Source organism: Amblyomma mixtum, chromosome 3 (assembly GCF_055824585.1).
Source record: "Amblyomma mixtum isolate Tamu chromosome 3, ASM5582458v1, whole genome shotgun sequence".
NCBI lineage: Eukaryota > Metazoa > Arthropoda > Arachnida > Ixodida > Ixodidae > Amblyomma > Amblyomma mixtum.
The window spans coordinates 217,800,332-217,872,420 of NC_143014.1; the positions used below are offsets into that span (position 1 = coordinate 217,800,332).

The window sequence follows — 72,089 nt, forward strand, 5'->3', positions numbered from 1 at the left end:
TCGTCCTGTGTATATCGGGAGCTGTGCAGCTGTTGCTATGCTACCTGCGCTCGTTACTGCATCTGGGATTTCATCACTAAAGACATTTCCAACAAATACAATGCACCCTGTCATCGAGCTCTCCTCACACCTGAGTTCATTGCCCGGAGCATGATCTCACTTCCCCAGCTGTCCTGCTTCCAGATTTAGCTCCTGCGGCTTTCACCGTGTTCCCAAAGATAATAAACTTGCTCACAGGTCGTCGTTTTCACACCACTGTGAAGATTCAGCGCGAATCGCAGAAGATGCATCACACACTTGGAAAAGAAGACTTCGAGGGTACATTCTAGCAGTTACAGGAACGCTGAGACTGGGAGCGCTGTATTGCTCTGCAAGAGAACTATTATTGTGATAGCGATAGTGGGTGAATCTAAATAAATGAAGCACTTCTTTGTAAACTGAGCTAGTCTACAAACTTTTCGATATCACTTCAATATATTGTTATCAGCGGGGAGAGTTTAAGGGCAGTAAAAATTTATTCCTAATGTATTTTGTGGAGCGATACTCATGACTGGATGGCACCAGTTGATTGTTTTTGGAATTGATGAAGATTTATTTTCTCAGAAGTGCCGTCGCATGCCATTGCCTACTTGCTGTACAGGGGGGTGGGAACTTTGTCAAGCGATAACCGCTTTTATTCCCATCCCCTCCAACACTGTATGGTGATGGAAATAAATCATTATTATTATTATTATTGTTCTTGAAACGTAAATCGAGCACAGCGGATAATTTGAAACAAGCACGTAGCGCGGCATGAAAGTAGCTTTGCGATGAAATGGCGGAACGACTAATGTCAGCTAAAAGATAAATGGAGTCCTTGTAATTCTCAAAAGAAGTTACTGAATATGTCAGTCCACTCATTAGAGAATTAGGGCTGTGAAGGTGGTCTTAGACAACCCACAGTGTAAGATCCTTGCTCAAACAAACAAGTGCATGGAAGGCCGTGTGGAAAGTTCTGAAGAACGTCATTGGGAGCGACATCATCTGATTCAGTAATCAAACCTCGCTACTTGTGCACCCAATTGATCATGAATGGAAAGTGTTGTTTTTTTGCGCAAACGAACAGTTTCTGGGAAACAATTTATTATACAAAGTTGTTTGAGATATAGGATGATTACATCGGCCAGTCATGTGCCGGCTAAAGGTGACAGCCAGTTTCACTGGTATAAAATGTTTCATATATTGGTGAAAAACAAGGAGTAATCGCGATTAGGTTATGTCTGAGCGGCCATGTATAGTTTTGCAAGAGCAAAAATGCAAGCAGGATAACGGGCACACACATTTGGCATTTCTACTTCGCAGACCCTAACAGTTTCTGCATAACGTAGCATATTTCGTTTACATGGAGGCTTTTGTAGCGCTTTTTTTTCGTAATTCAAGGTTCCTTCCTCGGGAGTCTTGTGCCTCTGCAAGAGTCGTCTTGTAAAGATGTGCCGGTGCATTTCAGCTTTCATTTTTGGGCCAGAATACGCGCTTCAATTATGAACAACTTGAATTTTATAACAAGATGTCGGCCCACTTTCATAACAAAAGCTCGAAGGCGATATACTCTTTCAACACCCTTAAGTTTAGCAGTATTTTCCGCCCTCGGAGAGAGTCCACGCCTGAACAGCAGCATCAATGACACCGTAAAGCGTAGTGACTCTTCCTAACTGGTCTTCAGATTTATCAAGGCGGGATGCAAGAAGCGCATTTTCGTTACGAACATAATCCGATGAAAACCGCTGCCCAACTGTATGCCGCTTTGAAAAGCCACAGAACCATTGGCATTTGTTTAGAGGGCTGCTATTTGTAATACAAATAATGGTGATGGATTCGCAGAACAAGCACAATCCAAAGGTGCGCGCAGTTTTAGTGTTTATAGTGCAGTAACCGAATATAAAGACGAAACAAAAACAGAAAGAACATATTTCGCGTACTACTGGCCAAATTATAACGGCATTTAATAGAAAACACGCTAATTAAGTGCCGCATTGCTAGAGGCAGAGTTGTTTACATTACTAAAACACATTATTCCGGCGCCCTTTGACCAATCAGGTGCAATGTGGTCGGTTGTGCGTAGTAAAGCAGCACGTACAGTGTTTTTACTATTGCTTCTCCAAACAAGGTTTGAAAGCCTCTTGGAGGGCTTAACCTAAGCGCGATACGCGCAATTGGAAAAAGTGAGCAGGAGCCGATCTCTCAACTACTGCCGCTCTGTCAGATCCCACCACTTTCTCTGGCTACTCGTTGGCCATATCTGGGGATGAAAAGAGCTTCTAGAGCATCTCGTATTTCGTAGCTTTCACCCTTGAATCTGCCTGATAGGAACCATAAAATTCGGCTGTTTAAGGGGCAGAAACTTCCGATTTCACCCCAGCGCTGCATGCTGCAAATTTTTTACAAAATCTTTTGCCTTTCACGCATCTGCAAGGCTCGAGGCAGTAGTGCTTTAGCTTCGAGAGATGGAAGATGTTTTCATTTTGAAGAATCCTACCTATGTCTACACCTGAAGAGATATTTTTTTCGTTCCTTGTTTAAATATTTTTCAAGGCGATGGTTGGTTGTTATTTTTGTTCTATATTTTCTGAAGTGTTAGCACGAGCCCAATAAACTGCACTTGTGCAACGAAGGTAGCCTAGCAGGGAGGCAAACTAAAATTGAGATACTTGTTACTTTTTCTGTATATCAACTACAAATGGTATTTCAGGAATGTTCGGTTATTCTATACTCTGTATGATTCGTTGACATTGAATGTTCCACTTGTTGACAGCTTAATCCGTATAGTTTTCCTGCAGACAACAAAACCTAAATATATGGGTGTCTGATGTGTTGTAACTTACGGGCAAAGTTCCCTTCCCTTTCTCGGTCTTATTGGCAGCAACACCACTCCACAGTTTGGCCCCATGAGTCTTTAACTAGGTGCACAAGTCAGGCTTCACGAAAAACTACTCGGACGAAGAAAGAAGGCCATTGGACGCAGACAGGCGCAGGCTTCCAGCTTTAACTGGGAAGAGTAAGTTAGGGAACAAACTTAGCCCAGTCGAAGGGGCAGACCTGCTATAAATTAGGCCTTGCTTGGCCGTCCGAGATAAAGTTCGGCAATGCGAAGAACAAAGAGAGAAGAGTGAAATAAAACTGTCCCTTTGTCGTCGCCCATTTCTCCTCATATATCTGCAATGAAACTGGTTCACCCACAAACTCAGTCACGCAGCGTTCTTGTTTCTTCACCTGCGTTCTTTTTCGCACAGTTTACACATAGTCCAGGAAAGAATCAAGTAATCCGGAAAGCTGTGTTGACTCCAACTGCCCGCAAAAGCTTGTTGATGCAGACGTGGCTCATAAAAATTCCAGTCTCCCTCCTTCGACTACAGAAAAAGAAAGTGGATGACATACATCAACGTGTTTAGAGTTTTTCTACGGGGTCCAGCAAGAATGCCGAGAGGCACTAACTTTCGGGACATTAGGACATTTATAGGAAGTTTCTTTGACATGCAGCTGTGGCTCAGAAGCAGTGGCAGTATGCGCCTGAGAACAACGTCGTGGGTTCAAAACCAGATCACGACGGCGTGCGAAAGCGCTTGGGTATCGAGACTTCGACGCACAATAAAGGATATGAGGGGATCACAACTGATCGGGAGCCCGCAGCTGTACGCCGGGCCTCACAGCCCGCAAAGTTGGTTTGGCTCCTAGATCTTTATTAACTAATCAAATCATTGGTGTAAGCAAGAGGCAGAAAATAGGCGGTCCTGTCCGGCTTTTCCGGATGAACTTACGCAACAGAAAGTGCAGCGACACGCTTTGACCCATTTTGTCAGGAAAAAGAATGGTTACTCTTTGCAAATACGCAACGAAAGGCATATTTTGACACCATAACTGTTAAGGCACAGTATGTGTACGTTTGAACTGGTTGAAATCTAGGGAGCTCATACGCAGAAATTCTGAAGAAGCGCATTTTTTAAAGGGAAATTGTTTATGAACACAATTTTTTCACGTGTCGTTAGATTCCGCTACAACAATCAACATAACCGCAGATCTCTCCTCAAGAGGCTTGTAGTTGTTTGCTGCTGACGTTTTTGCGATCGTCAAAAATGCTTCCAAATGATTTTCTTTGGCAACTTTAACTACAGGACGCGAGCGAAGGACAAACTTTAAAATTACTATTCTGCTACGCATCGGAAGATTGAAAAACTACCTTCAGTATTTTCATAACAGTACACTGTAAACAAAAATATACCCAAAAGGGAGTAAAAATGATGGCGGCCACCCTTTTTACTCCATTTGTGAAAACATTTACTCCATGAGTGGGGAGTAAAAAGGTGGGCTGTCCTCCATTTTACTCCCATGAGGGAATAATGGAGTAAAAATGGGGATTTACCAGCATTTACTCCAGTCTAGAAAGGGAGTTAATTGCGCGAAATACTCCACCATTGCCGAATTGGAGTAAAAAAACACCATTTTGTGCAATCCGCCCCGCCACCTAGCGTCTCGTCTGCTTCTGGTCAGTTGTGGGATAATGGCGGTGAGTGACGACCGCTTGGTTACCATCCTCGCGGGATCTCTGCTGACTTCTGCTCCTTCACGGGCGCCTGCCGCGGTACAAGATATCGACTTGTCGGCGTTTTCCGCTACAGTACGTTGCATAATTGAATAGCTCCTGTGAAGCCTCCAGTGCTCTAACGATACCTGACTTCCCTTTGTTTGTGTCGCCACCCCGTTACAGCCCCCGCTTAGGCCTAATTCTCATAGGCTTTTGTCAGTGTGGTTCTCGCAATGTGTTGCAGCGGATTATGTGTTGCATGAACATGGAACTGTGATAGAACATAGTTTCAACGCTGAGCTCTTGATTGAGCTCATGAGGCCACATTTTTCCTCAGCCATGTTTAAAATTCAAGTCTTAATGAAGTGAATATGAAAGCAAACACTGCCATTCCAAACTACCATCAGGTGTATTTTCATTTCTTCTGCTCTGGTTTCGAGTCAAGTATAGCGTGGTGCGTGACCGTGAAAACTACCCAGCGTCTCCTTTTCAGTTTTGAACTACTGATTATAATGTTACATCCCTTTATCTATGAACATGGCCAACGAAACGAGCTCGTACAGCAAAAGGAGACGACAAGCAGACGACTCCTGCCGCGTACGCCGCCGCTGGGCTAGCAGACGGCGGAAAGAATGCGTGACGCGGGGTCACATTAGGGCAGCGCAGTTTCCCAAGTTGGGTTGCCGGCGGCCCGCAGAGCTACTGCCCGTTTCCGCCGCTGTCACTGCTGTAAGAATGAGCCTGAATGAGGATAAATAAACATGACGCCATTTTTGGGCTCCATCTCTGTGAGTAGTAAAAAAATTACTCCCTTTTCACTCCAAAATAACTCCCTTTATACACCAAAATAACTCCCTTTTATAAGGGAGCAAATAAAAAACACCATACATATGGAGTAAAAAAAAACATCCTTTTGTGTGCGCGTTAGAGGACAAGCCATTTACTCCCTTTTGGGTGTTTTTTTTGCTAACAGTGTAGGATATCTAGTTAAATAGTGTCTTGAATTAGTCTGCGTGTGTGTGGTTGAAGATGCAGTCAAAATAAGTACGGAAGTGATCACTTTAAGGCGAATTTCTTGGACAAAGTGCTCTAACACAGTTTATATTTGCAGAAAGACGAAAAAAATGCATGACTTTAGTTGGAACTTCTATCCATGTATTCTTCAGTACCACTTATTTGGCATAATGAGGAATCGTAGTATCAGAAAAAAATTATTCGTTTTCTACTGCCGACAGGAAAGCGACCACCTTCAAATTAAACTTACAGATGGATGCAGACATGCACGCTTATCATCGGTCATTGCTTCCTGGCGGAAGCCGCACCGCTGCAGGAGCGGCGTTTCATTCAAGTATGACTGAAACCAAACTGTACGCGATTTGCAAGCCACGTTTTTGCCTCAGATCAGCGCAGCGAAGAGCTACAGCGAGTTATAGCGGTTGTGAGAAAAGTAATCTGAGGGGTGGTCAGGACTTTTGACTTTTTTCCTGGTTAATGACTCAACCATAGCTTCGCAAACGCAGTATGGGAGTACTATCCATAAGGCGACTGCTTTACAAGACACAGTGGGCTCATTGGGAAATTTATATTCCTTGTACACATGAGATCAAGTTACCTCTACACCTATTATCACCCAGCGTGATACATGGCTGGCACCCAGCACTAAAATTTGCTGCTAGGGTTTGTTTTGTCATCGCTTGAAAAACATTTTGGGGATAAGACAGAAGCCAACAGCCACAGAAACCAAGGGGCACAGGGGATTTTTTTTTAATTAATTTATTTATTTTGTGGTGTTGATCAAATTTAGAATATTACTGAATATGTCATCGCTTAAAGCTAATTGATTAGAAAAGCAGAAGAAAAGACAACCACATGCCGCCGGTGGGATCCGAACCCACGACCTCCGAATTACGCGTCCGGTGCTCTACCTCTGAGCTACGGCGACAGCTGTCAAACCTTCTGCTTTCGGAGGTATTTATGTTTTACATGTAACCTAACCTTGAGAGTGTTCATCAGCGCCACCCACGTTCATAAGCGGCGGACGTAGAACGTCCTGATTTACCGCAAGTGTGACGTAGAACGTCATCGAACGGAGAGGGTGGAAGCTGTGTGAGAACCCTCTTATGCTTCCTATGGCATCAAGGCTGCCAGAATCGAGGCCCTCGCTAAGCAATTAAGCAAACAAGGAAGGGGAATGAGGGGCTCGTTGTAAATATGACAGAAGCCAACAGCCACAGAAACCAAGGGGCACAGGGGATTTTTTTTAAATTTATTTATTTTGTGGTGTTGATAAAATTTAGAATATTACTGAATATGTCATCGCTTAAAGCTAATTGATTAGAAAAGCAGAAGAAAAAACAACCACATGCCGCCGGTGGGATCCGAACCCACGACCTCCGAATTACGCGTCCGGTGCTCTACCTCTGAGCTACGGCGACAGCTGTCAAACCTTCTGCTTTCGGAGGTATTTATGTTTTACATGTAACCTAACCTTGAGAGTGTTCATCAGCGCCACCCACGTTCATAAGCGGCGGACGTAGAACGTCCTGATTTACCGCAAGTGTGACGTAGAACGTCATCGAACGGAGAGGGTGGAAGCTGTGTGAGAACCCTCTTATGCTTCCTATGGCATCAAGGCTGCCAGAATCGAGGCCCTCGCTAAGCAATTAAGCAAACAAGGAAGGGGAATGAGGGGCTCGTTGTAAATATGACAGAAGCCAACAGCCACAGAAACCAAGGGGCACAGGGGATTTTTTTTAAATTTATTTATTTTGTGGTGTTGATAAAATTTAGAATATTACTGAATATGTCATCGCTTAAAGCTAATTGATTAGAAAAGCAGAAGAAAAAACAACCACATGCCGCCGGTGGGATCCGAACCCACGACCTCCGAATTACGCGTCCGGTGCTCTACCTCTGAGCTACGGCGACGGCTGTCAAATCTTCTGCTTTCGGGGGTATTTATGTTTACAAGTAAACTAACCTTGAGAGTGTTCATCAGCGCCACCCACGTTCATAAGCGGCGGACGTAGAACGTCCTGAGTAACCGCAGGTAGTGACGTAGAACGTCATCGAACGGAGAGGATGGAAGCTGCGTGAGAACCCTCTTATGCTTCCTATGGCATCAACGCTGCCAGAATCGAGGCCCTCGCTAAGCAATTAAGCAAACAAGGAAGGGGAATGAGGGGCTCGTTGTAAATATGACAGAAGCCAACAGCCACAGAAACCAAGGGGCACAGGGGATTTTTTTTATTAATTTATTTATTTTGTGGTGTTGATCAAGTTAGAATATTACTTAATATGTTATCGCTTAAAGCTAATTGATTAGAAAAGCAGAAGAAAAAACAACCACTGCCGCCGGTGGGATCCGAACCCACGACCTCCGAATTACGCGTCCGGTGCTCTACCTCTGAGCTACGGCGACGTCTGTCAAACCTTCTGCTTTCGGGGGTATTTATGTTTTACATGTAACCTAACCTTGAGAGTGTTCATCAGCGCCACCCACGTTCATAAGCGGCGGACGTAGAACGTCCTGATTTACCGAGAAGAGCAGATGGAATACGTCCAAAGGTATTCGAACAGCAGGCTCAGCATCGGTTATCTTGAAGAAAAGTTACGAAAGCACGTCTTCAAAGAAAGCGACTTCTGGGGGGTTATTCATGACTGGTAGTGTTTTGTTCAAAACCGTTCGAATGATATCTGAAAACAAGGTGCTATAAATAAGAACCGAAATACATGTTTTCCGGGTCCAACAAATTGGTAAGCAACAACTTCGGGTTCCTTTTGTGCAAGGTGCGCCACCTGTTTGGTTCCTGTAGGGTTCAGCTTTTCTCGCGTGTTCTTGTTTTCCTGGCCAGCACGACAGGGCTGTCCCTCAAGGTTGCAGCTGCGCTGCTGTATAGAGTCGGAAGGCTCCATGGATATTTGACAGCCCGATAAGTTGTTTCTTCAGCTGTTGCTATCGCGAACAGTAAATATCTCAGACTTCGAGGTCTCTGAGTTGCTTTGAGAATAAGGTGTCGGGGAGAAAATTTACGTCATTTAAGTTCTTTAATAAAAACAAAAACTGAGTATGTGTGTGAGGAGGATGCTGGCATGGCAGCAAAGAAAGCCCTGGATGGCGCCCAACCTTTAGTCTTTTGTCAACTATTTAAGCGGCGCCTCGGTACTGCATTTTCTTTTTTCCGAACACGCAGCATACAAAAGAAAAAAAAAACACAAGTAAGTTATTACATTCATGCGCAGGGAGCCAAAGGACAAAGGGGTAATTCTGCGCTTGCGTGTTCGTGGTGCGGGACGTGCGAACAAAAGGTGTGCTCAAAGTAGAGGCCTTTATTAAGTTTAAAGGTCGTTTCTTTCGAGTCCGGTTTGCTTGTCCACGTTGGAAAATTAAGGACTTGGTGTTTATTTAGAGACGAGCATAATAAGGGTGCCTTCTGTCTTCTCCGTTATTATCTTGGGATCTGGCTTGAGCGTTACAGAGAAGTTTACAAAAAAACTTGGCTCAAAGAGAGAAACTCCAACATGAGGGCAACAGAAGCAAAGTATCAACACAATTTCGCAAGTGTGTGGCTACAGCTCCTTTACCAGATCAAGGCATTATTACACTCATGACGGAATACAGAAGCGATTAAAACAGCAATACTAGAGTCAAGCATACTTTTTCACGAAACCACGCTTGCATGAGTGGTATAGACTGCAGAATAATTAAACGAGGGTGCTTACTAAGCGAACAAAAACAAGCACACGCACTTGCCAAAATTTAAACACCCTGACAACGAAAATGCGAAAATTTGAATGCAGTGTATATTACTTGCTATGTAAACGCTAACATGCATTGGGTATTTTGGCTCAAATAGCGCGTCTAGATTGCCATCGCCACTGAAACGTGCAAAATGTATGGTACAATTAAAAGCGCACCTACCAGATGAGCGATTGCCGCGTAACATGTGGTTGATTTGGTAATTACTGGCGGATGTCTGCTTGCGCTGTTTTTGCTGAAATTCCACTAGAAAAATACAATTCAGGGGCATGACTCAGTGACAAGTGGAAGCAGAGAGCGCCACCAAAGCCAATAGACGTAGTTACGCCACTGTTGGTAGTTACGCCACGTAGTTACGCCACTGAATAATGTTGCCGTCTATTAAAGATGGAAAGAAAAACGGAAATGAAAGAAATAAGAATATTTCAAAAGAATGAATGTTCTAATTAAACGCCAGCCGCAATTTGCAGTTTCGGAGCATGCACTCCTATGCATTGAGATACCGGTCGATGCGGCGAGGCCATCCGCCAGCCCTGAGGTTACTGGTGACTGACAGAAAGCGTAACTCCGTTAGCACGCGCTGCGAGCGTGTTGTGCTCACGCTAGTGGGCCGTATGGCTTCTGTCGCCGTCACATTGACCGTGTTTATTACGACAGTGCTCGAAAGCGAAGGGACGCAAGCCCGAGGCAAGCCGTGTTGACAGACTCGAAGGCATCGCTGGCGCGCGCACATTCAAGGCGACTATGTCAGGGGTTGCCTAAAGGCATTTTCTCCCGGAATTGCAAATGGATTATTGCGAGAGTGGGTGTCACTGCAAATGTCACCTTAAGTCGTCTAGCATAGGAGATCTTGTTTTGGCAAGCCGCATAGAAACTTTCCCGAATACAGTGCGTGTCCGTAATTCTTGCTTGACGGCAACTTTTCGCCATGCAGAGACTGTGGACTTCGACCTTAAATTGTCGCAGGTCTATTCATACAGCTCAAGAGTGTTAACTCTCACGTTAGTTGGCCTCGTGCTCTGAATAATAGCTACAGCGCAAGGAACAAGTAGACAATGACAAAAAGGGCTATAACTAATGACCTTATAATTAAGTGCACAACAGCAAATAATGTTTCCGTTCTTCTTATTTCTGTATAATCTTAAGCCGCTACGCGGAGAGACAGCTGTACTGCTCTGGTATATGCATACCTCTTCCTGCTGCTTGGCAGCCTGTTCCGCAAGGCCTACAGAAGCTCCGCGATGCCGTGAAGAATGTCACCCACTATCTTCAACACTGACCGCTTAATACGAATGAAACGGTTAGGTTTTAAGAGAGCTTTAAAATTTTATGCTACAGCTTGGGTTCTGAGGGTCAAAATACCATTACGTTAGGCGTCGACAAAAACAAAATTTTTGCGAGTTTGATTCTTTATAAGTTATCAACATTTGGGGCTGGACCCATTGCTGCTGATCGCATGAATTGTACCACGCCCCCAACGTACAGCAGGTATAGATTGTATGCAATGTTCAAATGCACTCTAGCGGAAGCAGCTAAACTGAGCATGTTGCCGTTTTGAGGTCCACTAACGAGCTCCCTATTCGCGTAGAGATAACTGAATGGCCTCTTTAAAAAATTGGCAGTCGTTTAGCTCTGGTTAAACCGGGTAAATTGCGTTAACAATGGTGCGCGCGTTCTTCTGGCGATTCTTCGGCGCGTTTCCTTCGCCTGGTAGCATTGCGGCGTTCCTGAGCAGTCAGGTGCTGAGATTCATGATTCATCGGTGACCGATGACCGATGACGTGGAACGACTCTGCGAGGTAGAACGTTGTCGCCGAGCTGCATCCTTAGCACGACGCTTCGCAAGACGTTCTTCACGCTGTTCTGGCGTCTCTCGTGCACGTTGTCGCTTTCTCGCTTCTTCCGGTCTCGCATATCTCGCATATATCGGTGGACACCTGAACCTCGCCGTAACGAGAAGGGAGGAAGATGGGAGTGAACGAAGACACCGTATTCACTAGACGCGCCTTTGTTCATTCCAAACCATCGAGCTGGCATGGCGGAGTGGTTAGCGTGCTCGTCTCGCACTCTGGAGACCCTGGTTCGATTCCCCAACTCGACCAATTTTCTACTCGGAGTTATTTATTTATGTCGTCTGACTAGAAATTAGGCTAATTGCTTAACCGATATCATTCGAATGCCATCGATTCACTGCGCGCCAATGCTGCTAACGCCGGCTTCGAAGGCCAGAAGTGGCAGACCTCCTAGTGACGCCATCTGTCGTAGACAGAGCAAACTGCTCGGCGCCGCTGCCGCGCGGCGCGCCGACGGCGCTGCCATCTGGCGGGGCGCTGACTGTTCAAGGTCAACCGTCCCTACCGACCCGGGCTACGCGACGAGGCGAAACCTACAGTACCATTGCTAACGCAACAAAATGTGCGATGTGCACCGGTGCACACTCCCAGTCATTTAGAATAGGAATGAGTGGAGTTCGATTAGCCGCTGGGCAGTTGCATATTCGCTCCGCTTAAAAGTCAGCAAAACTCGATGCAAACTAAGGCGGGCAGTTCGGAAGTTGGTGGGGATTCTTGACGGAATAAACGGAGCAATACAGAGCAGCCCATTAGGATACAGCGGTCTGGTGAAGCGTTAACTCGAGACTTTTATTCGGAAGCAGAAGGCTTGCATCTGCACGGATGTAGGCAGAGGTGCAGACAGCAGTAGGCACGATCTGGAGATGACACCCGAGCTGTAGAGAAAAGGTTGGTGCCCTGTACGGCAGTGTTAAAGCTTCCCGTCCCCGACGCTACTTGAAAGCGCGTCAAATAACCATGGCTTTTTGTTCTTTCGCAGGCTGTTTTTATACACCGAACTCCGTTACCGATGATTTATTATCTTCTTGTTTCTCAATAAAGACTTAGCCAATGTTCATCCACTCCGCGGCATTGCTACGTTCCGCTCACCTTTGAGTTGCCCTAATTCTACTTCTTTGGCATTAGTGCGTCGCGACTCGCTAAATGCTAATTTAGGTAACACTTCATTTGCGGTGTTTCTACATACTCGAAAAAAGAACCAGTAATTGTAGCTTTAGAAATCACTGTTAACTCAAACAATGCTTTAATGACATAGCGGCAGAAAGCATGAGTTACTTATTATTATCGTGCCTGAATGCTAGCTGGCTTAACGCGTCCTTTACCGTTAACTCTTTTATTTTGAAAGCTGGAAAACGAACAATTCACGCAGCTTGGGTCGCCTTAGAGTCCTTAAAAGACAGTGAGGAGAGCACTATTCATATTTTTTTTTTATTGCAAAATCCGATAGTTCGGCATTTCATGGCTTTGCTGCCACTTGGCCGGCAGCGAAAGATGCATTCATTTCTAAGAAATTTGGATTCGAAGTTGAAAAAGTTTTTCCCGCCGCTCTGATTCAAACTTGGGATTCTCTTATGACGACACAGGAGTAAGTGACGTGAAACATGATGTGCACATGACGTAACGCAGACTCCGTGATATCTGGCCGCCAGCAGAGCGGCCTAGCAGCAGCCGAAAAGAAAGCTACCGCTGGCCGCACGTTGAAGGCATCTATCGGCTATTGCGGCCGTCGCTACAGTCGCTTCGCTTACGTTTGCACCGGCGTTTTGCCAGCGTTACGATGGATCCCGTTCTCGAAGTCGTCAACGAAGTTCTCGCAAATAGACACGTTTAGCATACCGTGTACCTTGTTACCGTTAGCGGAATACCGGGAGCCCGCCTACCGCCGACGAGCAGGCGCTGATTGGTCCCGATGCAGCGCGTAGCTGTTGGGCACGTGGCGCCATCTGGCGACGTCAAGGAGATTTGCGCATGCATTGGCTGCGCCTCAGTGATTTATGGCTTCTCGTATCCTAGAGTTGGCAGAACCATTGGTTCTAGCAACACTGTTTTGTCCTATGACGTCATCACGCTTGTACTTGCGAGTTTGGCCTGTGGCGGCGATACCTGTATTTTGGTTCTTGCTCTTTTCTACGTTACAAGAGCTTTGTTGTCAGTATGAGTGGCGTTTTTGTAATCAGGAGCTGGTATTCTGTCGATACAAGCCAACTTCAATTTCTCCTCAGTGTCCCTTTAATTCAAAATAAATGTGGAGGCACTGCAAATTTAAACATAACCAAATTAAGGTATAAAATTTCCCAATTTTCGGACTGTTGCCTTGTTCGACGAGGATGAAAGTTTAGGAAGCTTGAAGGCGAGCCTTCACATCAAAGTCTTTTTAATAATATAAAGTCAATAATAACAATGATAACTTCTTTATTTCCATCAGTGATGGAGGAAAGTGCGAATAAAAGTCGCTTTCGAGGAAATCGACTTGACTACTTGACTAGATCCCGCAGCCTCCTTTACAAGGCAAGCAACGATTGAGCTGGAAATGCACACACATAGTAATTGACTTCACATGAAGCAAGGACAAAAACAAAGAGAAAAAACACAAATTACACGGAAAATGCTGTTCAATTATTTAAGAAAGAATGAGTGACAAAACGTTCACACAATGCTCGTACATGATATGTATAAAAATCAACACCTGATTTTTGAAAAGTATTTAAAAGTTCTGGCAATGTGTATGTTATTTTTTGTGTAGGATAATTGGTTCTCCCATTGAACACCTTCCACTGGTCCGTGCATCTTGTGACGTAAGAATGTGTGTTCGTGGTAAGATAAGCTAATTAATGAAGAAACTTTAAATTTCATTTTACTTCCCGCTTGAAAGCTTCAGTTAACTTGTAGTTATAAATGTTAAACACGGATATTATATTTATTTTCGGAAATAAGACATGCGTGGGCATTGTAAGATAAGTTACATATGCTCGAACAAATTTTTTTTATGCAGTGTATTTATCTTCTCAAGATTCATACGTGATGTGGTACCCCAAACGAGCAGACAATAATATAGCATAGAAAAAAAGCGGGTGTTATAAACAAGAACCATTATTCTTTAAAGTGAAAGAGCTCTCAGCCGTATCGCCATACCAACTACACAAAATAATTTGCCCAATAGTGATTCTATGTGTTGTTCCAAAACATATTTTGTGTGAAAGTAACTCCAAGTATTTTAAAAAAATCTACAATTTCTATACTTTGATTGTAATAAACGTTATTGATAGAATTAGTTATTTGCTTAGAATTGGGCCTAACGAGTACACCTTTTATTTTATTTATATTGATTTCTAGTGAATTTTGTTTTGACCATGCATGAAGAATTTTCAGGGAAATTTTTGGTTTATTCTGAAGGCTATTTGAGTCAGGTGATGAAAAAATACACTTGCGTTGTTTGCATACATTACGTATTTCGCATCTTTATAGACATTTACTAGGTCATTTATGTGCGCAATAAACAGGAACGGGCCAAGAATACTGCCTTGAAGAACGCCTCTGGAGATATCTTTTAAGTCTGGGTGACTATTGCATATTTTCACATATTGATAGCGATTATCAAGGCAACATTTTATAAGGTTCAAACAGTGTGCTCGAATTCGGTACGTTTCAAGCTTATTAAGTAGCACAGAATGAATGATGGAATCAAATGCTTTAGTAAAATCGATATAGATACCAAGTTAAATGTACGTAGAATTCTCAAAGTGTTAGCTGTATGGACGTACTCCCGTGTTTTGCTGATTCTTTTTTAAGAAACCGACTGCAGTTTCCAAATTACAGCGCCATGTCGCCGCGGTGGCTCAGTAATTAGGCGCTCGGCTACTGGCCCGAAAGGCGCGAGTTCGACCCCGGCCGCGGCGGTCGAATTTCGATGGAGGCGAAATTCTAGAGCACCGTGTACTATGCGATGTCAGTGCACGTTAAAGAACCCCAAGTGGTCGAAAATTTGGGCGCCCCTCACTACGGCGTCCCTCACAGCCTGAGTTGCTTTGGGACGTTAACTCCCAGTAAACCAAACCTGCGCCCATTGGTTAGACCGACCAGCTTGTAATGCATGAGGCAAAACGTGACTTCGAAGTTCTTGTGCTGCAAACTCGAAATGCTTGCAGGAGGCACCAAGCGAGATGCGTACAAGCATTTCCACCACTCGTGCCCAAGCTTACCCTTAATGCGGCCAGTCTCAGAACGTATAGAGCTGTGAGTGAAATAACCTCGTACCCATAAGCCACGTTCAGACTCAATCCTAATACTCTGACCACCTCTTCGACGACTTACTCGAAAGTGCTCGGGGGCAGGAGCGAGGTAGGCGAACTCCGGCACGGCGTATTTTGAATAGACATTCCGATTGTTTGCAAACAAGTTGACACTGCAGTCGCAACCGGACTCGTAGTAGGCAAGAAGGACATTTTAATGACAATAGGAGAGGTGCGCCTCGTAGCGAATGCCACATGCTTTACTGTGCCCGTGAGCGAGGAATTTTGGTATTTACAGGTGCTGCTTTACTTACTTGGTATTTCGCGAGTGGTTGGTGCTTTGAGCCCAGTAATTTCTGCTCGAAATGAACAAGCGCGCATAGTGCCTGCACGAAGAATTCCGTGAAATGTTTTGTTACTGGGTGTATCGTTTACGTGCTTGGAGGTAAGCAGAAGTTATTAACCGCAATTGCTGCCTTTCATTTCGACACTAGAAATTGATTAAAATCAGCACTGTGTGGTGATCGGTAGCATATGTTATCCTAGTGTGTGGCTTTGAGTTGAGCAGCCACCTTTCAGGTAGCTAAACGTAGGAAAGCCATGCATTCAGATTCTGTACATTCAGAATAGCGCTCATGCTGAACCACGGAAAGCTAGTATTATTATGCAGACTTGCAGCATAGTGTTCCGCTCAATGGGCTCTGTTATTTTACCTTTCAACTTCAAGAATCGGCCGACAAGCAAAGCGGCTATTTAAACTAGACGTAAAGGCTCAGGTCAGAAAACACCCCTCACGCAAAAACTGCGCATTCTGGACGCAGCTTGACATGCTCGCACTTGTTTCGAGGTGTTTTACAATATCGCTTGCTTGCCTCTCTTATGCAATAACAGAAAAATAGAATTAAAAGAAAGTAAAGCTCTTGCATCCTAGCTCGAAATTGTTCATCGCTTCATGAAACAACGCCAGACTACAAAACTTGCAGTGAGAAGAGTCCAACGCATCTGTGCTGATTTTCGTACGTGAAAGTATGCTGTGGCCCTAACAACGTTAATGTGTAAGAATCAATTTAGCGGACACGGGTCCACTGGCGCCTTTTGCACAAAACTGTTCGTGTAACCTCGACGCACGTTAAAAGACGCCATGCTGGCTATAAAATAACGTACCATTTGTCCACAGGTGGGCCGGCTAGCTCAGCGTGCACACTAGGAATTAATGGCGCCGAGCGGTAATTACCTGCTACAGAAGCAGCTAAACGTCCGCGTGCTTCCACAATTCTATTGCTGATGTGCCCGCGAAGGAGCATCACAGCTTCCCGTTGTGAAAGGATGTCCACATGGCCGAAGACACTGAGTGTCGAGACTCAGACCTTGCGGCTTGCTACCGCGCACCATCGGCAACCGCAGTCTTTAATAACGAGGTACCAGCACGGGCTCACTAAACTGTTCCTTTTGTGCTTCTCGGCGCATTCAATAAGCTATGCTGCTCGTCTATATACTGTCTTTACTGAGCGTGAGTAGAATACCCTATGAAAACAGCCTTGAAGATCGGCGATAACTGCGGTAGGCACGGAGGCAGGACCTGTTTCACCTACCTCACGTAAGGAAGTCGCCCTTCCCTTACATACGCACCCGAGTCTCCGTGACGTTGAGGCGTGAAGGTCTGTGGAATGAAAAGACGCTACGCGATAGGTGGCGTGACGATGACCCTATGTATTCTGTGTGTCTTTCAATAAAGAATTCAGTTGTCAGTAGTGCGTTGTCCGGTCTTTCCTTCTCGTGATTGTCTTTGTGTTGCGTTAACTTTTTCAGAAACTATGCACCTACTCGCCCTGCAACAAGTTTTACTTGAGTACCTTTAGCATACTGTGAGCACTTTTCCACGTGTTTCATCGCCTTCTTCTCAAACGGCCGTCATTGACACCCACATTTCTTGGACATCCTGCCGTGCCAGACACATCACGTACTGCATCAGGAAAGGGCTGGTACCCGGTGAGATCGTCGCTCTTCTTGAAGCAGTCCGTCCTTCCTATGGCCATGTGCAGCATCTGTGGAGAGCTGTGAAGACAAGTGTTGCTCTTATATGACTGGCTTCGCGTTGTGTACTACAGGTAAGATAACTAAGTGGTTAGCTGAAAGGAATTTTCAGGCGCAAAACAAGCTCGTGGCGCATACTACAGAGTTGTGGTGGTGTCACTTTTTGAGCTTTTTGCCGAGAAATTCAGGAAGACAGAAGGCGAACAGCGGAGCTCTGATGGTGCTCGGCGATGTTGAGGTCGCGGAGAATGTGAGTAAGGTCTTGGCAAAAAGGACCGAAGCTCAGCCTAGAGCCAACAGCAATGGCTCACGAGCTCCTGGCTCTGAATAGACGAGTGGCAGGAAAGGCGCGTCGGAGGACCGCGAGCGATGCCTGCTGGATGGAGTGGACGCACTATCAAGAACAGCTTCCAAGAAAGTGTCTGAGTTCAAGACTACACTGAAAACCGTGGAGAAATACTTCGAGGATAACGATCGACGTTTGTTGCAAGCGGAAAAGGAGGGAGCATTTGTTGAGGTGCCAGCAGGAATATATAATGAAAAGACCCGTCGTGCTGTTGAGAAGAACTTTAAGCTGTCCAATATTAAGCCTGTCAAGGTGAATTCAAGAGCTGTAGCCCTATGTAGGCAACTGGAACTGCAAAAGTTAGCGAGGTCTATAGTTGACTGCAAAGAAAAAAGTCCTAGCATGTTTTTTACGGCCAAGACACACAAAGAGGATGTGCTATTTGGCTGCATTGTGAGCGAAAGGGGGTCTTCGCAGTGCCTTGTTAGTCAATACCTTTTGAAGAATCTCGGCGAACTTGCAGTGAGTGATCCATTTGCAACAAAGAACACCTTGGAAATAATTGAATTTCTTCAAGCCAATCAGCCGGTTGGGTATTTGCACTCTGCTGATGTAAAGGATCTTTTTTATTCGATTCCTCAAAGAATTGTTCATTGCACTTCGAGCATGTATTGAGGACAACAGGGTCATGCTCTTACAGAATGCCGCCGGTGTTTCTATCGGGAATTTTATGTCGTTGCTTGAGTTTTACATAAGTGTTACAGTTGTACAGTTTGGGAGGGGTTTATTCATACAGGAGAAGGGGGTGTCTATTGGCTCTTGCGTTGTGCCTGTTTTGAGCGACATTTTTCTAGCGATGTTAGATCGGAGTGTGAAAGAGAAACTGGATTCAGATAGAGTGTTGAAGGTTTTTCGTTATGTGGATTATTTTTTTATTGTTCTAAAAAAAAACAGGACACACGGCCCTACCTAAGCGCTGTAAATGAGAGTCTGAGGATTTTTAGCGAGAACGGGAGTGGGTTAGAATTCACGAAAGAGCAAACGAAATGTAACAAATTGCAGTTTCTCCCTTTCGAACACTCTATATCTATAGCCAGTGACAATATTTGCTGGATATACCGCCCTCGGGCTGAGAAAGAGTTACTTTCTTATGAATCAACACACTCCAAAACAATGAAGCGAGCCATTGCCACCTCGGGTCTGCAGACAGCCATGACGAAGTCCCGTAACCATTCCATGCCAACGAGTTTCCAACTACAGATAGTGAGGCTTCAAAATACCGGCTTCCCTCAGTCAGTCCTGACAAGTGTAGCGGTGTCCTTTCTTAGAAGCGTAAAAGGCAAAAAAAGCAAGCGAACTAGTCTGGAAGATCAGAGAATAAGCCCAGCAGTTGTACCCGACTCGCACAGAGTAGCCAATAACTTGAAGAAGGTAGCATCAAAGTACAAGGTTTCTGTAGTTTTTTCGGCTCCCTGTAAGCTGGCCACTTTGTGTCCTTGCATTAATACGCAGAGAACGGGTGAAACTTACGGGACTAAAACATGCCTGTAGGTAGGTTGTTTGCATGGAGGGGGTAGTTTATCAGATACCCCTCACATGTGGCAAGTTGTACATTGGCCAGATGGGGCGCTGTTTAAATGACAGGTTAAGGGAGCATGAACAGTCAATGGGGACCGGGACAGGTTCTAATTTGCCGCTTCATTGCAAGGGCTGCGGTGGAGGCTCGTGCAGGCCCATCCTTGAGGAAACCGTTGTTGTAGGTAGGGGGCGCGATCGTGTTGCCCGCGAACTGAAAGAAGAATTTTTGATTAAGAAAAGAGGCCTGAATTATGTCAGTGATACGTCGATATTTCTGTATAAGGCTGAAGAAGGGTTTTGAGAAAGATTTGCATGAGTAAGCAACGATTGTACGGGTATCGGCTTTTTTTTCTGCTGTGGTCTGTGGTGTTCAATGCTTGAATTCACTTTTCATATGTTAAATGGTGTGTGTGTTATCTGGCTTTTTTATATCACTTTCGTCCTTTCGGAATCCATTCAAAAATGTTATTTTGGCCTTATATACCATGTCACATCTTTTCATTGTTTTCTTTTTTGCCTTTAAAGAATCATCAACTCTCTTACCGCTTTTAGCTCACCTCGTGTTAAAGGGTTTCTTTTATCATTTTATCATCTTCTACCGACTTCTTACTCTGTACCGAAGACAATTATTGTTAGCCTTCCTCAAGGTTCCATCCTTGGACCACTTCTATTCCTGGTATATATTAATGATCTGCCGTCATGTTTTACCGTTTCTGAATGTATATTATACACCGATGATAGTACCGTACCACCAACTGACACGTACATATGTTCCCTAAGACATAAACTGAATACTGATGCTGCAAACGTAATAATCTGGTGTCCAGATTACATCCTGAATATTGATGCCTCTAAATCAAGCTTGTCACATTCTCATCTTCTCGAAAGATTATTGCTGATTCCTGAAAATTCCAGATATATTAACTGCCTGACAAAAAAAAACCACATAGGCCATAAGGACTATCAGTAAGGTGCGCTATCTTAATTTACACACGCTCATCATGCTCTACTACGCTTTCATCCATACCCATATTAAGTACTACCTTTCTAATAGGAGAAATAATTACGAAACACACTTATCTCCTCTACAACACGTACAGAATTAAGCCATACGCATCATTACGTTCAACAACTTTTTATGCGATGACATCCTTGCTACATGCCCATATATGATAGGAATCTCATCCGTGGTTCATTATTCTCTTGAAATTATCATCTACTGGTTTACAAAAGGATCACTTTCAGTTCCGTTAATTAAAAGCATGCAGTTTCCTCATCGAACTATCGCTCTGTACTCATGCCACAATCTTTTATCTCCGAAGCTTAAACTTAATATTGGGTGTACGTTTATGGGAGTGTAACGTCCCAAAGCAGCTGAGGCTATAAGGGACGCTGTAGCGAAGGGCACCGGAAATTTCGGCCACCTCGGGTTCTTTAACGGTTCTTTAACCCGTGTCTTTCGGGTCAGCAACCGAGCTTCATAATCACTGAGCCACCCTAAAGCTAAGAACGGTAAATTTACAGTTAATTTTTGTGCATTTTCGTGGAATTCATTACCATCGAGTATAAAGCAATCAGCTAGCATCAAGGCTTCCGAGCGAAATATTCTTTTTTTTCAAACATGCTAAATAACTTATTTATAATCAGTATATGAAACCCCTTGATTTGTTTTCCACTGTTGGCGCATTTTATTTATATTGTGTTTTGTTTATAATTTTCATCGTCTTCTGTTTTGTGTATTTCTTAAATCCTTTTTTGTGACAGCGAAATGTTTTTTCCGCTGTTTGTATTTTGCATTTCTTGCACTATTCTAACAATAGATCCCCTCCGCAGACGTTGGCTTTGGGACCTCTTTTTCTATTAACCCAATGAGCGTGTGTATATCTCAAAATCAATTATAATAAACGATTTCTGATTCTGAAAAAAAAGAAAGAAACAGGTGTAAAGAGTCCGCGCAAATTCAGCGCAGCAAAAGCACTAACTTCCCCCCTCATCTCCAAATAACTAAAAGAAAGCGAAATGAACGCTGTAGATATCATGTGGCGATGGAGTTGAATTGGCCATAAAGACAACTGGTGAGGTGTGGAAAATCATGGCATTTTCAGGGTGACGAATACGCTTACATGATGGAGTGGTATCTCGAAGATGAAAGGAAGATGCAGTCCTCGCCGCACTGAGTTGATGTGGGCAAGATGAGAATCATTTTGATAGCAGGGGCACAAGTTAATTCAGCGATAATTGACCAGTGTGAATAAAGGCGGTGCAAACCGTTGTACAAACGAAAGCCGAGTCCGAAGCATGGGTCACTGTGCTGGTTTTTTGACAGTCTCTGATGCGAAAGAAATAGCAAAGAAATTTCACTATTTTAGTTCATGTCCGCAACGATTTAGACACTGAAAATTTCTCTGTCACTAGTTACGTATCATACCCCTCGGCTTATTTGCTGCCTTGAGTCAAATAAACCCCCTTCTCTGCAGTTTACACTCTCAGTAAATACGCTAGCCCATAGCGTTTGAAGGTCAGGATCACAATGCGCCTTTAGAGTAGTTTCTTTTTTCAAGTTTTCCTTAGTGACAGGGCTCGTATTCACTCATTGAGGGTACGTGTTAAAGCTAAATATATTTCCAAGTAGGCCTGAAGTACATATCCTTAGATTTGAACACTAATCTTTTCTTTGAAACAAAGTCACCAACCAAATTTTGCGCGAAAAAAAAAGCTCCATTGGTACAGCTAAACTCGATATATATACCTTTTAGCAGAAATGGAAGCTCGGAGAAGGTATAAAGACTGGGTGGTTCCGGTGACTGCTTGGGATGCGTAACGGAAGTTGAAAGAGGCGAAGTTTTATCAGAATTTCTACTTAACCTCCACGTTCTTCTAAACAGACTGGAAAATGATTTCGGTTTTTCAAGAACATTGGCCAGTGCGCCAACGCGCTAGGGAAATCGGCTGGCCACGTTTTGGTGATTCAGCGAAAAGGGAACAACAGAAACTGCCGTTTGCATGAGTGCCTGAATCCCGGCTCTTGCTTCGCTCCCCTCGTGAATCGAAAGCACTGTGCCGTCGGCATCGCAGCCACACACTTCAAAGGCGGGAATCCCATGGAATCCGCAGCTGCCGCCGGCTTCGGGCGCACTGAGCCTAGCCCACGCATTCGGCTTTCTCTTGCGCTTCCCGCTCTGCATCGTGCGCCATCGCTTCTCGGAAGCACTCTGTCACGTAAAGGATGGCGCCGCTCCTGGAGCCTCCTCGGTCTGCGGCGGCTTCGGTGGCGTGTGAGCAAAGCGACGTGGTCTTTGCGTTCGGTCTTTGCCTTTCATCTTTGTCGACGGAAATCTCGGATCCTCTGTCCCTCATTATTTGCTGCCCGACTCTTTTGCCTTCTTGCGCTTGATATGGCTGCGCCTTTCGATCCATAAGGCCCGTTTCGCTTCTCCTTTCTTTCTGCGAGGTTATCGGCGAAGTCGTGGTTGGACCGCCGTTACCTCATACTGGGAGGGATCCCCGGTGCTATCCCAGAGCCTCGGGCAGTACCGCGTGGGTACGACTTTACTCTTTTTTCCCTTCACTTCGGCTCAGTGAACCAGTCTCAGACTTGTTTTCCCCGAGGTTGGGACGTTAAACCCCAATAAACCAAACCAACCTATTTCTTCCTCAGCAGCGCACACAAGTTGAGTGCCTTGGAGGAGGAAGTTAGAAGCGATACGAAAGGCCCACGGAGTTTGCAGTAAAGCACGAGTTTCGGTTATTTCTGTGCTTTGTAGGTGAGCATTATGCGGTAGCATAGAAGTCTCGTTGGAGCAAAGACCGGCGTAAGCCGTCGTCTCCCCTGAAAGGTGGCCAGGCCTTCCATCCGCCAACTGCCATTCTTTTTCCAGGGGAGAGGAGGGAGGGGCCGGAATACGAATGAGTCACTTCACATTAAAATGACCAGGCAGGAAAAAAACAAAAATTAACAAAAGAAGCGATCAGAATCCGAATGGAATCAGGGGATGAATAGCGGAACGACGAAAACACAAATATGCCACAAATTGAGCCCCGCTCCTATTGGTCGATATGTCCACCAGACCGCGCCGACCATTAGGAGCAGGGCTTTGTGAGAGTTTTGCGACTGTTCTGAGATTGTGATCGTTCCGTAACTCGACCCCAAAAGTGGAATAGCATCAGAATGGGAGTAGAATCACAGAGTGGAATAGAATTGGTATTGGGATATAATGAGAGTTGTAATAGATTGGCGAGTGAAAAAAAATATGCCATCACAATTCCTCCGAATAAGTCGAGTTGATCGCTCTTAAAATTTTGTTTGGGGTGTAATTTTTAGAACGGAGCACCTATATAGAAAATAAAAAAAGACTGCGCTCTTTACCCACATTTAGGAAGTTATCATTGGTTAAATCTCTTGATATGTTCCCTCACATATTGGCGCTTCCTGTATCTCCATGCCGCTGTTTCGCTGCGTTGCGTTCGCGATTGTGCTCGTCTGCGTAAACTCCATCAATTACTCTCCAGTCGCTAACCTGACGAAACTTTTACGTCTTATGTTCTAATATTAAATTATCTTTTGTTGTTATTAAGGGCTCCATAACAAACTTAGTTTCTTAAATTTCAACCCACGAATGGAAAAGTTTTATTAAGTCTCCTTGGCTACTGACAATGAGAGCCGAGAGCGAACGGGTGGTGTGTTACTTTTCTTTTCGGTGAGTTGAGTACATTCTGGCCCCGGCGTTAGTTGAGAAGGAGTGCAGGCCCAACAGTTACATCTATTTATCAGACGCGTAACTTCAATTTCAAACTTCATTGCCTGTTCTCTACTTCATTTAAGGATCGCCTTCAACGCTCATTTTTATTATTTGCTGCTGCGCTTTGCAGCAGCGTGTTTGTGCCTGGCTGCAGACTGAGATTGCAACACGCCGACCGCCTACGGAACATTCGTACCACTACATGCCCGTTCAACGCACTTTCACAGAGAGACCGTTAGAAATTTCAGCCATATGCTCAGCAGTCGCGACAGAGTTCGTCTACAATTCAATCTTCTCTCTAAAAGGCCCTTCGCAAAATCTTACGAAGAGCTTTTTTTTTTCGTCTTTTGTCGTGTAGCTAGGAGGCGTTGGGATGGTTCGTGCTAGGCCCATATTGAGAATATCCAAAACAGCCCTGCAAGAATTGAAAAAAAAGGAGAAAAATAACAAAAGGCAACGGCACACGCCGTTCTCCATGGAATAACTACGCACGCCACTTGGCGAAACACGTCACTCACGCAATTTCTTCAATGGTGAAGCTACTCTGCTATCCAAGGGAAGCCTCAAAGAGCGAAAACTGAGTTATCTTTTTTTCCGTCGTCATTTTAGTTTTCATAACTCTGCAAAAGGAGCAAAGGAAACAAAGTCACAATGGGACGACGTCCAGATGTCCGGTTTCTCACGCTGTCGGTTGTAGTCTGGCGCTTTGCTTTACGCCACCTTTACGCTAAGTATACGTACTTGCTTGCCATTGCGCGCCTTGTCTACGGGCTGCGCTGTTGAAAGCTACTTTCTTTTCCATTCAGTTTTGTGCTTGCCTAGTCTCTATACAAACTCCCAGATAAGTGCGCCACTGTAGTTCTTGCGAGTCCGAATTCGCAGTATGCACTGGCGCTGTATGCGTACGTCATTCACGAATAATGATTGACAGCAGAAGTACAGACATTAGGCAGTTTTAGCTGAGCGTTTTTACGGCCAGCGGGGCGGAGCGGACGAGCGGATACACCAGCGGAGACGCGCGCGAGAAAAAGAGTTTTAGCCGGGAGGATCGCCAGTCTTCTCGAGCGTAGTAGAGATGGATGAATGGATGGATGGATAGGAGCGCCGCCTTTGAAACGGGGTGGTGGCAATTGCCACCATGCTCAGCTTTTCTTTCGTTCTTATTTTTTTGTTTACTGTGTTGGCAATTCTCATTAAGAATCGCCATCATCTTTACCTACAGTTTCCTACAATTCTAACCTTATGCCACATCTCTGCTTTTCAGCCACCAATCCTCCAATCGCTTTTTGCTAACTTCCACTGCAAATTTATTTACATGACCATTGTTATCTTTAAACCCTAGGGCCTCAGGAAGAGTGACTGCGCCTGCATCGACATCCTGATGGATACCATCACATTTGATTCGGAGGTGTTCAACTGTTTCTACAGATCTACCACACACGGCACATGTGTCATCGTCTTCTTTAAATTTCTTTTTGTAGCTGCGCGTTCTATGACACCCTGACCTAGCTTCAAAAAGTAGGGCACTGCCTCTTGAGTTATCATAGAAAAATTCTTTCCTGATCTGCCTTTTCCAGTATCGATATAGTTCTAGACTATGTTTCTTTTCCATCGAATTCACCCAATTTTTAACTGCCGCGTTTTTAACCTGTCGTTTAATGCTCTTTCTTTCTACGTCCTCATGACCTGCATACTTACTGGTTAGTTTTCTAGTTCTTTTCCGCCACTGGGAGTCAACGCTCTTTCTGTATAAATATTTAAATACCTTAGCTGCCCCCCTGTTATTGTACAGTTTCCTCAGGCGTTCTTCATATAGTGTTTTACTCTTAGCTTCCCGTGCTTCAAACGATGCCCAGCCCATATCCCCTTGTACTGCCTCGTTTGTGGTTTTGCCGTGGGCACCTAGTGCTAATCTTCCAACAGCTCTCTGATTTACACCTAATCTCGACTGAACTTCTGCCCTTAAGCACAGAACCGCATTGCCGAAAGTAAGTCCCGGCACCATTATTCCTTTCCAAATACCTCTTAGTACTTCATATTTGTTGTACCCCCATAATGCCCTATGTTTCATTATCCCGGCGTCTCTTCGTCCTTTTGCCCTAAGAGTCTGTTCGTGCTTTTCCGTGTATATCTGCCCTTCGTTTAGCCATATCCCGAGGTATTTGCATTCGGCCACTTTGGGTATTTCGTGGCTTTGCATTGTAAGCACCTAGTCAGTTGTACCGTTAAAAGTCATCAGACCTGATTTAGTTGGGCTAAAATTGAATCCTAGAGCGTCTCCTTCGTCTCCACAGCAATTAACCAAAGTTTGTAAATCTTCCTGACTATCTGCTAACAGTACAATATCGTCCGCATACATTAAGCCCGGGAGTCGCTGCTCAACTACATTTCCGCCTAATTTGTACGACAGATTATAACCCAGATTACTTTCTTCTAGCCTTCTTTCCATATTTATCACGTAAAGCATGAACAGCAGCGGTGATAGAAGACAACCTTGCCTTAATCCTTTGTGCACCCCCACAGTTGTGGTACTTTTTTTCCCTTCCCATGTAATTTCAACTTCATTATCTCGGTAGATTTCCTGTAGAAAATCAATTACCTCATCACCAATACCTAAATCTTTCAATATGCTCCACAGGAGTTCCCTGTTCACGTTATCGTATGCACCGCTTATGTCCAGAAAGGCTAAAAACAGAGGTCTATTTTCCGCCTTAGCTACTTCTATGCATTGGGTAAGCACGAACAGGCTATCATCTAAACGCCTACCCCTTCTGAACCCATTCTGGAGTCCTCCGAGCATCCGATTACCTTCTACCCATGCCTGCATTTTTAATTTCACCGCCTGCATTGCCAGCCTGTACATAACAGACGTTATCGTTATCGGACGGTAGGATTTGATGTTCATCTTATCTCCTTTCCCTTTATAAATCAAATTCATTTTGCTCTGTCTCCAGCTGTGCGGAATTTGCTGATTTGTTATGACTGTCTCCAATGCTTTTATCAGCGCTTCCTTGCTTCTTGGGCCAAGTTCATTAATCAGCTTAATTGGAATTTCGTCTATCCCTGCAGATGTGGTTTTAGGAATATTCGCTTCCGCCTTTTCCCAGTTAAGACTAGTCAGTTGTAAGCTGCTCTCTATTGTGCTGTCCTGTGTTGCCGCCTTACTTGGGGAGATTACCCCATTGTCGTTGCTAAAAGACGCAGCTATAAATGATGTAATGTAGTTCACAGCATCGTCTCCCTCTAAACATTTTCCCTCAGCATCTATAATCTGTTCCTGCGTTCTTTGATTTGTTTTCCCCAACCAGCTTATTAGGTTCCAGAATTTTCTTGGCCCCCCTTTATTTGCCTCGCGAAGTTCAGCCAGCCATTTATGAGAGGACTGCTTCATTTTAGCCTGGACTAGGACCTGAACTTGCTGTTTCTTTTGTCGATAAGATTCCCATTTTTCGCCTATTTTCTCTTCAGATAACTGCGCCTTCTTTGCTTCTCTGTGTTCCCTTGAAGCAACCCGTCGTTGTTCGATGGCCTCCTTAATTTGCATATTCCACCAGCTTCGTGGCTTCCTCTTTCCTCTCCAGCGGTTTACTCCTTTCACTTGTTTCATTTTTGTAGCGATGAGCAGTTCAAACTGATTATAATCCCACTTTTCCATGGGGCGTTTCTCGATTACTTCTTCTATTTCGGCTGATATTAGCGCTATTTCTTCATCGTTTAATTTTGCGTTGTCTTTTTGACTTCGCTGCATTTCTCTTTTGACTAGGGCTCCCAACTGTAGACTAATATGTTTATGATCACTTCCTAGGCTGTACTTCCCCTCTTCGTCTATTTCCATTATTGCGAGCTTGCTGTAGATGCCCTGCGACATTAGACAGTAGTCAATGGTTGTTTGCCTGTTACGGGATTCCCACGTGATTTGTCCCTCACATTTAGTTTCTCTGTTGACAATTACTAGGTTGTGCCGCTCACACAAGTCTAGCATTAACTTCCCGTTACAATCTGTGTATCCATCCAGATCCTCGATGTGGCCGTTCATGTCTCCAAGCAAAATAATATCGACACCGTCTCCAATCTGCTTTATATCGTCATTGAGGCACTTAACTAGATCCTTGTTTTCTTGCCTGCATTTGTCCCCGGTCCCTAAATAAACTACCCCTAGCCATGTCGTTTTGCCAGCAATTGTACCTGATACCCAGACATGTTCTTTGCAAGTTGATTTTATTCTTTGCCAATTTGTTCCTTGATGTATCAGCATACCTACTCCTCCTCCCTTCTTCTCCGTTGTTGTTCTGTTGCACCCTTCCCAGATATAGCCATCGATTAAAGGTGGATCTTCTAGATCCGTCAGATGTGTCTCGCATAGAGAGTACACACCTACTGCTTCGTCCTTTAACTGCTGTTCTATTTCTAGCCATTTCGCTCTCTTTCTACCCCCTTGCATGTTTATGTAACTGATCTTGGCGTTAAATTTCTTTTTCGTAGTTTTCTTTCTGGGCCTCCTGGTGGCCATTTTGTTGGGCTCAGCCGCCGTTGTTACATTTACTACATCGCTTCTACCGACCCCTACGCCCTGAGCCACCGTGGACCCCCTAAAAAAGCTACCTCTCGGCCTCCGAGGCGCCAGCCTATCTCTTATCCTACCCTTCCACTGAAATGGATGCCATCTCGTCCAAAGTCTCTGCCCGAACCTGCTCTGTGCACTTCCTTGTTTATGTCTACCACCTCAAAGCCTTTCTCGAGGCCTAACTGCCTTATCTCTTGATTATGATTCACAACGTCTTTAGCAACCCCTACATTCCTTCCTTGTACCTCCGGCACTGTACACACCACGATCTGCGCTTGCTGTGCTATCGCCCTTATACCGTCAACTCCCTCAGCTAATCTTTTCCCTACTTGTGCGACGTTACCATTCAGGACATCATTTAGCCCCGCCGCTACCACCCCCAAGTTACGCCTTGCAGCCTTCTCGGAAAGTTCACTTTTAGTCGCTTGCGCTTCTCTCCCCTTTCTATCTGTAACTCTGTTTCTAGAGCCTCCATCCTTAGCACTAGTTCGCTGTTCGCCTGTTCAGCACTGTCCAGGCGTGCACCTAATGCGCACAATTTGCACATAAAATCTGCGCCTTCGGCCTCCTCAACCGAATCGAACCGCAATTCTTTTAAATTCACCGACGCCTCACACTCCGTACAACTAACCTTCAGTAGCTTAACCATCTTAGCAACATTCGATTATTGCATCCACCAAATGCTAAGATAACTACAGGCTCAAGACAAACACACTTGAAAACACGTGCACAAATAAAATAAACTTCTGCCTACCGCAAATGCCGATCGATCACTTAGAAAAAATAGGTATCTCTCTAAAGGATAACGCACAAAAAAACACTGAAAAAAACCTGCCGGCCGAATAGTCCCGGCCGAATATAGGTCACTGATCTAAATTCTATTCCTTAACCTGCACTTCCCCTAATAGCCTAAAAGAACTAAACACACTTTTAAAACTATTAAAGGAAAGTACTCACCTATTTTACGCAGTCGCTCTCGCAGTCGGTCCGGTCCCGGTCTCCACGCGTGATCCGAATAACACCTAAACCTACGTCCGCACAGCACGGCTGTCAACTGTCGCTTTCTCTGCGGCTCCACCTATCGGTCACAATTGGAGTTAGAGGGAAATAATATCAATTAAAGCTCCTAATGATGCACTGAAACTGGGTAGCAATGGTATATTCGGGGTTTTTAGTTAATTATTTGGTAATGTTGCGTTTTAGATGTGCAAAAGAGGCCGCCATCTTGAATACCCATACACGCCCGCGCACTCTTACGCACGCTCGCGCGCTGCGTATCGCTCCGCTGGAGAGGGCTTCCCAGCGGGCGTAAGCTTCGCTCCGTAAAAACGCTGGCCGGCCCAGCGACGTGCGCATGCGCAGTGGCGTCTGCGCTCGTCCGCTCCTCTCCGCTTGCCGTAAAAACGCTCAGCTAAAACTGTCTATTATTCCACAAGGCGGTGTCGCTTGAAAACGCGAATATCACGGTAAAGCTGTAGAGTCTAGGAGTTCTTTGAGCAGAACACATTAATTCTTGTTAACATAAAATAAACATCAAAATCAAACAAAACGTAACTAAGTGAAGATGAAACTAACCATATTATATTCAAGCTAAAAAGAGAGCAAGTGTTATGAAGTGCCTACTTTGTGGTTTGAGGTCTGGTTTTAGCTTGCATGGCTTAAAACTACTGCCTTAAAATTTTTAGAGGTAGGTTGATTAAGGAAAAGTTATACAACTGATAGATTGCAAAAGGTGCGTTTAGCGCTAAAGCTACTACCAACATAATAGAATATTATCCTGGCAGAGTGTCCAAAAAGCAGTGTTAATATTAAGAAATACTGTCGGACTTGCACTGGCCTACAACTACTGGCCTGACAACTACAAAAGCTGACACTGTAGACCCGCCGTGGTGGCTGAGTGGCTTTGGCGTTGAGCTACCGACCCCTAGGCAGCGACTGGGATTCCAGCCGCGGCGGCCCCATGTATACAGACGCGAAGTGCAAAAATTCTTCTGCGTTGTCCAATGCCAGCGCACGTTATAAGACCCCCGGTTGTTTAAAGTAATCCGAAGTCCTCAACTACGGCGTCCCTCCCAACACATGTGTCACTTCTAGATGTTAAACCCCGCAATCTACAAACGGATTACATTGCAAGTCACGATTTTCAGGTCTCGAAGCAACACTGCGCTCTGTGCGCTACGCGCCTCGAGAATGGGTTCGAACTGACGTGATTCGATTCCTTTCATTGATTACAAGTAGAATACCATTTATGCGTTTCTCTTATATATAAATGCGGACGGCGTTGGAAGGAATCAAACCCGAGACATCGTGATCAACAGTAAGACGCCGAAGCCACTGAGGCCTAAGAAGAGTTACTTCAGTGGTCAGGTCAGCGCTATTCACGTGCTTACATCTACAAAAGTCAACTGAGTAATCAATATAAAACTAAGATTACGGTTTAATACTAACTTACCTCGTCATAAAAAACGTGAACCTACACTCAGATTTACTTTTGAAGAAAATACGAACATTTTCAAGCATTCCGGGAGAAGCACGTGAATGATGATTACTTCGCTTATATATTCTTGTGCCGAATACCTTGGTGCATTGTGATCAAGCCCTTAATTTTTGAAACTATTCATTTTGAGTCAATATGAAACCAAGTCGCTCACCGGTCGAACATTTACCATTCCAAAATATTGCTATTTAATGGAAGCTTTGCGATCGTGAGCCATATAAAAAGGAGGAGGTTCGAACTTTTATGAAATGCGAATTCGGTGCATTTTTTGTTTCAGTTCAATGGTGTAATTTTTTTGTTCGAGGCTTTCAAGTGCAGTGAGGTTCTTATCCGTTCATAGCACTTTTGTTATATTGCTAATGTTTTATTTTAAGGCATTCATGGAATATGATATTTGAATGACGTTATTTTTTGCCTACATATTTTAATTACGAATTTTTGATCTGGAATCTCATTTCGAATGCGCAGTAAATAATATGCAGTTAGGAATTTCGACTGCGTATGTAATGCGTAATGATATTGTTTCGAGTACTTTTACTGTAAATTTTACCTTTTACTTTCATATATGTTTGATTCATCTTTTTTTGTTGTTTTACATTTTATTGTTGCTTGCTTGGTCAGTATAGATCTGCGTGGGGTGGTGAAGTCTCTATTCAGGGAAACATGGCTTATTCTCGACACACACACACACACACGCACACGCACGCACGCACACACACACACACACACACACACACACACACACACACACACACACACACACACACACACACACACACACACACACACGCACGCACGCACACGTGTGACATTCCCGCCTGTCGGGGGTCAGTCACAATGCAACACCATTGTTGTTGCTATCTACGGGTTCTACCGAAGCGAGGAGAATTGAGCCAACACACAACGCCTCCGAGTCAACCCCATTTATTCCCTCTCTGCCTGAAGGTGAAACTGGGAGTTCCGCTCACCGCTGTCTTGTATTAGGCGTCGGTGCGGTCCGGCCAACAGGTGCCTCGCTGCTTGGCTGCTCTGGCGCGGGTGGCGCTCAGCCTGGTGACGGTCCCACGTTTCGGTGACTATGACGGGTGGTGGCGTAAGGCTTCTTGGGCGTCTCGGCTGGCGGTCAGTTTACTGCGGATGCCCTCGGGTCCGGCCTCACCGACTACAGACCAGCGCGATCTCCTTCCGTCCACTTCGCCCGTCACTGCTCGTTCCTCTTTTGTCTCTTCTGTCCTCAACGCGTCTCTCTGAGGACTCTCTTTCTTTCCTTCGGTGTCCTCCTCGCCCAACGGTTTTTCGCCGTCGCTGCGCATGCAGCCGACCAAGGGCGCCCGCCGATTTTTCCACGAAGCCGCGGCCCCGTTGGGGATGTGTCGAAGGGGATGAGGTGTCCCTCGGAGGGCAACGGTTCCCCTAAACCAGCGCCTCGCCTCCTCTGCTGGGAGCCCTCCTGGTGCTAGCTTGCCGGCCTCCCCCGCCATTTCAAGCCGTTAGTAAGGCCGTTGGGTTGCAAGACACTGCTGGCCTGCGGGCCCTCTTTTCTTTTTGGTTAACTTCCCTTAATAAAGACCCAACTCCTAGCCTTCTCCGAGTCCACAGCCCGTACCTCGCAACAAGGCCGTCTGCAGGCGTGCATGCGCGCACACACAAACGCACAAACGTGCCTGTCTCTGCGCCAAAAGGGGGGGAAGTTGAGGACGCGCTGCAAAATGGGCCGCAGGGATGCGTGTGGTCGCGCTGGGCTCCCCGTGCGGCCTCTCCTCCTTTGCCCTCTGGCTATTTCGCACGTCTTTCTGCTGCGCCCGCCGCATTCCACACAACCGCCTTCGCTGACGGGGCAGGGCGATAATTTTGAAGGCAGACACAGTGGCTCTGGTGCTAGTCGGTGGAGAGAGTTCTTTTGGGCCATGCCTAGGCCTCCCGTACACAGTCCTTCACACACGCACACGCACACGCACACACAAACACACACACACACACACGCACGCACGCACACACGCACACGCACACGCACACGCGCACGCACGCACGCACGCACGCACACACGCACGCACGCACACACACGCGCACACACGCGCGCACACACACACACACACACACACACGCACACGTCTTCTCAAAGGGACAAACTTCTGTCATGCAATTGTAAGCAATGCATGGAAACACTCCCGCGCACAGACGGAAAGTCGTGGTGTGGTGATGGCTCACCTTTGAGCACTGTAGACCCAAAAATGAAGTCATTTTAGATAGACAAATACGTGGCATAAGAAATGAAAACCGGGCATGCTGGAACACAACCAGTTGTGTGAGAGAATACCGAACAAAGCAGGCAAAACGAAGCATACGGGATAAAAACAATGGACGCGGTGCCTCCGAACTGAAATTTCTGTTCGCCGAAACATAAGTCACGTGATAGGAAAACACGAACAAAGCAAAGAAGACAAAAGGGCGAAATGAAACTGAAGAAACAATGGGAAAATAATGAGATCCCTATCTGAATAGTGTCTCTCAAAGTGATCACAATGCAGGAAATATGCACATGTAGACATTCATTTCGCGCTGCATAAATGAACATGTCTTTCCGAAAGCGGACCGTAATTTCCCGAGTTGACGCGTGGCGGTTTGATGCGATTTGAAAGCCTTGCTTTACTGTTTTCGTATACGAGCCGTAGTACTTGCCCTACAGTGTTTACTCCCAAATATTGCTTTGGAATTATCTTATTTGGTCGACCATGCGATTCTTCTTTACACATGCGTGTGTTTTCGGAATAAAATTTGCTTAGTTGCGAGACAGCGTGCGTACCGCGTGATTTGCTTCCGTGCGTGGCGCTTGCTTTGACGTAGAATTTCCTGGGTGTACTGATTGATCGGCTGCGTTTCAAGGATATAAAATGAAGATGTGTCTTCGGGAAGATAGTTTTATTAAGACAGGAAATAGTCTAAACAAGAAGTAGGTACATTGACACGCTATACACTTTTCTGCATTGATGATGCAAAGGATTTGGGACTCTTGTGAATCGTTTATAAGGAACAAAACTGTCCTAGGGGGAAAAAAAAACAAGCTAGAACTGAAGATGGTCTATATGATGCTAATAAATAATAAAACGAGAGTTTTAAACGTGCAGTCGATGAAGGGGTGACTAATTTGATGCTTTTTCTGCAATCCACAATGATAGATATGCTCAGAAGTATGCCCGTATGCTGAGGTGGGAGCCTGCTGATCGCCTCCGCGCTCGGCTTCCCGGAGAGGCTCTGGCCGGGTTCCGCACCCGATAGTCAGCGAAGCGTTCAGCCTCCCGCTGGGAAGTGGCGTCTTTGAAGCGTGCGCCCAATACAGGGCATGGCGTGAGGCTTTCCGCTGGTGCCTATTTCACTGGTCGAACGCGGCCAGTTTCGTTAGTATCGCTTGCCAACGTCGCTGCGTCCCAGCGGCTATATTCTGCCATCACATTTCCGAGAAGGCCGTCCTTGAGGGTGGCGTTCACCCCACTGACACATTTGCAACTGTAGGTTTTGCGCAAGTCTCTTACACTGCGCCACAGAGACTGTGAATGCGCGACCACCCCCAACTACCCACCCGCCACTCCACAAGAGTCTTTCTTGGGAACCCTTTCTGTTCCTCCCCTTGGCCACCCATCATATTCTGCTGGTCCGTCGTGTGCGAGACATTGCAGCTTGCGCTGGGCTTATGAATAAGAGGTCCAGTCTCGAACGTAAAAATGTATTAAATCAATTTCCTTCCCTTCCTCTCTCAAAATTAGGGTGCGAGACAAACGCATATAATGCCTCATATCTGTTTCTCGGTATGGAAACGCGGATCTAAGACACTATAAGCGCCCTCCTCTCATCTAAATTCCTTTCACTCTAACATTAAATTTACCTCTCCGACTAGTCACATCGCGAGTAAATTTCCTCAACACTTGGTGACTTTGTAAACAAACACTAGTGTTCGTTTAGAAAATCACCAGCATAAATTTACACTCTGCAGGAAACCCACGGACAGACAGCAACACTGAGATTCCACTAGCCATCATCCAAGACACTGTAAGCAAGACAGATTGTACACTACACAACGCGACTTAGAAGCATATGCAGGGATGAAGGCGACTATTTGAAACATCTCGACCCATAAAAATTACGGAGGACACTAAACACTAGTTACGTGCTCTGAATACGTTAGCACGCAGGGGCGGGGGTCTGGCTGAGAGGATAGCGTACTACTCTAATAGTGTGGCTAGTGAAGCGGATCTGTTCGCGGCTCACAAATGGAAGTTCAAGATATCAACAATGATCAAACTCAGCGTTAGAGACTGGCAGTTTAGCGTGCTGGGTTTTGTGCTGCGGTGATGGGGTAGCTGTGTAATGAAGCGGCCAGCGAAGCTTATCTGTTCGCATTGGCATGGGACCGAAAGCCACTTCAGAAGAAATTCTGTTTTTTCTTTTATTCGTGATGATGTATGCACTTCCAATGACGTCATGAGATGACGCGGGTTTTCGGTTTGTTCTTCTTGGACGGAATGCCGTATTTTCTGACTGAACAGGCATATAATGCTTTCTCAATAAAAACACCCTAATTGACTAATTGATAGGAACGAGATACCGGAATGCCTTTAGTAACATAAACAATGTTTTGTAGCACTACCAATGCTAATTAGCAAAGGCCGTCTGAAGAAAATATTACCTTATGCATCAAAGGTGACATACAGGCGTGACACAAACCTGAGAGATATTCTCCTACACGATCGGCTTGATAAGAATCCTCCATCGGCAATAAGCTCCTGTTCTCGACGCAGATGTAAAGCCTGCAAATATCTGGAAAGCGACACTACGGTTGGAAGTACGACAAGCGACTTCATCTTAGACGTAAAGACGAGCTTTAGCTGCGCCTCGTCTAATGCCGTTTACATGCTACGCTGCTCCTGCTGACAGAAACAGTTTATCGGATAAACTGGACAGTCAATGAGCGCGAGGCTGAATGGCCACTGTGCTGACAGTAAAAAGAACCTCACTAAAAGTTCTGATGCATTTTATTCAACGTGATATTAACTTTCATGAACTTAATCGAATTATTCTACTATGCGGCTTCAAATCTCCAAGAAATAGAAAATAGAGTGACGTAGTCCTAATTCACAAATTTAAAGCATTAAAACCGGTAGGCGTAAACGTCTCCAAAGGAAACTTGGAATCTCTCAGTTATATTCCGTTGCGGACGTGATAATTTCATAAGGTTTTGAGTATGGTCAGACCAAAGATAATACAAAAAGAAAATACGTTACAACAGCTTGTAAAATACTCAATATCGTTTATTTATCGTTCTTTTCATGTTTTCTTTTTATTAACGCGATAGCGGCAAGGATTCCTTTCAGCGGGAAATCCGGCGTCGTAATTCGTGTGTCGAGAAAATCCGGATCGGTCGAGAGGGTCGTGACGTAGCACGTGGAGCTGCTGAATATAAAAGTGAATAAAACATTAGATAACCTGTGATTAATTGCGCCGAAAAAAATTGGGGTGATTAGATTGCTATCGAACTTGCGACTCTTGCGTCTCGAGTCATACATGCTGCCCCTAGGCTCTCGAGGCAGTTTTTTTTCCCTTTATTGCATGGAAGTGCAACGCTTCCGGGCTTCTGGCCTTCCTTAACAGGCCGCAACCCGCAAACCCGTCATACATAGTCACTCCAGCATCCTGCTTTAACTTTTTCCGCGCATCAAAATTCCGCCAGACACACAAGACATCACGACCAAACTCAAAACTATGATGAATAGTATCCGACTGGTGACGCAGGCGGTATTTCACTGTCAATGGCACAAACGTCACCTTAGCACGAAGCCACGTTCAGACATGTAAGGTAAAAAGGGAAGTCTGTGGACCCTACTGAACACACATCCGTTGCACCTTTCCTCAAACATATATTCTACTGACTTTTACCCATGACCAATATTTAAATCTGTTGTCTATGCGTCACGGCCCTGTTTTAAGCCATCAGTTTTCAAATCGTTCTTTGCTAACGTCTACAGCAGATTCATTCACATAACCTTTGTTACCTCTGAACCCTAGAACCTCAGAGAGAGTGACTGCGTGTGAACATCTGAATAGATACTGCTGCATTCTGGAAAAGTATATTGAATTGTTTCTACAGATTTACAACACATTGCCCATGTGTCGTCTTCTTGGTTAAATTTCTTGCTTAGCCTTGCATTCTAAGACACAAAGACCTCATTTGAAAGATCAGGGTGCTGGCTCTTGAATTAATACAGAATGATTCCTTCTTGAGCTCCCGTTCCATTTTCTATACAAGCCTAGAGTCTGCTTTTTTCTATTCGACTAATCCAGTTCTCACACAATGAGTTTGTGATCTGGCGTTCTCGGTTTATTATTTCTTCCTTCCGGTGTGCTGCATACTTGCTGGTTGTTTTCTTGGCCTTTTCTGCCACTGTGAGTCGACGCTCTTTCTGTACGAGCATTTAAATACCTTAGCTGCCCATCAGTTATCATCCAGTCTCCTCAGGCGTTTTACATGGCGTTTTTACTCTGAGCTTCCTGTATATCAAACGATGCCTAGCCCTGTTCCACTGTGCTGCCTCATTTGTGATTTTGCCGTGGGAACTAGTTCTGATTTGTCGACAGCTGCCGGATTTATTTCTAGCCCCAATTGAGCTTCTGCTCTTAGGCGTAAAGAAGTACAGGGGCAATGAAAAGAAACGCGAACAGAGCGGAGTCTAGACGCTCCGCTATTCGCATTTATTTTCATCACGCGTTTACTTTTATGGTAGCAAAAAGACGCTAGAGTCATCCGTGATGCATTTTAGGACGACTCTAACGTCTTTTTCTTACCGCCCAAGTAAAAGCGCGATCAAAAGAAATTCGAAGAGCGGAGCGCATAAGCGCAGCGTTGTTCGCGTTTCTTTCCATCGCGATAGTACGGTCCCAAAAGTATGCCCTGCCACCATTATTCCTTTTCAAATATCTCTGAGTACTTCATACCCACTGCACCCCCATTGATGCTCTATGCTGCATTATCGGGTGATCTCCGCCCTTCCCCGCAGGGGCATCTGCAGTATGCAGATAATGGTGAATTGCGACACCGCGGGGTCCCGAGCATCCGCAGGGACATCCCCGCAAGGGGATGATGTTGAGCAGTGCGCCACTAAGGACCCGAGCACCCGCACTTAGCCGTGTGTGGCGCAGCCGTGCCTGGGGAAAAGGTGATCCTTGTAGTTGAGACTAAGCTGAGTGTTTGGACCTTTAATGCCCCTCGGCGGAGGCAACGCAGCACTTCGGCTGTGGTCTGCAGACGGTACCTCTGGCCTGACCCTGCCAGGGGGAAACGGCAGTCGGCTTTTCCTGTCCTTCTCTCCATTTGTCACTTTCCTATCTTTATACTCACAACTTTCCTGTCTTCTTCTCCCTTCTTTGTTTTCCCTTTTTTTTCTTGGCGGCTAGGGTTAACCTGGTGTAAAATAACTACCCTGTGTTGCCTTATATGTGGTTGCACTTAGGGTGTACAGCTGGCATGGGCAGGACTTGGTTGCAAGTTTCTGTCCTATCCCCTAGTTGGTCTTCATGATGAGTGGCCGGCACCATGACCAAAAAACTTTTTTTGATGGCTCTGTCCCTTTACAAAAGTGATAACTCCCTGAAAGAGGGCGAACTAGCCTAACTTTCTGCCTTAGAAACGAAGCAGCTGACTTCCTTCTGGAAAGAAAGGTAACATTCCGGAAATTTCATGTTATCCGTAGCCATGCTGAAGAAAAGCAAGCAAGAAGCATATCACCGCTTCTAGTATCAAAATGCTTGATAGATGCCTTGGGTCTTGGCTACAAGGTATCCAAAATGGCCAGCGGCGACTTATTGCTCGAACTACTTGACGATGTGCAATAATCAAAACTCCAAAATATTTTGTCCACAGGAGGCATTCCTGTCTCCGTCACTTTCCACCGATTCCTCAACATTGTCCGTGTCCGAGGCGTAATCTCAGAAACTGATTTTTTCCTCATCAGAGAAAATGAAATGCTTGAAGGCGTCACTGACCAAGATGTCATGGTTGTACACCGGATAAAGGTCCGGAAGGACAATAAGAAGATACAGGAAACACTTGGACCTCACGTTCAAGACCAGCACATTGTCCGACACAATCGAAGCAGGATATATGAAAGTAAATATAAGACCATATATAACAAACTCTCGCAGATGTTTCAATTTACAGAGCTTTGGCCGCAGCCCTCATACTTGCCGCGGTCGCAAAACTTGCGCGAAATGCACTTCGAAGGATCAGCCCTTAAGATATGACAGTGCCCCTACACTGCGCAAACTGGAAAGGAGACCGTGTTGCATACTCCACGGTGTGTCCATCGTGGAAGAAAGATAAAGAAGTAATTTCTTTGAAAGCTGAAAACATATATTTCAAAGTAGCAAGAAGGCGATTTGCTCAAACTAAAACGCATTCTCCTTCACTGCAAAAACAAACTTCGCTGATGTGGTGTGTGAGCGGGGAGCAGCACACCAGGCCTCGACATCTGTCCAGACCACACGCAGCGAGCCTGTGGCTGGGCCATTCGAGCCTCAGGGAGTAGTAGTTAACATTACTCCCCTAACCCGAAAGAAGACTACGCACACCGGCGCCTTGGCGGGCCTTAAGACCTCTTCCCACAGGTCGAGGTCCAAATCGAACGTTCACGAGCCTTCTGCATGGTCGTCCAGCGTCTCTGGAGAGGCGATAGACGCGAACCAAGGCAGCCGACTCCTTGGATCGATAACAAAAAGAGACATTCCGAGTCACGGAGCCAAAGCCAAGTTAATCTAATTTTCACCCCATAGATACACAACACTGAGATGGCTTTCATAATACGATAACACTAACGACTATACTGTAATGATTTCAATATAATGGCATAAAATACATCTTAAACTCCATCTATCCTGCAGCTTTATTTCTGCAAGAGACAATAATAGATCCTCGGCACACGAATCTGCTTAAGAAACATAGTTTTCTGCCGTGACAGAGAGGGGTCGAGCAGGATCTAGGGAGGCGTAGCCTTCATAGTGAATCCCGGGGTAGCAGCTCGTGAGCTGGAAGTAAAAACTAGGTTCGAAGCAGTAGCAGCCACTTTTCGGTGCATACCAAAATAATTAAAGCATGTTCTGTGTATCTAGAACTTCACCTGAGTGTAACCCGCCGTAATTTAGAAGACCTCTCAGGGCAACTCCCAGAGCCTTATCTGGTAGTTGGCGATTTCAACACATATTCCTCTTTTTGGGGAAGCGAGAAAACAGATACAAGATGTCAAATTATCCAGGATTTTATGATATCGAATAATCTTTGTTTAATGCACACCGGTAAACCCACTTACTGCTCTCCGAGCTCGACAAAAATGAGCTTTTTAGATTGAGCTTTTTTTCCCGTCTGTTTGTAACGATATTAAACGGGATGTTTTAGACAACCATTATGGGGGCGATCATCTCCCTGTCGTAATCAGCCTGTTATCCCCACCATCAGTCACCCGACAAAACCACGGCGATGAGGATTGCTGGTCACTGGCCAAAGTCAATAAAGATGCTAAGACGTTTCGGGAGCGCTACGGCTCCCTTGTTCACTATGAAGCAATCGGCGCACGGATCCGTCCTTTTGTAGCACTCAGTAGCGTTTTTAATGATTTAGCATAGATAGGATGTAGAGTCCCGTCATTCCTGTTTAGTGTGTTAGACGATGTCTGTATGATAAGCGACTCAAGATTCTGCCGTGCTGATGTGTTCTTTTCTGTTGTCAATATCTTTACTTGATCCCAGTTAATCTCGTGGCCGGATTCTTGCACATGCTCGGCGATGGCGTTAGATGTTACTTTCTGGTTTCGGACGTCGTTCTGGTGCTCTCTCAGGCGTCTCCTAAAGTCCTTTGTCTCACCAATATATATTGATGAGCAATCGGCGCAGTCAATTTCATACACTACGCCTGGAAACCTTTCACGAGGGAGCCTGTCCTTCACATTCACCAGTTCTGTTCGTACCTTGCCAGCGGGGACGTGCGCGATGTTGACACCATGCTTGCGGAAAATACGTGCAAGCGCTTCGCTAATTCCCGCTACGTGTGGGACAGCAGCTCGTTTTTATTTTGGTTTTTCTGTGCTCTCGATTTCTTCGGAGGCAGGCTGATTCGCTGGCATTCTTCTTTCGGTGTTCCTGATGAAGGAAAGAGGATAGCCGTTTCTTCGCAGATCGGATTCTATTATTTTCATTTCGCTCTTTAGATTGCCATCTATACTGCAGACTTGTCTGGCACGGTTGATCAGGGAGACAACCACAGACCGTTTGTGAGCGACTGGGTGCACAGAACTGAAATGTAAGTATCTTCCAGAGTGCGTAGGTTTGCGGTAAACATGAAATGAAAGGCCAGTCGGAGTACGGGTTACCATGGTGTCCAGAAATGGGAGGCCACCGTCGGTTTTCTCCTCAACAGTGAACTTGATTGAGGGTTCAATGGCGTTCAGGTGGTCCAGGAAAAAGGCCATGTGCTTGCGCTCCAGGACACAGAAACAGTGGTCCACGTATCTTAGAAATGTTTTTGGTCGCGGCTGGAAAGTAGTTAGGGCTTTCTTTTCGATGACTTCCATCGCGATGTTCGCCGCTGTCACCGAAATTGCTGCTCCCATTGCTGTGCCGAAAGTCTGTTGGTAAAAGGTGCCATTATACGTAAAATAGGTGTCAGCGAGACAGAAGCGCAATAGCTCGCATAGCTCTACTGCGTCGAAAGGGGCCCGATCTTGCCACGAGTCTTCATCTTCAAGGCGGTGCCTGCAAGCTTCAACGGCCAGATTGACCGGAACGCTGGTGAATAGTGAGCAGACGTCGAAAGACACGAGCATGTCGTTGTCTTCAGGGACGATGGCTTTTACCTTGTTGATAAAATCGGACGAGTTCTTGACGTTCGTTTCTGTCTTTCCAACCAGTGGAGCCAAAACACCGTGAAGGTACTGTGACAGCGAGTGCACAGGAGACCTCCTGAAGTCTACTATTGGGCGTAGAGGGGTGCCTTCTTTGTGAACCTTTGGAAGCCCGTAAATGGCGGGTGCCGAGCCGTTCGTACATAGCAGCTGATAGTAGAGGCGTTTCATGGATGGTGGAAGGCCCTCGAAGATTTTTGCAAGCATTTTCTGAAGAGACGTCTGCACCTTTGATGTGGGGTCTTTTGGTAGTCGGCGATAAGTATTCTCGTCCTGCAGCAATGTTTCCATTTTTTCCCGGTACGAAGAGCGGTCAAGGATTACAGTGACATTGCCTTTATCCGCAGGAAGAATTGCAATTTCATCGTTGGCCTGCGGGCTACGAATTGCCTTGCGTTCGTCTTGAGGCAGGGAGTAGTCTGGTGACGTCTTCTTCATACGAGACAGCACACCTATCGCCTTCGTCCTTACTTCATCTTGAACGTCTCGGTCGAGAAGTCGGACCGCTCCTTCGACGGTGCAAGCAACCTTTCGTGGGTTCGGTACTTTCCCTTGGTTGAAGTTCAAACCTCGGCTGAGTAGCTTGGCTTCAGCAGGTTTCAGATTGTAGGATGACAGGTTCTTTGTCTCGAAGATAATTGTTGACCCAGTGCTTGTTTCTTTTTCAGCAAGTAACGCTTGCATCTTCTGTTCTTGTGATTTCGAGTACTTTTCCTCTCTTCTGCGTACTTCCTGGTTGGCGACTAATTGAACGCTGGCAAGAGTGTCGGGAGCGATGAACTCCAGCTGGCGTTTTGCGAAGAACAAGTCCGTTTCCAGGCGTTTCTTTGTTAGCTTGCATTCTTCTATGCGTGCTTGAAGCAGTTGACGTTCGGCCTTTGCGACGACCTGGAGACCGAAGAGGGTTTTGACGGGTTTCTTCAGACGCAATGATTTCGGGATAACTTTAGAAAACTTGCAGTTGAGGTTGAAGTGCTAATGCGTGCGAAATGCAGCGAGGCTGGCCGAGATGCTTACAAAACGACGAATTCCGGTGATGGCCGGTTGTCCAAACTGATGGCGCAGATTGATGTAGTCGAGGGTTTGACGGCATACCGTCTGGCAAGGAATCATGGTGTTGAGGATTGCTGGTAACTGGCCAAAGTCAATAAAGATGGAAAGACGTTTCCATCCGAAGAAATCGAGAGCACAGAAAAACCAAAAGAAAAACGAGCTGCTGTCCCATACGTAGCGGGAATTAGCGAATCGCTATTTTTGTACCATTGTTGAAGCCGGGAAAAGTGCCTACCTTCCCTTGCAGTTACAGGCCCATAGCCCTCACAAGCGTCTTTGCAAAATCCTTTGACAGCGTTCTGAACATAGGGCTTGTACTTGAATTCCGTGAACTTATTGACATCCGTGAGTGTGGATTTAAAAAAGCATGCTCAACAACCGACCATCTTGTCCGCGTTGAGAACATAACCCGAGAAGCATTTATACACAGACGAAATTGTCTTGCGGTAATTTTTAATTTAGAGAAAGCCTACTACATCCTATGGATGTTTGGAATTCCACGAGACCTTGGAGGGCTTGGCATCCGCGTCAAGATGCTGAAATGCTCGGCCGATTTTTTGTCGAACTGCTCATTGCAGGTGCGCCTCGGTACCACCTTTTCGAACAATTTCACTCAAGAGTACGGTGTGCATTTTAATACTACACTATTCATTCTAAAGATGAATTCCGTAGCGAAAATAATTATAAAGTCCATCATCTAGTCAGTCTATGTCGACGACCTCCAGATTGCTTGCACATTCTCTAGTGTCACATCGTGCGAGAGGCAAATGCAGCTGACACTAAATAACGACTTGGGCAGATAGAGATAGTTTCAAGTTTTTCACGCAAAAGTCAGTAGCTGTTCTGTTCTCGCTTAGAAGAAGACTGCACACTGATTCCACCCTTTATTTGAGTGAAGTCACACTACCAGAAAAAAACGAGCACAAATTTTTAGAAGTAACTTTTGACAAAACACTCACATTCCTGCCACACTTAAACACCCTTAAAAAGATAGCTTCTCGATCCTTGAGTATACTACAATTACTCTCACGAAAACGCTGGGGATCGATAGAACATGTCTTTTAGAAATTTACCGCTCCGTAGTTCGCTCTACCTTAGATATAGAGGCTTTTTGTATGGGCCTTCAAGACCATACTCCCTTAAACGATTGAATCGTGTACAAAACCTAGTTCTGTGTCTCTCAACTGGCGCATACCGAATGTTCCCCATAGTCTTCACGTAGACACAAATGAACGACCCGTTGTAAACGGAAGATCCATGCTTATGTGTGCGTATGTACTGAAAATAAGGTGTCTACCAATAGACCTGTATTATGCCATAGTTCGTAAATGCAAATCCAGAACACTCTTCACCAACAAAGCGCAAGCGGTGAGACCTCTCGTTCTCTACTTTGAAGAAAAATGCCAAGAAATAAACATCCTGGACGCACTTCCCGATATTGCACATTCATAAAAAAAAACCACAGGAATATATACAGCTAGAGGTTTTTCCAATAAATGAAAAATGCGAGAAATGCACAGCATTTTACACAGATGGTTCTAAATCAGCACTCTAAGTCGGGAGGGCGGTAATTAAGGGAACTGAGAGAAAGTAGTCAGGCTGGCTAAAGGCGCTTCAGTTTTCACGGCAGAATGTGACGCCATTGTGGTGGCTGTAGAAAGAATACCGAAGAAAACATTGAAAACAGTGTTGTCTGCACTGGCTTCCTGAGCGTAATTACGGCACTAAGCTCCAGAAATGCAGTCCAACCCATAATAGAAGACATAACACATAATGTAATAAAACCTAATGCACCAGGACGTACAATAAAGTTCTTCTGAGTCCCTAGTCATGTGTCAATCAGCGGGAACAAGAGCGCGGATGCATGTGCCGCGCGTACCCATAATGCAAAAGTAAAACAAGTAAACACACCTCATCAAGACTGCATGATTTTTGTACAAAACATACTGCGAGCAAAACGGCAGACTTCATAGGACATCGAAGTTAACAGCAAGCTGCACTTTATGAAGCCCGTCCTGGGTGACAGGAAGGCTTGTGGGCAACAGGAAAGTTTGTAGAAGTAATTTTATTTCGTCTTTGCATTGGGCCCACACACACCTTACGTACTACCTCCTTCGTCCTTCCACCTGACAAACCTAGAGAGAGCTGTCTAAGAAATGCGGTGGTGAACATACAGCTAATCACATTTCATTCTCATGTGCGAAAGTCGAAAGATTAAGAAAAAGTAGTTTACTAAATTTTATAATGATTGCATTCTTTTTCATCCAACACTGCTCTTAGGTGATATTTAATTGTAGCCATGTCATGTGTTTTTATCTTTTTTTAAGAGAAGCAAGTTTTCTCGAAAAACTGTTAAGTTTGACCCAGTGCCTCGCTTGGTTTTATGATACAACTCAGCCACTTTCTTATTCCTGAGAAGAAGGCTGAGGTCTTTATTTGGTTCACTGAAAGCCTCAAGATTATTTCCCAGCAAAGCATGGTCGCTGAGGTTAATCGACCCTCTTGAAATATTTCAGTAGTAGCCATTTCTAAAAATTCTTTCTTTGCCATCACATGGTAGTACAAACTAACATTTTAGGCCCTTAGCAACATCGATGATTGTTCACATTCCGCAGAAAACATTTCCTATACCTCCAGCTTTGCGTATGATGGCCTTAGTTGCCTATGTGCCATAAAACCCAGCACAACCCTCCGTGCCTTTCGCCTTAGTTGTCTTTTCGTGCTTATTTACGTATATCTCTGCTTTGTTTACCCATATCCAGAGATACTTGTATTCTGCCAGCCTAGGTATCTCATGACCTTGTAATATAAGCACCTGATCAGTATAATCATTGGATATCATCAAACCGGACTTCTTTGCGCTAAAGGTAAAGCCTAGACTCTAGGCCCTAGAGTATATCCTTCGTCTCGACAAGTATTAACCAGGTTCTCCGAAACTTCCTGGCTATCAGCTCATAATACAATATCGCCAGCATGCATTAAACAAGGGAGTCTTTACTCTCTCTTTTTCTCTTTCCTCTTATCATTCAACTCTCTTCTATCTGCACGTGGCAGCGGTGGTGGCTCGGCTTGAGCCAGTTGGCAGGCCCGTGCATTTTCCTTTTCACTCTTCTCAGTCGCAACCAACCCAACCAAACCAGGGCTTCATCTTCACCGTGGCAAATGACGCTGCCCACATGCCTGGACGACACTCTTTTCAAGTTCATGCTTCCTACCTCCTCAGTCTGCCCAATTCAGACCCTCATTACTACCACCGGTGCTATTTAACCCCTGTCAGTGATGAACGCATTGCCCAGACGAAGATAAGTCCTCTTGTAGAAACGTTGGCATGCGGACTGAGGCTCTCCATCAACCTTTGTCCACTTTTTTTGTGTTCTCTCAAAAGTAGTCGCAGGAGGCGAATTCCAGTTTCATGTAGGTGCCGTGATATTCACGCGTAACTCAAACAGTATTTTGTTTACTAGTACCACTAGGAAGCTAGCTCTTATTAATAGCAGCTTTACTTGCTCAAAATTAATTCTCATCTTCAGAGGTGATATAGCAATCCAACGTTATCTCCTTTCGCTAGTACGACCAGGTGGCTTTCTAACAGGCCAGACGCCAGCCTCTGTCTCAGGCTCTCTTGTTACGATCTTTGCAAACTGCCTAGTCAGTCAAGCTTTCTTTAGAATAGCGGAGGGTTTTCGCGACGCAAGTAGAGGAGGTAGCTTTTGATGAAGCCAGGAAAAAAGCAGATTAGTGTTAAAAAGACCAAAAATATAGAAAGAAGCCCAAGTTAGATCGACTCAGGAGGGCCACATCGTTTCAGCATCGGTTGCGGGACCGCATGCTTCGGGCACTCTCCGGGTAGTTTCACTTCCGTGCTCTAGTTAACTGTCACGGATCGAAAGCAGTGCCCGTAAGGTCATGAACGGGAAAGTCGGAAACGCAGAACTCCGTTGCGAAGCAATACAAACATCTAATCTCGTCAAGGCTTCATCTGAATGTGGTTGTGGTGGTAAGGTACTGAAAACTTTTTTCGTTACTGCAAAGCGTGACCACCGTGAAGCTTTGGAAGGACAAGGAAAATGATAGACAATATAGTGTACTGTATCACTAACGAGTCTGAACTGTCAAAATTGGGTAAACCGCTCCCTCAGTATGATTCACCGTTGCTATTGATAAATAGGATGTTGACCTAATTTTCAAATATTCACCTCAAAAACTTCTTATCGAATACCACTCGTTCATCAATACATGTAAATGCAAGAATCATTCTATAATACTATGATGCTATTTAAAACACACTTTTCACGTTCACTTACCCATATTCAAGGAATTTCAGAGACATGGTAAAGTCCGCACGAGAAAATTGTTGCCATTTCCTTGACACAGGTCAGAATTCTCCCACTGGCAGTTATCTAAGCATAGCGGAGCTTTCGGTGCATATTCAATCTGTTACTATAAATGATGAATCGACTTTGACTTTAACATACCTAACTGTGAAGGCATTTGGGTCGAATTCGATTAGCTATTCCGTGATAACGATGACAGAAAATTATACTTTGCGCATATGAACGGATCACCGTCTTCGCCAATAAGCGAATTCTGTACTATACTTTAAGAGAAATGAAGAATTCTGTCATCTGAAAATGGAATGTCGTAATAGTCGGTGACATGAATATTAACCCTCTCGACGAAGTTATCATTGGGGGCAATAACAACAGCAGCTTATTCCACTGCCTTCGAGTGCATCCTCACTGTTCCAACTCGATGCACCACTGCTGGTATTAACAGGCTTATCGATTATGCTTGGACTAATTTATTATCTCGTCCAGAACCAGGTGCCCTTGACATAGACATCACACATCATTTCCAGATATTCATGCGCTTTCACAAGACGGCTCCAAGTCATAGCGAAAGATCATACACTAAGGTTGTACTAGATAGAGAAAAATATTTTACTGCGGCGTCAGAAGCTGACTGCCATTGGAATAAGTGAGTAGCTAACCCACAGCAATCCTGTTCGCAGTTTTTAACACTTCTGACTTCATTGCCATTCACAGATGGAGAAAATGTAAAAAAATATTAGCTTCGTCACAGAACCCCTGGATAATAGCGAATCTTCACAGAGAGGAAAGAGCCGCCGCGGTGGCTCAGTGGTTATGGTACTCAGCTGCTGACCCGAAAGACGAGGGTTCGATTCCGGCCGTGGCAGTCGAATTTTGATGGAGGCGAAATTCTAGAGGCCCGTGCACTGTACGATGTCAGTGCATGATAAATACTTCAGGTGGTTGAAATTTCCGGAGTCCTTCACTAGAGCGTCTCTCAAAGCCTGAGTCGCTTTGGGACATTAAACGCCATAAACTAAACTAAACTAAACAGAGAGGAAAGAAAGCCTACAAAAAACAAAAAGACAGCCCTTCCGCCTCAGACATCATGTTGGATGCAAGAAATACAAAGATACCCTGCCTGCATTGCTGAAAACAACTAAGGGAGCTAATGATAAACAAAAGATTCGTAAGTGCAGCAACAATATGTAAAAGATGTAGGACATAGTAGACTTTTTTTTTGGAAACGAAAAGCACAAAAAATAACTCTGGTCTAATATAACTGTGTCAAGTACAATAACCCCACAAAAAGTGCAACAGATTTTAACTGTAGTGCAAGTGATTTTAACTCGCCCAGTGATGAGCTCCAGCACCCATCCAGTTCCCTCCCATCCTACAGGAAACAGTCGATATAATCCCTACTCCGTAGATAAAAGAAGTCCTTGCCTCGATAAGATTTATTCTGCTTATATTAAAATGATTGTACATATCATTAGTGCTGTTTTATCGCATGTGGTGAACCTTAAGTTTAACCCAGTATTTTTCCTCGCAAACTGGAAAGGGAAAAAGTTACCTTTTTGTCTAAAAAGGAGATCGCTTTTTAGTGCGTTTTATCGTCCGCTTTTCTTTTTTGAAGGAAGTATTTGCAGATATCATTGCTAATCGTCTCGTGAAGTGCTGATATAAGTTTATTACTCTAGCGACATTCTATGTATTTGTTCTCATAACAATAACATGGAAATTAAGCACTGCAGTAGATAAAGGCAAATTTCTAGGAGCTCTCTTTATAGTCCTGTGGAAAGCTTTTGACACCACTAATCATCTAAATTTGTTCATTAAACACGAAGAAACTGGTGCAAGCGGTCCTCCATTATTACTGCTAAGACATTACTTGCACAGTACACCACAAACTGGCAGAATTTCACGTGTCTACTCTGATGCTCTCTTTACTAACTCATGTGTACAACAGCGTTCTATTTTGGATCCCCTATTATTATTAATTTAAATTATTACGTTACCAGAGTGTCTCAGTTCGACCACTTGCATATTATATGTCGATGGCAGTATAATTTATAGCTCAGTCAAAGGCATTAGTAATGTATCAAAGTGTAATTATGTCGTGGACAACCTTCTATTTCTGTGCAGTCTACATGATTTTCGATCATTTCAAGCGAAAAAAGTTTATTGTTTTCAGCTCTCATTAGAGGCCGCAAATATCCATTCGTCGCATCTCAGTTTGTCAGCATCTCATAAGAGCAAGTGATTTCTCCTCATTGCTTGGCGTGTATTTGGACCGCAATTTAAAGTTGCATAACCACATTACCATCATAAACAAGAAAATAGCTTATGTTCTTAGAATATTTATTAAATCGATCCATACTTTTCTAACCGTACATTATTATCCTTTTATTATGCATTTATACACCCACACATGAGTTACTGTCTGGGGTCCTAGGGGATCAGTATTATACTCACCTCGGATCAGTGCAGAAAATACAAAACCAAGCATTCGAATAATTACCTACAGTTCTTTTTACCCGAATGTTGCATTTCTTCGCCCCAAATATAGCACCCTTTCATTATGACAGCTTATTAGGCACTCTTGGTATTCTGATATAAAGACTTGTTAACAATCAAATATTTTTTTCCTTCATGCCACAGTGTTATCGTGGAAACGCCAAAGCAACCGGGTTTATTCTCAATAACAATCTGGTGCTGCCTCAGGTACGAACTAGATACAGCAAACATTGCATTTCTCATCAGCTGCTGTCTGGAAGAGTTTGCCAACTGAACTAAAATATGTTAACACACTCTGAAACTTCAAAGCGCGATTTAAACTAATAATTCTCAGCGAGGAACACTCAGTGTGATTTATTTAGTTATTTGTTTTTATTTTTTCACCTCTTGTATTGTGTACAGCTTCGTATCTCTGGAAACTGCTTTTTCAAATTTCATTATATTAGTTTGAGTAGTTCATTACAATGCCACGTGGTCTATTTACCTTTGTTAATAGCTGTTACTTTCTTTTTACATACACAATCCGCGTTTAAATCCATACCCTCTATATTCTCCATATTCATATATTCATTTGATATTTCGCGCATGCTGCTACATGCTCCATTTCATGTATTTAATTAAGAGGTCCCATACGACTAACTGACATTGGGACCTCCTTCAGTATTTTATGAGGTACACATCAATTCCCTACTTAAAAAAGGACTCATTATGATTCTGAAAGCCTTTCTATACTGCGCACACACATCTAAGAAAGACGCCAGAGAGGACGAAATTCTCGTTTAACCGCGGAAGCAAACGGGAGCGTAGATGCGTTCGCTGTCGAAGCGTCTATATACAAGCCACTCAGTGTTGCTTGGTCTCCAAGAATGCTCCCTATGTGTGGTGAGATATATGTTCTGAGTGTTTGATGCTCCTATGGATACCTCGCTCGAGGCTCGTTGTTGCATCTCGCTCTCTTCCATCGTTTGAATTAGTGATGTAAAGAGTGCGCACATACGGTCACGCAAGACGTCGTGTTGCCAAACTCATCAGTGCAAAATACTCCTTCTTTCATTTATTTGCGAATAAGGTCTAGAGGGATCGTAACAGGCATACAATAAAAAAAACTGATATGATGGCGAGCGTAGGGCATTTAACCCTTTTGGTAACGGCGCAATTGTTTTTGTACAAAAGTTGTTTTCGGGCAGAACGGTTGTCTCTGTAAAGATGGCGCGACAAAACCTTCCGACATAATCTAGGCACACGGCGAACAACTGTCATAATTCTGCGAAGGTCCCTATTACATTCCAGACGACACGAAGAATCGGTGGGCCGCCGCGGTGGCTCAGTGGTTACGGTGCTCGGCTGATGACCCGAAAGACGCGGGTTCGATTCCGGCCGCGGCAGTCGAATTTCGATGGAGACGAAATTCTAGCGGCCCGTGTACTGTGCGATGTCAGTGCACGTTAAAGAACCCCTGGTGGTCGAAATTTCCGGAGCCCTCCACTACGGCGTCTCTCCTTAAAACACATAAACGAAAACCAAATACCGAACAATCGGTAAACCAGAAGCAGGCAGAAAACAATGCTCACCGGAGGACAGCAGTTGAGGTTTTGGGTTGGTTTCTTAAGGTCTTCATCGTGCCAACTTACATCATCCTGAGGCTCATTGCTACTACTAGCATTTAAAAAATAGTTCAAGGGCCAAAACGATCACGACACCGAGGTCGTTTGCAAGAAGTTCCGGCTATCAGGGAACATGGCATGCTCGCTAAGAAAATTCGCGAACCGCACTCTTCAGTCACGCACAAAAATTCACCGCTTCGTGGCAAAGTTACAAATGACATTAAAACTTATAATGGACTTCTTAAACTACGTGACTCATAGCCTAAGAAGGGCAGTGGTAGCTTTCATTGCGCGCTATATCTGTGAGTCACCGGTGGCCTATGCTCACCTCACACGGTAAGGAAAGAGCTAAGCGTTTCTCTCGTGGCGTGGACCGAGTGAGTGCGTTACAAACTTCGTAAACTTCCAATGAGAACGCAAACACGATTAACACGAGCATTTGTCCTCCGCCTTTCATCATATTTGCGCGTGCACTGACGCTTTCTCAAGTATCCGTGTGAGAAATGGGGCTAACATGCTAATGTCGGCGCGTTAGGCTCCGCCGTCGATAGCCGCTTAATCCCCAGCGCCTATAGGATTAGTCAGAATGAATGAGCAAGGTTCGCCTGGCTGCCCGCGGCACTGATGATGGATATTGGAGTTGGCCTTACCCTGTCGACTACATAATCTGGAGAGCTGAGTCGGAGCCTCGGCGATAGACGTCTCGTAGGCTGAGCGACGTTCGTTACGACGGGCAGGAGTGAGAGGAAATCCTCGTGCTCGCCGGCGCGGCCGGAACACCAGTGCTCAATTGTTTGTCCTCGCAACTCCCGCGCCACCTTACTCTTCTGCGTGGGCAAGAACGACGCCAGGAGTATATCTACCAGGAGCATGTCGATTGAATTAGTTATTTCGATACCAACCCTTTGGCCAAGGGTATTCTTGTAGCAGCCGTACATTACAAGAAAATGAGGAGTACAAGACGCAGAAGATGCAGAAAAGTAGAATTACAAGAATACAATGTCTGGAGATAGAATGATTACAAAAATTTCAATGATTCCCCTTAGCCACGAAACACCGTGATTACTACGCCGGTCAGTGGAGTATGCGGTCGAGCATTCCTTTCATGTTTTACGCAAAAACAGTAGAATTGTTATATTCATTAATGACCGCGGTGTCGTATTGACGCCAGCGGTGTGGTTGCCTTTAGAATCAGTACAGCTAGTAGCTCCATGCTCCATGCAGATCACAATAGTTAATGTCAACAACTTGCAAACATTAACTAAATTGCTTGCTTATATGAAACAGTACGGATGAAAAACAATTTATATATCTACGTTGCCTTTCTGCATATCACTGCAGAATGGCACCTCGTGGTAGCCGTCTGCACCTGCGGACTTTTGATGATGGTGGTGATGATGATGGTTTTATTTTAACGACGAAAGGGCGCCTTGAGTAAAGAGCATAATGAATATGTTTGTGGTTGATGAGACCTGTTCAAGATCCCAATTTACCATGCACCTAACCTCAGAGAAGCATACACAAGAGTGCAGACCCGAGGTACGCCTGCAGACTTTTAGCCGTTTTTTCCGTCATTGCGTAAGCACTAATCCGATGGGTTCTAACCCGGAGCAAAATCATTCGTTGTCTGTTCCGTTGTTTGTTCGCAGCTGGCCTAGCGCGAGCACTCCGTCCTGCAGCACTGCCCGCTAATCGGTTTGGTTTTGGTTTTTTGGGGTTTAATGTCCCAAAGCGACTAAGGCTATGAGAGACGCCGTAGTGGAGGGCTCCGGAAATTTCGACCACCTGGGGTTCTTTAACGTGCTCTGACATCGCACAGTACACGGGCCTCGAATTTCTCCTCCAAAGAAATTCAGCCGCCGCGGCCGGGATCGAACCCGCGTCTTTCGGGCCAGCAGCCGAGCACCATAGCCACTGAGCCACCGCGGCGGCTTGCCCGCTAATCGTTGTCTTCTGCGTAGCACAAATCCGTAATTTCGCACTGATTGGAATACAGTAAACATTCTCTGCAGTTTTCATGTTATTGTCCAAGATACAATTTTCATGCATGAATATTGCTAATTTCCTTCGTTTGCTTTGGGAAATTTCTCGCAGGATTTTCCTAATCGTTTTACGCATCTGGACGTTGAGATTGGGACATTGTTAAAATGAACGAGTAATTACAAAAAAATGTGCAAATGTCGGGTATCCTTTCTTAAGGCGATGCTGAACCTGGGTAAGCGCTGAATATTTATTCAAACAATGCGCTAAAAAATACATTTTGACTTAGAATGAAGATAAGAAAAATGAGCCTGTTAGTTTTTCAATAACACATCGTGTCTCTTTTGAAATACGGATGTCATTCCATTCGTCCCAAACTTGGTGGGATGTTTTGAGGCGATAAGGAGCAGAAAAATACTGTGGTATCGAAAATGAAAGTTTACATTGGCAAAAGAATTGTGTATTGTGAACATACATGCTTGGCAGAAGAAGTGTGACCTCTAGCTATAAAAATATTAGGTTCGGCTAGTTCAATGAAAGTAGAAATTTTGTCGTCGTTTCCTGCAGTTGCCCTTTTATCTCTTGATTACATTACTTGTGGCCTGGCTTAAACGAGGACGCAGTCAGATTAATAAGGTGTGCTTCCGCAATAACTCGCAGACAGGTGTATTGTTTGCGCAGGAATTCGGAATAAAAGCGGGCCTGTTAGGGTTGAATGTCAGTAATTAGCGATAAAAATTTGAGGTGCACATTAAGTAGTCCTCGCCTTAATCGCGTTAACTCGTGCCTGGATCAAACCATGTCACTACGCACGTCTGGCAGACTGCAGCTTTTCTCTGTCAAGCTTTCAAAATCTATTTTCAAAGTCTGCTTCTGTCAAGATCTACTTTTTTACCAAAAAAAGATTTGTTTGAGCAGATTAAAAAGGTGGCTTTGGAAGAGTTTCTGAATGTGAAAACCTGGATGTCACTGAAATAAGGAATGCGTTTGTAGATGGCAGGACGAGCACGTGAACTATAGCACAAGTTATTTATTAAGCGGAGTGTTGATAATGAACGATACACTGACAGCGCTTGGTGGGGGTGAAACCAATAGACCAAAAACAAAGTAGCGCCAAGTTTTTTTACAAATTGGATAAATACATGCTCTAAAGTCATTTCTGAAGGAGAAGGGATGCGCAGTTTGCCATATGTACGCATCTTATAAAGGAAGCGCACGTATATATTTAGGCTAAAGGTGCATCTGTACGTTCATTGCAAAAACACTGGCTTGAAGGCTGTCCCACTCAACACCGGAAATGTTGGAATTTCGTATTAGTAGGATTTTGACAGCGACACGTTGGTCGAGCAAATTTGCATTTTCTTTCTGAAGGCGACCATCGCACCGGAGTAGCCTTGGAATGTGTGAAAAAGCTTCGACGCCGACAGCGCATATTTATGTAAATGCGTTCTAGTGCAATTATGTCCGGACACTTTTCAGTTTTTCTGCAACGAGTGCCACTTCTCCTCGTCTTGAAAGCCTGTCTTGCGAACACACCGGCAGTTGATAGTGTTATTGCAGGTTTCTCAGCGCTGCCGGGCCTCTGTGACGTATAACACAGTATTTTATTTCTGTTATCTTCGGTAGTTCTCTTTCGTTTACTTCGGTGTGGAAATTACTCCACGCGCTCTCGGTCGAGAAGGTGATAAGTCTACATATTTTTATTTTCAACCTGCCCTACAGTAATATATCTTCTCAGTCTCAAGGTCGTAAGGAACTAAGAACTTTTTTTTAATGCGAAGGATTTCTTGCTTCATGACTGGCATGGGCAGGATGTGTCACCACAGGCTGTGGACAGACAGTGTCCTCATGAACAGTCGATCATCCAGTGAGAGTGCATTAATCATTTGTAACGATTAGTAATGATTGAGTGGAAGTTTAAATGACAGAATTACTAAACAAAATGAGTAAATAAGTTACAACGCAAACATTTCGCTAATTGCTCCAAGTAATTCATGAAACTTGAATTGCTATTAATTCCTGGATAACTGAACGAACAATAAAAAGAATACTAAGAAAAATCGATTTGAATTAATAAAAATAATAATAAATTGACTAATAACAACTATAATTAATGCTCAAATAATTAATGGTGAATTAATTGATAATGAATGTATTAACTATTTAGCATCAATAATGAAATACATTACAACATTCGTAGCTGGCCAAAGACTCCTTACAGGTCCCGTGTTCGATAACGTTCTAGCAACAGGACCCATATTTTTGGATGTGGTCGAGCCGAAGTTAGAGCGGAAGTTAGAGCGTAATGGTTTGGTTTGGTTTATTGGGGTTTAACGTCCCAAAGTGACTGAGGCTATGAGAGACGCCGTAGTGAAGGGCTCCGGAAATTTTGACCACCTGGGGTTCTTTAACGTGCACTGACATCGCACAGCACACGGGCCTCTAGAATTTCGCCTTCAAGAAATTCAGCCGCCGCGGCCGGGATCGAACCCGCGTCTTTCGGGTCAGCAGCCGAGCGCCGTAACCACTGAGCCACCGCGGCGGGGAGTTAGAGCGTAATGGTGTGCAGAAACCGTAACGAGGTAAGACTTAGAAGATATAGTAACACAGGAGGCAACGGAACTCAAAATGCTTTCTCATTTTCGCACGTAAAGAGACTTCAATGCACCTGTGATTTTTAATTCGAACGCATTTGTAGCCTATGTCGGCGGGGTTGTGTCACCAAAACATGTCCGCAAAACGTGTCCGCAAAACATGTCCGCAAAACGGGTCTACAGCAGTTGTGATGTTCTCATAAGAGGTAGCATCAAACGAGTGGTTGTAATCGAAAGAGGATGATGTGAGGTTGCTGTTAAAAAAAATGATGTCGATAGAATGATTAGTTAATTAATTATATCGAAAAATGTCGAAAAAACGTCGAACTAGCGCGAACATCGATAGAGTGAGTGGACGGGAAAACATCCGTCGACGGCAAAATAGTGCCAAAATAGGCGAAGGAGTGAAAATAAAGTTTGAAATGAATTGAAATGTATTTCATGAGTGATAACTAATCGAAGAAAAGTTTCATTGACAGTGATTAATTAGTAGATAATTATCAGCAAAAACCATTGGACGGTTTTATAGGGATCCAGATAGAGGAGGTGGACGGAAAAGCAACCACGGCGCCAAATTTTGAAAAACCAAAATGGTTGATTGAGATAAAAAAGGTATAGTCAGAGTAAATAAATTGTTTCTAATTAAAGCATAAGATAGTTACGCTAATTCTGTAGTTATATTAATTAACAAATAAAAAGAGCATTATAAAGAGAGGCAAAGAGAGGCGACGAGTGCCGAGGAGGCGTCAATGCTTTCGTACTCTCCCAATGTACGTCGCCGCAGTGATCTCTAATTTTTTTTTTTAGCGTGAAATTTCATTTTGCTAGCACTGCAGCATAAATAGACAGTAGCGGAACAAACGTGCAGCTATCATTAAGAGCGTAAAGCAAGCAGCGTTAAATGTTTCTCATTGTCTGCATTTTTTACAAAGAGTGGGGAATTTAGACGATTTTCCAACTGAAAATACAAGCGTTATCAACCAACTGCACGCACTTCTGGGCTGGAGCATGGGACTGTGAGCGGGTATTTATGCAGCGCTAGAATTACATCAGCCTTTCATTACATCACATTACTGGTTTGAGGGCAAATGCTCGGAACATAGCGCAGTGTCCTGGGTCCTCTGAATGCAGAGCCTGAACATTGATAGTTGCGGTCAGAAAACTCGAGCGCCCGGTGCCGTATGAGCACAAGGACTCGCCATGCAAAACGATCAATCACTCGTAGCGTAGTGCGATGAGAAATATGCCCTTCATCAAAAAACGCTTCTTACTCTTTCTAATCTCCTAACCAGTGCCAGATAAGGCGCGAAACACGGTTAAGTTAATAGCGCACCTGCATAGCCTTCAAAAGCGCAGCGTGCGTCGGCTAAAAACTGCGCAATGAGCAGATCTTTTTGTAAATGTTTGTTTGAGGACATTATTGCTGACCGCGCTCCGCATGCCGATGGGGACTGTGTGATCTCATTTCTTTCTTCTCCCTGGACCTGGAAGCCCAGGTTTTGGCCTTACAGAACTTAGCGCTTTGCATGTCATATAGCACCTCGGTGCGTATCCTGGCTCGCTTTCTGTGCTGGACAATTTGTCAAAAATCTCATTTGGAGCAGTATTACAGTTCTACTATCATTCACTTTATTTTTTCTCGTGTTTCGCGCTTCCGGCCTCTTAAATTTTTAAAAGCAATAAACAGAAAAGCTTGTTGGTTCTTGGTCGTTTTTTGCGCCGAAGACGATGTTGTGACACGCGCTGAAATGCCGCTCATCTCGGAAAACTTTTGACTCTAATGGAAACATCATGTCCTGAATTCTTTATAAGACATCACGATTAATTTTCAGGCAAAATTTTGTTTGGATGCATTGCACGTGGGAATTCTCGCTTGCGTGTTCGTCTCCTTCCTTTATTTGTATTGCGTGTCTGAGACATTTTCGTTTCATTTATCGAACCCTCAAGGCCAAATGCACTAAAGAGGGCAGTGGCTACAAGACAAAGATACATAAACAGATGCAATGCATATTACAAAACAAAGTATTTTATTTTCCTGTTATGCGATTTAGCTAGTGCAGTACGAAAATGCTGGTTATCACTAATGTCGACGATATCTGCGGGAAAGCGCTTCCATTAACGTGATTTACTAGGCAAGAAAAACTGTAAAGCCTTTATAGTGTTGCATGTTTGAATGCAAACTTTCTGACGATGATTAATGGGGTTTGACGCATATCTGGGAGATGAAATGAGGGCATCGCGTAGCATAGGATGATGATACCATTTATGAAAAAGGCTCAGATGATTTATCTGCCGGCTAGATGCTAAAAGAAGTAAAGAAATATTAGCTTTCATGCTTGTTACACTGGTGGTGTTGTTAAAGTGAGACAAGATAAAACTAGCAGCGTTATTTTAGACTAGCTCAATCAATTTAATTACCTTTTCATGATGAGGATCTTATGTGGCGGCTGCATATTCCAGTTTAGAGCGTATTAGTTTCTTTGTAAAGTAATAATTTCAAGGAAGATGGGGCTTTGGAAATGTTACGGCATGCTAGCCCAACATGCGGTTAACTTTGTTAGTAACGTACTCAATACGGCGCGTCTAGTTAAGGCCTGCACAAACATGGACGCCCAGGTATTTATATGAACCGACCGCTTCTAAGGGAAAGTTAATTAGGCAGTACACAGACAAAGTGTTGGCACATCTTGATATTCGCATAATTTTCACTTATTAGTATTAAGTTCCATAGGCCATTCATTACACCAAAGAGAAATGTTAGAGAGATCATGCTGAAGAAGGTTAGCATCATCGGGAGATTTTATTTCGCGGAAAATAACGCAGCCGTTAGCAGACAAAAGAATGTTAGATTATACAGTGAACGATCATTGATGTAAATAAGAAATAAAAGGGGTTCAAGCACTGACCCTCGTGGCACACCCGAGTAAATTTTGCTGAAAGGCGCGTTGAAATTGTATGCGGAAACGAACTGCGATCGGTTAAGAAGAGATTCAATCGATTTTAGAACGTTGCAGACGATATTCAGTTGAGTTAGCTTTAAAAATAATAACCGGTGACATGCCTTGTCGAATGCTTTAGCGTGATCAATGAAAATGCAGTCAGCCCTTAATGCTCGATCTAAAATATGTTGAAGTTTGATAGTGAAGTTGACAACTTGGGTTTCGCAAGAAAATGACCTCGGAAACTCATGCTCTGCGGTATAAAAATTGAATTAAACTCGCGAAAGTTGGCAAGGTTAGTGGAGATTATATGTTGTAACAGTTTGCGGAAAGCACCAGTGAACGAGATGGGGCGATAATTTGTAGGTGAAGTTCTATTTGCTGATTTGAATACTGGAACCACCTTCCCGACTTTCCATTGTGTTGGCAGAAAAGAACTATCGAGAGTGTGCTGAAAAATCTTGTTTAGTAGTAAGAAGCTGCATGTAATTGTATTTTTTTAAATTTAGCATTAATTTAATCAAAACCAAAAGATGAATGAAATTTTATGGCATCACTGAGGTTAGCAACTCCGGATGAATCGAGGAAAATTCGAGGCTAGATGGATAAATAATTATACTCGAGTGGAACGGGGTGTGTGGTGTTTGATGTGCGCGAGAAGTTGTGAACAAACGCTCCGTTAAGCGCTGATGCGCATAAATGAGCCAGAATAAGGTCCCATGACAAGTCAATTAAGTTAATACATACTTAGGAATGTGGGTTGATGACGCGCCAAAATTTTCTAATGTTGGTAGATAGCATGGATGGCAAAGCGTTGGAAAGGAACTTATGTTTTGCTTGTTTGAGCTCAGTTATATAGGCATCAGCGGCGATCTTGTATGCGTTCCAATGTGTGTTACATGGTGATGAACTAGCTGTACGATATGGGCGCTTTCTTCTGTTGGATAGGCATCTTACTGGGTGGTGTACCACGGGGCTTGAAGATTAAGAGTGATGGTGCGTCTTAGAATATATTTCTTAGAATATATTTGTGAGAACTTTGGCCGTGCACATATACCAGTTAGTTTGCATACAGCGTTCGTCAAAGTTTATGAAGAAGTTTTCAGTAAACAGTGACACTTTATTGTTACTTTCATCGAAGTCTGCTCTAATGTAATCAAGTATGGTCTTTTTCTTTTTTGAAGGTTTAGGACAGGCAGTGTTAATGCTGAAAAGGCGCAAAGAGTGATCACTTATGTTAGGTAGATAGGTGATGGCGGAAGCAAAGTCGACTCGATTGGTCGGGATCAAATCTAAAGTGTTGGCAGTGCTGACAGAGATTCTGTAAGAATTAGTGACTAGCTGGGTAAGTGAAAAAAACGAAAAACGGAGCATAAACCAAGGAAATAAGTGGCATCGGATGAAAACGGAAACAGGCTGGGAGTTGGTATCATAAGAAATATTAAGAAAGCTAAAATCACCCAGCAAAAACAATGAAAACAATGATGGAAATTTTGTGTTTATTATGTTAAGTTCGCCATGAAGGTCGTTAATAAAAGAACTTGGAGAAGAAGGAGGGTGATAGTATACGCCAAATATTATTTTCTGGTGCTCAAGAGCAACTGATGCCCAGACAGTTTCCAAGACGTTGTGAGTGTAGACGCATGATTAAGGGATGTCTTTGGAATTAGCAAGGAGAACGCCGCCTCCCCGGTGATTAGTTCGGTCATTGCGATATACTGCGAAGCTGTATGGGTTGTGGAAGGTTTGGTTATCGTGAATTTGAGATAATAGCCAAGTTTCAGTAAGTGCGATGATATGCGCAGAACAGGTGTCGATCGCCGATGAAGGCGAGGTTCTCTTAATTAAGATAGTTGTGATGTTACTATACAGAATTGTTACATCAGATGGTGATGAATGACCACTGCCTCTTTCGCGCTCCTAGGACGCAGCCTGCGGCGAAGCGTATGGTTCTTGGGGCGCCTGTTTGGATGGCAACTCTATTTCATGAATTATGTCGTTGGATGGATTCTACACGAAGCATTTGGCGCATATGAATATCTTGTTGTAGCGAAGGCGAAATCTGGGTGATGCCGGGTGGCTGATTCCAAATTTGGTGAGCTTCGTTCTCGCAATTAGAGTGGCGGCTGAAAAAATCTTCGCTTACTGAAATTTTGTGTTCCTCGAAATCAGTGCGATGTGATAGAATTAATCCTTTTATTTTGTAGTTGGTAAACTTGGCAATGATGGGTCTGCATTTATTAGCGGAAAAGATGCTAAACGCTGAAGACACTGAAATGGGTAGTTTGTTAGTGAGTCAAGAGCTTTCGTTTGTAGCTTGGTGAGTGTGCTTTCTGTTTGTTGCGCAGTTTCAGATGAATTTGCGAATCCATGAAAAATGAAATTATCGTGGCGTGACCTGTCCTGAATTTAATGTAGGTGTTTCTGTAGGGAGCTATTTTGCGAAGTTAAGCTTTCAATAGATTCTTGCATGCCTGCAAACTCATGGCTGAATGTGTGAAGAACTTTCCCTTTCTCTTCTAGTCCATCCATACGTTTCTGAACGCTATTTATCTTTGTTTTGTTGCTTTTCTGCCATGCCTTAATTGATTTAATTTCTGCGGCTAGCTCAGTTTGCGTCTTCAAACTTTGTAATGAGCGGGCGTGAACATCTTTGACCAGTCGAAAAATTACAGTCATTTGTTCTGTAGGGTTTCCAGAGAGCGATTCAATTTCTGATAGTGACTCAGATCGAGAGGCGGGGCCGGGGTTCGTTTCTATGTCGTCGGAGCACAAGAGTAGGAAAGCCATAAAAAAGCAATAACAGTTTCACACAGTACCCGTAGGCACAGGGGCACGGTAGCAGCAGCAAACAGATGTCATCGCTATTTGTAGGCGTACGAAGAAAACGTAGACACCTGCATCGGAGCAAAGTGGAAATCAGGAGCCATGCTTCTTGCAATGTTCCTGTGCCCACTGAATCCGAAGACAGAGAGGCCACAGCTTAAATTCCTTGCGGGCGATGATGCAGTCGTCGATGGGGTTGAACGGCCGAAGGCGAGTGATTCCATTGGGTGCGAAGGGATGAAAGGTATGTCCACGGGGCCGCTGTCAGGCAGTGGCATTGGGCGCATTTGAGTGGAAGGGCATGCGGGCGATACTGGTTCCGGTATCAGCCAGGTCGAGAAAAGCGTGGAAATCAGGCGCCATGTTTTTTGCAATTTTCCCGTGTCCACTCCGTGCGCACTAATGCATTTCCCGTTCCCTCGCCCCCTAATGCATTTATTGGCATTTGATTTAAAGCATCAAGGCCAGAAAGAATTATCACTTTCTTTTTAACTTCCACTAACTCGCATCTACATTTTAGTGGTCATTGGCAGTTATTATGCAGACTAGATATCGTCGAACGAGTGTATAATTATTCGGAAAAAACCGGAGAACCAAGCAGAATGCTGTTCATGACTGCTACCGACATTTTCTTATGATGTAGGTTACAACGTAAGCAAATACCTCTAAATAATTTTAACCACTGAATATAGCCAGAATTCATTCAGTTTAAAGTCGCAAGCTGTCCAAAGAAACCTGATGGAACATAACTCAGAACGATAGCTTTGTAAGTCGACTTCCTAAAAAAAGTACTTGGTATTACAGCATGTCGATATTCTTTGTCCGTCCTGTTTCTGCGGCTGCTGTTAGCATGCACTCAAGCAGCCTTAGATTTCGGGGCCTTACAATATTTGCGGCGTTTTCTTTTCAGGGACAAACATTACTAGAGCAGTTTGAAAATTTTTTCCTATTTGTCTCTACTGACTGATCAACTGCATCTCGTGCCATTTTTTTCTTGTTTCCTTAACAGTGATTTTTACTTTAACTATAATCTCAGGTAATTAAGACGCAGAGTGATATAAATTTTTCTATTCTTCTGTTCATAAGAAAGTGCAGCAAACAGCGTTCCTCTGGTGTTATGTTCACGCACAGTGTTTTACGAGCGCGCTTGTGTGTTAACAGTTTGTTAAAAATATGCAGCTTGGCTAGTATATTACAGATTGGAGTCCTGAAGCGGGCATCGTTGAAGATGCAGTTCTTTTGTTCCTGAAACGTGTTCACTCCTTTTGGCTCTGCTAGCGAGCTGTCAGGCGCAGCGGCAAGCATGACGCAACAATGTCAAACGCAAGCGGTCATTGACCAGCCATGTGTTTACATTGGGTTGATTTTTTTTTGTACACTTTGTTCTTGAAGGCGCGCTCGCGAACTCGCCCCCCTTTCTTCGTGCGAAGAACCAAACTAAAAGAGAGGCCATACAATGTTCGTGTGATGCAACCATGCCAGTATCCAGTCGAAGAATTAAAAGAGGAGAGTACAGAAATGGCTCCGAACAATGTCCTGTCAAGGGTCTTCTCTCTTACGCCTTCAAGTTCCGGCATTTCTTTCCTACTCCTTTAACGTGCTGGAAAATGCAATGACCGAGCCAGAACGACATGTCCAGAGTTGCTTGGCTACTCATATACCATGACGCTTCGTTATACAGGGCTATCTTTGGACGGCGGCCTTGTGGAGTTGGCTTCTTCGCCTCTCTTGAGCGAAAACAACATATGGTGCCATTTTAGTTTGAATTTTTTATACACAATGAAACTGTATACAACGGTAGCCTCGATAGAATGGTGAGTGATTGAGAGGAACTCGAGGAGGGGCCGAAAAGAGCGAGGTTTGCAGAGCCGAGCCGCTTCAAGGAGGCAGTTCTTCATATCGGTAAGAGCTTCCAAGTATCGGGAAATATTCATGGTATGCCCTCTCTAAAGTAATAACCGAAATGTAGGTCAATTTACTTACGTTTCCAGCCCTTCCAAGTAGCGACAATGCTTTATAAAACGTTCCGGCACCGTGTAGCCAATTTTAGCATATGACCTGAGGCCAATGGTGCGCTGTGTTTCATAGATAGGGCAACTTGATGCATATGGCGAAAAGAGCGCCTGCGAACGGATAGGAAATTGGACTGGTCGTGCTTATGCGATGCCATAAATGTCATATATGTTTTTGTAAGAATGCTGAGTGATTCTCATCAAACCATTTCTTACCGGAAACTACTGACACACACACAGCTGTAGGACAACAACACGCTTGAGACATATACAGGGCACACACAGCTGCCTGAAGGCGATAGGAAAGGTGAGGCTTGACAGCGCCGTGTTCTAGGAAAGGAACGCATTGTTTGTGGTCTTTTTGAACGCTCTCCAGCTATAGACTTATAGGAAGCCCGAACGAGTGCCAAAGCGGTGTTGGCTCTGAAATGGTGCAGACTGAGCGTAGGCGGTGGTGAATAAGAAAGGGTTCGCCTAGCCGGAAGCTGTTACTGAGAAGACTCCCCTCTCGCTGCCGTGTTCTCACTTCTTCTGAAACCCTGTTAGGCAAGCAAAGCGGGGGCTTCCGGCAGGTGTCGTTTCTTTGCGACGATGCTGATACTCCTGAATATGACGTACTAGCCTTTTATTACTAGACTTTGTGGTAATCTTCGGTGCAGTGTCATGGACGAATATTTATACCACTCCCAGCACCGGCTTCGGTAGCTGAAGAATGACGCATTTGTAATATGTTCCTGTGATCTGCTTGTTGGGACCCAAGGTGACGTAAATAATGCAGAGTCTGGACTTAGACAGTCAAGTCTATGGAGTGTCGAATTAACGCCCGTCCTAGACTGTGTTTGTTCTAGTGGCTTATTATCGTGTTTCATTGCTGTCATTAGAGATCCTCTTGGGCACATTGCTGAAAGATTCTGTTCACAGCTCATAGCGGCAGGAGCAACACTGGACGATAGGAAACGAGCCACACATATTTGTATCGGAACAATTTCGCAGTATCCCCCGGTGCAGCATTTCTGCTGTGCATTACTGAGCGTCTGAGCGCACGCACTGGCTTTTTACCCTATCCGGGCTCTGCTATGGACTTTCTCAATGCCAACGACTAATTTTAAATGTAGGCAACGCCTACTGTAAGTCGGCAGTTTAGAGGAAACGCTAAATAAGTCCTTTTGTTTAATAAGAAGTTTTTTCTTGATTTTCTTGGCGCTTATAGACTGCGAATCGGCATACTCGCCCCTCCATACCGGTTCATAATTTTTACGCATGAGTGAATACTACCTGCAAAAGTTATGTGCCCTCTGGCTCGTGCGTAAATCAAGGCGTCATAAAACGCTCTTCCTTGCACCAAGACGCCGGGACCTCGAGGGATAGAATGCGTCCAGTGCGAGACCACAGTCAAATATGACTCTGGGGCACCGGTTTATGCCTCGCTGAGAGGTCGCGGCCTACGATGCAGCACGCTCAGAAACGTGGAGGAGCAAGATTTACTCGCACTTATGAGCCAAATGTTCGAAGCTCGTAGAACGAAAAGAATATCGACTGTTCTCTAAAACAGCGCTCTTACGTGGCATCATTGTGTAGAGAGGATCATGACTTCATGGCCAGCTTGTCACGTACTATTGCGATCAAAATGTTAGGGGATGCTTGTTAACAGAAAAAAAAAACTTTTTTCCGGCTCTGCCTAACCCCCTGGTCGTGTGGCATTGTTACCAGCTGATACAACATGCACGCCGCCTCCTCCCTCAAAACATTTCATGCGAGTGGATTGTGTGACTGCGACGAAATAAATGTTTTTCTCCATACTCACGTCCCGTAAACTTTTGATCGCTGCAGTAGATTCCCATACTTTCACTCCGCTCCAGCCGTTTTTGCTTTCACTGTTCAGGACCTCATTCTTGCCTGTTCGCTATACTATGGTCGTGTCGCGTTAGTCGACCGTTGTACGAATACAATCGCGAGTAATGGGAAGTTAAATAACCGAAACGTTATTTGTATTGATTTTTCTTTCGCTTTTTTATATTTTTACCTTCTTCTTTCAGTGGATGGAAGCCAGCTCGAGGTGGGGATGGTGATGATTTCTTAAATTTTGGGTTGCCCTTATCGGAGAGAGAATTGAGAAACACTCAGGAAGGTTAAAGGAAAAAGGCTCAGCTATGCACCAGAAGACCTGCTTAGTTGACAGAGAAAATACAGTGCGATAAATCACAAAGTCATGGATTGAGTGCATTAGTAACACAGGCAAGCAGACACGGTACGTTGACCCTTTGCCTCCTGTGGAACTCATCCCCATGTTATATACAGGCAGGAATGTTGTCAGGTGTGTGTTCTCAATCAGGACACAGAAGTACCTGTGTGTGCTCTGTCTTTCCTTGTGTCACTATACGCTGAATGCCTGAATACATGTCGTCCCAAAGCGGGCAAGCCTCAACTACCATGTTGCCTTTACAGTCTGTCTACCTGAACGCACAGTAACTGCACGTCTTAGGCATTGTGAACAGATTCTGTAATCGCAGGGTTGCGATGTCACTGCGAACACACTTTCAGCGTTCCTTCTCAGCAAGCCCTAAGCACCAGACAGAGCGTTCGTCGATCTCTTGCTCTCCTTTCCAAACTTAGGCTAACGACTTTTGACGAGTTATCTGCTCTCGGCGTTAGAATTAACATCTGAGAACTGGCTGAATTTCATCCTATTCGTTGTCATCGTGGCGTACAAAGCGTGCTCCACGCTAGCGGAGCACGCATCCCATGCGCTAGCCAAGTCGCGATATTTCGAAAGACTATCATTTTGTGCGTGTAAGCGGGTACGCAGATGCGTTTTCCCGATGGTCTGCAACATACAGCAAGCCAAAGAGTGCACATTCTTCAGTGCGTTGGAGCGGTTTATTAAAAAAGTTCCATTCTCGTTCCGGGCAGTCTCCACCTTTTCATTTCACGTCCTTTTAAGCCCGTGCCTGGACGTAATCCTGACAGCTCGCGATAGTTGATGGAATGAGGAGAGTGCGCATAGCTGAGCGTGGCCCAAAGAAAGCTGGCAGGTGGGGAGGGCACGTTGACTGCAGCAATGCGTTACGCCACCTCGGCATGCGCTGAAGTGCGGACGCCGCTGTCTGCGTTACGCCAGGATGGCGGCTCTGCACATGCGAGTAAGTGCCGCCAGGGGTCGCTGTCGGCGCCGACAAAATGTATTCTGTGCGAGTGCCGCCCGCCGCGATGGTAATTTCGGCGTGCCTTGTATGAACAAAAAGTGTGTGCTCAAAGCAATAAAGGCGCAATAACCTTGGCAGACACCGTGAAACAGGCAGTGTGGTCGAGGGCGGCAGAGGATTAGGCGTCAAAATGAGGGCCTTAAATTTTCTCGCATAAGGGGGGGCATTTGGAGCAGGTCAGAGAAATCAGAGATCACAAGGGAAGGATTTTGTCCTGCAGTCCGTGGCGCTAACCGGGCTCACAATAATACGTCGATAAATTCCACCTGCTGTGCCCTTCAATGTGTGAAGAGGCAAGGTTGCGTTGACAGATGTAGACGGTGATAGAGATGTGGACTTCAGTAATCCTCTTTGAGCAAGCCTCTTCTTTCCTCAGAGCGTGTTTTATTATAAAGAGGTAAAGCAAATAAAATAATGTCGGTTTCTAGATATGATTTTTAATGACTTCTCTTTACACTGTAAACAGGAAACAAGCATCGACATGAAGAGTCCAAACGGAGCTGCGATGCGAAACGCAAGAGGCTTGGAGCATAAAAGGATAGCGCAAAACGGGAGTCACAGCAAAAGTTTCGAACAAGAATAAATTAACACAAAATGATTTGGTAATGTTCTTCATCTCAAAATACTGGCGATAGAATTCCATGCTATTTGGCATCCGTATGAATCATTTTAGAGTAAGCTGCTTTTCTCCGGATGCGTGGAAGCTCAATTTCCTGTCCTGGGCTTGAAGGGTGCTCCAGAGGGCCTGAGCCCCTCTCTTACTCCCTAAGTCATATTTACCCCATAATCGCAGTCGTGGCCAAGTAGCTTGATCCTGCGCCTCGTATGCGGAAGGTGCGAGGTTCGAACGCCTGACTTCTGGATCGGTTTCATTATGGTGGAAATGCTTGGCAAATGAAATGGGTCACGGACCTCACCTTGTGTAGACCTAAAAACACCTTGTTCTCTGGCGCTTTTAGACCAAGCTGACCTTGCGCCACTAAAATTTAGCATCGTCATCTTTTTTACCTTAATCAAAAGGACATAAAGGCCAGGCCAGAACTGTAAGGCGTCACGTAAAGCGAGAGATTGTTGGCTGTGCCCGCGAATACATTGCCATGATGAAGGACTCAAAGACGCTCGCGCAGGATTTTCGGTAAAGAAACTGATGCAGCTTATAGTACCTCTTCAGTAGCCTTTAAATATTACTGCATTATTTTTGCGCTCATTTCCACTGCGGTTTCCATTTTCTGCCTTAGTGCAGTCATCGGAATCCTGCTTCGTTCCTTGTCTTCCAGTATAGCTGCGCTTCTTCTAAATTTTTGAAACCAGCAAAAAATTTTTGCGAGGGAAACAGCAACGTCACTGATTCTTCACCGCAAATGCTCAAAGCATTCAGAGTAGTTTCAGGCAGTCTTGAAATTATACGACACCACCACCCGGAATCCCTCTTTCGAGTTCCTTTGCAGACAATGACTGGGTGCCAAGCAGGCTACAAGAAACATAGTGTTGCTTTGAACGGCGCTAGTACGAAGAGATAAAACTTGTCCTAATGAATATCAAAAGGAGCTGCTTAGGACAGTGTTTCTTGAAAGTGCAACACTTAATCGTAGCGTAGTCCCTCTAAAAAAATAGCTGTGGCCTCCGTAAGAAGCGTCTAGGATCTGCAAACGTTACACGAAGCATCGATAAAAGGGGTGAATGTAAGCGCTCAAATAAAGCGTGAATATTAGGCCTCGAGACGTCGCGTCGGAACGGAGCATATAGTCTTCTCAAGCGTGGACGAGTACTTGGGGAAAGCATGGAGGCAGTGATTTTGGAGTAGAGTGGTGGTCTAACGTTGGTAAGACATTTTTCTTGAAAGGCAACGACGGTAGTCATTTTTTTTTATTCTGCCTTAGCGCTTGTATAAACGGGCCACATCCGGATTAAAAGGGAGGATTCTGGAGAATTGCAAATACTGCAGCCTTTGCGATTGTCGAAAGGTACATCATTACACTCAAAAAATCTTTTCTTTCCTCCTTTGTGTGTTCAGCGCAAAGCGAAAGTTAATGCGGCAGTTAAATAGAAAAACTTTTGCCGGTGTTGTTACGCGGTCTTACCGGCGACTAGCTATCAAATTTGTACACAGTTTTGGTACTGGCCTATATGAAAGCACAGACGGGAGCATTTGAGCTGCGAAACAAATAAAAGAAGACCTTAGCGCAGCTGCTTGGTTAGGGACGTGGTGCTCGGGTCTTTTTCTTTATCGTGTATATGCAGCTGAACTTGAGCGCGAACATTGTTTGTGAAACCCAGTATTTGTTTCCAAAGCTTGCCGCCTCAGCTTCACAGAACACTGCTTGGTCTCTCCGCGTGCAAGCCTGTTCACATATGTACACGTGTTAAGTCAAAGTTGGCGGACCCCTTGTCGAAGAATGAAGGGATTATTAAGAGGTCGTGAACTATATATTCCTGTTTTGTTTAATTTCTTTTCAGCCGCAGCCAAAAAAGAATGAAGAGCAGCGACACCTGGCACTGTTTTTACGCTGAGTTTTTTTTGCGTAGGTGCTTTTTGTGCTTTCTGTTATGAGCCTCTTCGCAGTTTCGTGCGCGTATATCATTTTGTCCTTCACGCACTCCATCCAAAAAACGCGCGAGTTCAAAGACCGCGAACAACTGTTCATGCAGAATAGAGGCAAGGTGAGCCTTTCTTTTATTTGCTTTGAATGATGTGTTTTTATCTGCGTATAGTTATCACAGGATGGTTCAGCATTGGTGTACTATTAAACACGTAATGCCTACATTAATACATCTGTTGAGCTAACATGACAGTGACAGTTTAGACAGTGGCTTTGAGAAGAACCATTTAACTTATGGGAGGTGCGCCTGACTCACAGGCAGCTGAAATGACGACGCTTTTTAAAGCGCACATTCAACATGAAGCGACTGTTTCACATCGTTCGCGTACTCATCTCCTTTTTGCCTCTTCGCCTAAACTGTGCAGGCGCTTGTTTTCGGAACAGTACGACTCCTTTTTGCAATGTTTAGGAGAAGTTCTTAAAGCGGCGTAGATTTATGACAAGAAAGTGATTTCTCATTAGCATCCAGCGAAGCGTGGTCAAAGGAGGGCTACAGCTTTTAGGGAAACTTCGTAGTTGAAGAAAAATTCAAAGGACAGATGGATGCGTAAAAAAAAGGAAGTTAAAAAGAATGAAATAAAGAAATTGCACCTCTGGCCTGGGATTCGAACCCGGAACACCGGTCACCGGAGCAGCCACTCTACCAGCAGAGCTAACCGAGACGATTAGCATATGGTAGGGTGACAGCAAATTGATAAAAACTTGATCAATGGCTCCTCCTGCCAGGACTAGCCGCAGAGGGTTTGTGTGGTATTGAGTTTTTGAGCGCGTAACTGTGGGATTGAATCCCAGCCTCGGTGGCAGCGCTTCTTTGTCGGCGAGAGGTAGAAATGCGGTTTTGGTGTCCTTTTTCGTTGAGGCAGTTATTGTAACAACAGGTATTATTGTTGTGGCCGTCACTGTTGCCGCTGATGCAACGAGTTTAGCTTCGCTCTTTCGTTTGAAAAAAAAAAAAACGAAGTGAGGCTCGCGAGTTCAGGAGGCGCCAGCATGCAGAGCCGTGCTCGCTATCGATTGTTCTGTAGCGAGTGTTGTTAAAATTATCACATTCATTCACAAAACGTTGCGTTCCTTTGACGTTCTAGACAGGGTCATTCACACTGTCTTCTGCTTTGTTGTTTTTTCTTTCGAGAATGACCGCTCACAAGTCCTCTTTTTATGCATATTCATTAAATAGAAAACCTCGAAATCAAGACTGTCGTGGATAAGCTGCTTCAGAAGTGGCTTGGCGCACTGAGATGACGAACGTCGAGGTGCAGGAAGGAGAAGAGACAAGCACTTGAGTAACTGTTTTCCTTCCCTTCACTGCTGTTAAATGCACATATCTTATCTGAAGACCTATTTCTGGTAATGTTTCGTAGCGAATATTATACGCATGCAAGTAAAAAGGGGGCACGCAGTTTGTCAAGCGGACGCCGTTAAAATAAGGAAAAATGAAAAATATTTTCCTTCTGTAATATACGCTCTGGAAAGCGCAAGAGACGGGGTGCCATTCCTCAGGACAGTGAAAGTAAAAATCACAAACTTCGCCTTGAAATGCTCGTCTAAAAGCCATATTCTTTCCAGCTAGCACCTCACGTGTTGATGTAGCTAGGGGGCACGCACGTAAGAGACCATTAAGAAGGCTTTAGCAGAGGTCTGATGGAAATACGAAATTATGCTGCCGTGTGGAGCAGAAGTTAGAGCACTGCACGAGATACGCAAATGAACGAAACAAGAAAACGCAGGAGTAATGGGAGGCCATTAGCGGAGCTGACGGAAGGCAAGCACTAAGCTCATCAACTACATAAGTCCCCAGTAGGCAACCTCGTTGCTCGCTTACGTGTTTTGCCAGTTTGTTTGCCTTCTGCCCTTTCTTATTGGACAGACGCGTACGACGTGTATTAGATTAGCAGCAGATAGCGGCGCATGTACTTTGTTTCTAATCTGGCATTTCCGTTATAGCGTTATCAGTGCATAGCGCGCAGGAAAGAAGCATGAAAGAACGTCCTCTCGAACATCACCACGGACATGCTGACATGAAAACACAGAGTGCTGCGGAACAGGTCCACCGAAGAACATGTAGGCATGAGAAACGAGAAAGTTCACTTCCTGAAACCGTGAGTGCGGGAACGTATCTCTCTGAGAATAAATTTGCATAAAAAGGACACGTTCGCATTCATGACAGCTGAAAAATTTGGAGTGAGTAAAAAAATATCAAAGGCTCAAGTAAACGGTGAACGACGATGCGGTTCCGTTTCTAAAGGAAACATTCCATGAAAGCCGAGAAAAATGATGGTTCGTGAACATTTTTAGTCTCTCGAAACCAACATTTAAATAATCACTTTGCGAATATGTCATTGGTTTCTTAGTTCCCTTTTACCTGAAGAAATTTTATGAGTGCGGTGTTTTTCCTGTTTACGTCGACAAGTACGAAG

General features: G+C 44.6%; 1 protein-coding gene across 1 annotated transcript; it reads right to left on the reverse strand.

Moving 5' to 3' along the window:
• Positions 1–19,382: 19,382 nt before the first annotated feature.
• On the reverse strand, positions 19,383–52,390 carry LOC149353692 (uncharacterized). The gene is made up of 3 exons (XM_089575848.1): positions 52,169–52,390; positions 41,504–42,922; positions 19,383–19,508 (listed from the first exon to the last, which is right to left on the reverse strand). Exons 1-3 carry the CDS (start codon positions 52,388–52,390, stop codon positions 19,383–19,385), a joined length of 1,767 nt encoding a protein of 588 aa, XP_089431974.1.
• Positions 52,391–72,089: the final 19,699 nt, after the last annotated feature.

Bases quoted from the DNA above. Each gene is read 5' to 3' on its own strand.
- LOC149353692 (XM_089575848.1), bottom strand. From the start codon at position 52,390: ATGCTCCTGGTAGATATACTCCTGGCGTCGTTCTTGCCCACGCAGAAG. The intron at 42,923-52,168 runs GTAAGGCCAACT...TTCGGTCTCCAG, and splicing joins CAGATTATGTAGTCGACAGG to GTCGTCGCAAAGGCCGAACG. The intron at 19,509-41,503 runs GTAACCCGTACT...TTCTTCTTTCAG, and splicing joins TCCCATTTCTGGACACCATG to TTCGCGGGCAACACGATCGC.